This window comes from Mustela nivalis (genome assembly GCF_964662115.1).
Source record: "Mustela nivalis genome assembly, chromosome: 11".
Lineage (NCBI taxonomy): Eukaryota > Metazoa > Chordata > Mammalia > Carnivora > Mustelidae > Mustela > Mustela nivalis.
Window position 1 is genome coordinate 88845412 of NC_139030.1, and position 72089 is coordinate 88917500.

Sequence of the window (72089 nt, forward strand, 5' to 3'; positions counted from 1 at the left end):
ATCCAAACTCTAACCCCAGAGGTTTTCCAAAGTACTTTATAGTTTTTACTGACTCATGATACTTCTTCCCCTGAAAATTTTGCAACAGTCCAGATTGAAAAGGCGTAATTAAAAGACCAATCTCGATTCAGGCAAGAAATTGCCAATTCAAGAAAAAATCAGGTAAAACAAATATATCAGATTTTAAAAAGAAAAATTGCAGATTTGAAGCTTTACTTTGCCTTGCTGAATTTGATTTGTAACAAAATTTATTGTGTATTTATATTGTTTTCAGCTCTAATGACCTAAGTGAGTGATGCAAATTGGTGTGTATAATAATATCACTATAATTCTGTGAGGCACACTTTCTCTAAGGCGGTGAATAAAGAAATGATCAGGTAGAAATTGTAAGTATAGGAAATGACTTTTCTATTTAATTATATTTCCATTGAAAATTCTATTCCATTTCTAGTTGCATGAAACTCATTAAAGTGATTAAGAAACATCCCATCAGCACATTTAAATGCTGAAATTGCTTCCTATTCAGTAAATTCCCATTACTGTGGTAGGGAAAGTGGCAGGCTACAATTAAAAAATCCCATTTTCAGGAGATACATTTCAACCCTTACAAAAAGGCAGGGGGTGGGGGGGAAGACCACTCTTGGGACCTCTCATGTTGGGAACATTTAAAGATAACCATAAAGGCTGATAAAGCAGAAGCAGCCCAAAGTTGACCATTCACTGCCCTGGGTTTTTCAGACTTTCTTTCTAAAGAGTATATGGTGCTCATATTTGAAATGAGAGTTATTGTCATTGCCACATTGTCTCGCTCTGTATCTTCATTAAAATAGAAGAGAAATTTGAATTGCAAACAAAAATCTATAAAAATTACAAAGGAAGGAAAGAAAATGCTGCAATAAAAGAGCAGAGAAATGGTGCTTCAGCAGAAAGCCGAAAACAGAAATTCCCTTTTTAACGTTCCTCGGTAGAGTCAGGTATGAGATATTAAAGCATGTTTTACATTTCCTTGAATTCCTTTTTACTTACTCTTTAGAGACATGTGGGTTTCAACAATCTTAGCAGCCAAATTTCTCCTAAAATAGCTCTGGTGTGGAGCCCCCGAGACTCACAATTTGCACTGCTTGGAGGCGGTGGGAGGCAGTCGGCGTGGGCGATCCGTGGCATCCTGGGCTCACTGGGATTCATGCTGGAATCCCGCGTCCTGCATGTTGCCCACCAAAGTAGGCTCCTCTCACATCAAGCACAGCGAAGGCCAAGGATTCTCCCTTGGCCTTCTCTTTTCTCTCTTTGCATTACGGTACTTTGGAAATTGCCATTTTCTTCCAGAAGGAAATATGGCCTCTGCCAGCAAACACACTGGACAGGACTTTACAATGAAATCTACTGATCTGTATAATTCAGCATTAGTTGTAAGATGCTGAGCCAAGCGCAGGAAAGCTGTATTTGACTCAAAAACATGCCGCTTTTGTGGAGAAATTGAAACCCTCATACATGGAAAAGTCAAATGGTCCAGCTGCTATGGAAAACAGTTTGGTGGTTTTCCAAAAAGTTAACCCCAGAATTACCATAGGACCCAGCAATTCCACTCCTGGAGAACTGAAAACATATGTTCACATAGAAAGTTGTACACAGGGGCACCTGGGTGGCTCAGTGGGTTAAGGCCCTGCCTTTGGCTTGGGTCATGGTCTCAGGGTCCTGGGATGGAGCCCCATGTCAGGCTCTCTGCTCGGTGGGGAGCCTGCCTCCCCGTCTCTCTCTGCCTGCTGCTCCCTACTTGTGATCTCTGTCAAATAAATAAAATAAAATCTTAAAAACAAAAAACAAACAAACAAAAAAACTTGTACAAACACGTTCATTACACTATTACCCATAATAGCTAAAAAGTGGAAGCAACCCAAATGTTCACTAACCGATGACTAGGTAAATAAAATGTGATCTAGCCATACAATGGAATACTATTTGTTAAAAGGAAATGAAGTTCTGAAACACGCTACAACATGAACCTTGAAAACACTATGTTAAGTGAAAGCAGTCAGGCACAAAAGGCCACATATCATACGAATCCATTTATATGAAGTGTCCAGAATAGGCAAACCAATAAAGAAAGTAGATTAATGGTTCCTAGGGGCGGGGGAGAGGATAAGGAATGACTGCTACTGGGGATGGGCTCTGTTTTGGATTGAGGAAAATGTTCCAGAATTAGACAGTGGTGATGATGATATAAATCTGTGAATATACAGCACTTAAAATCACTGACCTATACACTTGGAAATTGTTAAAATGGTCAATTTTATGTTACGTGAACCTTATTTCAATAAAAAAGAAAATGTCGCTTTACTTACAGAAAGTCTCTGTAATATCCTTTGGTTTAATGGTAAGAAGTGAGGTGTAGGGAAACAAAGTAGATTGAAAGGTTGAAAGCTCAGAAATCTTTTGGCTACCTATTTAGAAACTGAAAAAGATCTTCCATAAATATACACTATTTTTAAAGCAATTTCCATGCATTAATATCATCCCCCAATACCTTCCATGCTTCCATATACACAGGCATTATGAATAATAACTAGTATTTCTTTTTTAAAAGATGTATTTTTTATTTGAAAGAGCACAAGCAGAATGGGCAGGGACAGGAAGAGAGTATCTCAAGCGGACTCTTGGCAGAACATGAAGCCTGACATGGGGCTCGATCTCACACCCTTAAGATCGCAACCTGAGCCAAAACCAAGACTCAGATGCCTCCCCTATGTCAGCCAGGTGACCCTAGCATTTTTTACACATGGTATTTCTTGTGTCCCAGATGGTGCTGTAAGTGTTCTTACACACTCTTACACACACACTTAAGTGTGTTCTTACACACTCTACTCTTCATAGCCACCGTACAGTGGATGCGGTCACTTTCAGCTTACAAACAGAAAGTGAGGGGCAGGCTGTGAGCAGCCTAACATCACACAGCTCCTAAGTAGAAGAGTTGGGACTCAAACCTGACAAACTAGTTTCATGTGGTTTTAACCAAAAGTGCTTTTAACTGAGAGCTACTCGACCTCTCCAGAAGCAAATCCATCCCTATGTTATAGGTGAGAAAACAAACTCCAAGAGGCCCAACAACATGCCCCAGATCACCCCACTGGTGCGAGGCAAAACAAGTCCGTGGTGACCACCGAAGCAAAGGTAGTGTTCTGAAGGGGAAAATGGGAAAATAATCCAGAAGAGGCATCTCAGTGGGTATGGGAGCTGCTGGCAAAATTATTAGCTGCTGGCTAGTGGCAACATAGTTGTTTGTTTACAAATGATTCTTTTTTTAAAAAATAATTTTTAATTTAGTTGACAGAGAGAGATCACAAGTAGGCAGAGAGGCAGGCAGAGAGAGAGAGAGAGAGGAGGAAGCAGGCTCTCTGACTAGCAGAGAGCCTGATGCCAGACTCGATCCCTGAGATCATGACCTGAGCTGAGCACAGAGGCTTAACCCAGAGCCACCCAGGCACCCTACAAATTTTTCTTTAAACTGTAGGTGTTTTATGCACTTTCCACAGGCATAATTATAATTTTTAAAAAATTGTTTATTTATTTGACAGACAGAGATCACAAGTAGGCAGAGGCAGGCAGAGAGAGAGAGGAGGAAACAGGCTCCCTGCTGAGCAGAGAGCCCAATGCGGGACTCGATCCCAGGACCCTGTGATCATGACCTGAGCTGAAGGCAGAGGCTTTAACCCACTGAACCACCCAGGTGCCCCTATAATTTATTTTTTAAAAATGAATTTGTGCCTAGCAGAACACAGTGCATATAGTTTCTACCTGAGGAGAGAGAAACTCAGGAGAAATGGCAAGAGGTATGTGAAGTAAAGGTTAACAGAAACCTTGGAAAACTTGTCTTAAAAAACAATAACTAAACATGAGAGAAAATGTCTCTCTCTAACCTAGAACTGAAAAGTCTAGGATTGACATTATAGGAGTTTGGGGGTAGGAATGGGGAAACGTTCATTAAGCAGGCAGAAGTTCTTATTATGGAAAGAAATACAGCTATCAATTTAAAGCAACAGTACAAAAGGAATCAAAAGTGGTTCCAACTTTATAGGATGGTAGAAATAGAGTCCAAATACATCAACAACTGAATGAATGGAAATGAGTTGAATGCAAAGGTCAAGGTTGGCAAATTGCATTAAAAACAAAAACAGATTCCAGATGTATCTACACCTAAAGCATAAGAGCACCAAAGAATGAAGAGGTATTAGACATATATAAACCAAAAAAGAGCTGGTCTAGCTCTATTCATATTCAATAAAACAACTTATTTTGATTAATTATCTAAGACAAAAAGTGTTAATAGGATTGGAGTACATAAAATCACTATGAAAAATAGTAACTTAATGCATGAAAGACTTTTTTAGCTTCAAATATACATGAAGCACATTTATAAATCTGCAGGGAGAAACTGTAAACTCATCTTCACAGAGGGAGGTTTCAATCCATCTTTCTCTACTGTTGATAGATCAAACTTAAAAAAAAATCACTAAACTACAACTATCAGTTTGAAAGAAATAAAGGAACAGAAGCACAAATGAAATAAAAGGACATTACAGGAATCCAATTAACAAAGTTCAGAATACTGGAAACTCTATGGAACCTAAAACCTGGTATCTTTAGTAACTACCTGCAAGAAAATAAAAATAAAAAAAGAGGAAACAGTGAACAACTGACTTCAGATGCACCAATCAAGTGCAATCAATGTGTTTCATAGACTTGGATCTTTTTTTTTTTTTTTAATTTTATTTATTTATTTGACAGAGAGAGAGAGAGACAGTGAGAGAGTGAACACAAGCAGGGGGAGTGGGCGAAGGAAAAGACGGCTTAAAAACAAAACCAGATTCCAGAGGCAGGCAGAAAGAGAGAGAGGAGGAAGCAGGCTCTCTGACTAGCAGAGAGCCTGATGCCAGACTCGATCCCTGAGATCATGACCTGAGCTGAGCACAGAGGCTTAACCCAGAGCCACCCAGGTGCCCTACAAATTTTTCTTTAAACTGTAGGTGTTTTATGCACTTTCCACAGGCATAATTATAATTTTTAAAAAATTGTTTATTTATTTGACAGAGATCACAAGTAGGCAGAGAGGCAGGGCAGAGAGAGAGGAGGAAGCAGGCTTCCCGCTGAGCAGAGAGCCCGATGTGGGGCTCGATCCCAGGACCCTGGGATCATGACCTGAGCTGAAGGCAGAGGCTTTAACCCACTGAACCACCCAGGTGCCCCTATAATTTATTTTTAAAAAATGAATTTGTGCCTAGCAGAACAGTTTGTTTTTTTTTTTAATTTTTATTTATTTATTTGACAGAGAGAGACAGTGAGAGAGCGAACAGAAGCAGGGGGAGTGAGCAAGGGAAAAGCCGGCTTCCTGTCGACTGGGGAACCCGATTCGGGGCTTAATCCCAGGATTCGGGTCATGATTGGGGCCAAAGGCAGACGCTTAACTGACTGAGCCACCCAGGTGCCCCTCAGGCTTGGATATTTACACCAACAAGCTCAGGTGGAAAAAAGTAAGTTAATGTGTAAGATCTGGACAGGGACTGGGTATTTGATATTCTATTATGCCTTTCAGTGTGCTATTTGAAGTATGGTTATATATTTTTTTAAATAAACTTTTTATTTTCTAATACTTGGATTTACAGAAAAAATTAAGTTGGTATCGAGTTGCCAGATGCCCTACACCTAGTTTCTCCTTTTATTATTTGTTACAATTAATGAATCAGTATTGATCCGTAACTAAAGTGCACACTTCACTGGGACTTTTTACCTGGCATCCTTCTTCTGTTCAAATGTAGACCATTATAATTGGTTAACTTGTCTCCTTGGTGTCTCTAGACTGAGGTTCTCAGACTTCCCTCGTTTTTCAGGATCTTGACAATTCTCAGTACGGTCCTTCAACTGGGAGTTGCCTGATGCTTCTCCTAGGACTACACTGGGGTAGTGAAGTTTTGGAAAGAAGACCAAACAGGTAAAATGCCACTCCCACTTGGAGGTGCATACTATCAACGTGACATGCTTGTTTAACCCTCAGCACCTGGCTGAGGTGCGGTCAGTCAGGTCTCTCCACTGTAGTTACTCATTTACCCCCCTTTCCAAGCCACACATCTTGAAAAAAATTCACTAGGCACAGCCCACACTTAAGGGGTGGGGAGTTATGCTCATCTTCTTGGAAGTGGATTATCTATATAAATTACTTAAAATTATGCAGATTTATTCTCCATTTATTTATTCAATCATTCACTAGGTCAGCCATGAACTCAGATATTTCATAGGTTGGGTTATAATCCAATACTACATTAATTACTTTGCTGCTCAAATGATTCCAGCTTTGGCTATTGAGAATCCTGAGTTGGCTCCTGTATCCTTTGACATACTCCTATGATCATGTGTTTGTTTTTACAGTATGTCCTGACTTCCTGGCACTGTAAGGTGCTCCAGGCATCTCATCTTGTATTATTTTCTGCCCCAGTCCTAGAGTCAGCTATTCCTCCAAGGAGTGCTGGAATCCTTCTACTGGAGTGGCATCAGAAACCAGCAACTTGCATTAGGTATGCTCATTGCTACTGGGGCATCGTTATTTCTTGCCTCTCACAGGAGAAAGGCATGATTATATATTTTAAAGAGTATATATACTATTTTTAAAATTTCTTTGAGTCACTTTAACAGAAATATTTACAGAGGAAATACCTATGTCATGCTTCACAATAATCAGTGTTGAGGAATGGTAAGTGGGGAAACTGTAGATGAAACTAGTGATCATGAGTTGTACTTGGATGACAGGTACAGTTTTAACTAATTTGTGTCCATCCCAAAACTTCCATTAAAAAAAAAGGTCCTTTAAAAATTCAGAAAAATACTACTATGTGCCAACAATCTTGAAAACTTAGACAAAATGGTGAAATTCCAAGGAGAGAAAATATATATACTTTGCTAGAATTGACTAAGGAAAAAAAAAATGGAAACAGTGACTAGAAATTTTCCTATGATATTTGTATGTGTTTCTGATTCTCTTAAGGACAGAGTAGAGTGTACTGACTAACCCTCCTACAGATAGTTATGAACATGGAACAAAAATGTTACAAAATCTATTTGAAACCACTGGAGAGCAAAAGGTTGGTGGAAACCAGACAGAATCAACCTTCAAGGGGAAAGGAGATATGTCTAATTAATCTCATTAAACTATGGATTCAATGCAATTTCAATCAACATCCCAACAAATATTTTTATAGAAATAGACTATATTTAGTTTCAAAGTTTATATGGAAATGCCAAAGCCCCAGATAGCCAAAACAAGTTTTAAAAAGGACAAAGATGAAGGCCTCCCATTATCTGATTTCAAAATTTACCACAAAGCTACAATTTTCAGGACAGTGTGGTATTGGTGTTGGGACAAACGTAACTATAGAACGGAAAAGAGTCCAGAAGAGACCCATGGCAAATAATGGTTAACTGAGGGAACTGGCAATCCAATAGTTTTTTCAAATGATGCTGAAACACCTGGATAAATGTTTGGAAAGAAAGAGAAACTCGACCCACACATCACACTAAAATTCAAGTATCTCAAAACTGTGCTTAGAAAGGAGACAACCAAGCTTTTTAGAACTCTGACTAAAAGAAAAGCTGCATGAGCAGAATCCCCTAAAAGAAAACCAGCGAGACTGTAGGATGCTTATGCTGTCTAACTCCAGGGTCTACTCAGTTTCTCTGGCTTACTTGATGATTTAAGATGTTTCACACAGGCAATGTTTTGGGATGAGCTGAGCTCCAGGAGGCAGGGATGTTCCTGTATTTCTTACACACAAATATTTATGGGTAATATTTGTCATGGTAGAAAGCCTGTAACTTTAAGAAGTTAAATACAACCAAAAGCTATGGATCCAAGACGACTAAGACTTAATGTTTTATTTTTTAAAAAAGATACTATCATAATGTTACATGTGGTTTTTCACCTACACATAAGCAAACCATAAAATATGGGGCAATGAAATCAGTGATGAAAGAGCCGAAGATTCGTATGAGCAAGGATTATTCCCAATTCATCGCAAGCCTCAATCACAACTTTGTCAGCAGCAGAACCAGAAGGAGCAGCAATGTAGGCCACACCGCTCTGAGGGAAGAAGAGACATTGACTTTCAAAACACAATTTTAGGATAAGACACGCAAAAATCAAAATCCCCCTCTAGAAAGCATAAGCTAATAATGATTCACAATGCAGAATGATTCACCCAGTCAAAACAGGAAAATGATAGGATGTGGGTTATTCATACATCAAATGGAAAAGTAAAATAATTAAGTATTATTGCCATACTTGGACATACAATTCACAGAACTTAACAGATGCAGGATTTCTGAAATAGTTTTTTTTTTTTTTTTTTTTTTGTCCGGGTTGGGGGAGAACATACAAGTAGGGAAGGGGGCAGAGGGAGAGGGAGGAAAACACCCCCTGCCCCCCTCACGGTGAGGATCCCTGGGATCATGACCTGAGCCAAAGGCAGAAGTTTAACTAACTGGGCCACCCGGGCATCCCTGAAATAGTTTTTACATAATAACCAATTCTATGCAAATATACATCAATTCCATACTTACCCTTTTAGCTCTGTCTACATTATCCCTGAAAGGAAAGAAGGCATCAGAGCTGAGAGAAACTTCACTAAGTTTGTCAACCCATTCCTTCTTCTCTGCTTCAGTTAATAATTCAGGCACTTCTTCAAACAATGCCTTCCACTTTATCAAATCCTCATCCTAAAAGTAGAGGGTGGAGACAGGAAAGAAAGATTTTGGATTAGATCTTTAGTACTTTCTGATGCAAATCAGAACGCCAGAAAGCACTTGGGCATTTCTCCCAGGATTTAATTACAACAGCTCATTACAGTTTACACATCTAGAATCTTTTTTTTTAAAGAATCTTTTTTTTTTAATGCTTTTAGCATTTCATTAAGAAAAGTAATTCTAAGTGTACCAAATAAAAACTATACTATTTACTTTGTAAATCAGTTTAAATATATTTTGCTTTTTAATCTCTGCCTAAGTAAGATCTACTACTTTATATCTCTGTGTCAAAGCAAGCAAGCAGATGATGATGGATGTTGCAGAACTGCGTTTGCACAGTCTCAAGTCTACAGCAGGCCTAACAGAATCACGGTATGATTCATGGTATCGTATTTTTAAAAAGATGCTTCCATCCTGGATGACTTTTTGGCTTAAACAGTGTACTTTTAACTCTTGCTCACAGAACTATGAACAGGATTTTGCTACATAATTATAAACAGGGAAATACAAATATTAGAGTAAAAGAAGAAAGGCTTACATGTTAAATACTTTATGGTTATAAGGCACACTCTTCAATGACACTTACTATGTCATGGATTCCTGTCCCTCAATTTGTCAACAAGGTAGTATGGTCAACTCACCCTCTCAGAAGACCATCGAGAGTCTGATTACCAGACTTCTTTGTTTTCCATATAGGATTAAGCAAAAACGGGGCCAAATTCTGTATTTTTGGCAGGCTACTTGACATTGTAATATTATTATTCTCATAGGCCTTCTTTAAAACTGAAGACATTAAAGAACACATAATTTAACAAAAATAGAGTTGTTAAAGGCACTAGTAGAAAATGTGGGGGGAAAAGACCCCGATTATGTGCCATCAGATTAATTTGGATTTCGTGTTGAATACACACCTATCATGTAGCAAGTATCATGCTTGGCATGGGACAGAAACCTCAGGATAGGTGAAGAAACAGTCCCTGCCATCAAAAGCTTAAAATCAGTACGAACATATAAAACTGAAGTACAAGCATATAAAACTAAACCAAATGATTATAATTTAATACAGGGAAGGTCTATGGTGTCAGGAAGGGATGAAGAACTGTGAACAAAGTCAAAGGCAAGACAATGAAGAATTGTTGAGAATTTTAGAATCACAATTTTAGACAATGTAAAATTCAAGAAGAACAGCATTTTTCTCTCAGTAGTGATGAAGATGTCTGTTACAGAAAAAGTGAGCGTACCAGTATACTCTATCCACAAACCCAATGACAAGACTTTTACCTCGCCAATGGTTCCAGTAACATACTGATCAATGGCATTCGAGATTTCTGCTCTCTTCACTCCAGTTTTAAACTTCATTGAAAGGACTTGTGGATGATGTCTAAGCCACCAATAATTTGCTTTATCCCCTGCAAGGCGTGTGCAGTGTATTCGAGACTGCTGTCCTGCTCCAATGCCAATAACCTGAAGAACATGAACATTAAGATGACCATCTCTTACAACAACGTATTTTTCTTAATAGATCTTTTGTGCAATTCTCTAAAATCTATCAATTTAGTAGAAAATTGTCAGTCCAAAATACAAGTAATTTTTAAGGCATTAAAAGGTAAGGGAAGAAGTTTATAACTATTATTTACACATTTTACCTCTTCAGTGACATTTGAAGTATGGTTACTAATACTGTGGAAGTTTCTAAAACTCTTGGACATCAGCAGTGAAGCACAATTTTACCAGAACTTCTTAGAACCTGAGTCAAAGGAGGCCAGTAGCCACAATCTCTCAAGTTTTCATTATTAGAGACAAACAATCTTTTTACAATTGACAATCAACTAAAATTCTGAATTTTAAAAGTCTTCCAGATCACATGCCAATTAATACCCACACTTTCCCTCCCCTACTTATGGGTCAAATAATTTAACAAATGCTAAGAGAAGAGCTCAAGACACAGTGAAAAGGGGTCCCAATGCTGCTGAAGTTATGGCAAAACCAGAACCAGATTAGTCCACAGTTAGAAGAGGCCCCAGTGATGAGCTAGGTCGGTCCTGCATTCTATGGTTCAGTGCACTAGGAAACAAGTTCAATATCTTGCTTAATTAACATCAGTAATCAATATCTTGATTGTGGTTGTGGTCATGTAACTAGGTAATTGGGGAAAACTGTTCAAAACTCGACACTTTAAAAAGTGAATTTTATTGTACATAAATTATGTCTCAGTAAACTGGATCTTCAAAGATCACATTAACTTGCAGTCTACAGATTCTTGGTAAAGTAACCTTAGAAATACATGTGAAAATACCCAACAAGCTGCAAAAACATGGAATAATGGGTGGCAGTACCATTCATTAGTCTCTCTTCACTGGAAATACCACACCAATCAGGAGGAGGGGAGCAAATGAACTAGTTTTAGAGCAGCTATTACAGTCCCACGAATCCAAATGTGTCAACTCAGTCTGAGGAAGAAGCAATATGACCAATTTTAACACATCGTTCCAAAGACAGTCTGTGAGCATCACTAGCTTTAACAGTCCTCTATGTTACTGAATCAATACTGACAAACCCCGAAGAGAAAGACAGGACAGATTTTCCTTTCCAAGCAGTCTAGGACTTGAGGGATGGGTATCATTTTGTAAAAAATGGGTATCATTTGTAAAAGTGGGTCTGAGAGCTTGGTTACCTGACCATTCTTGGCATAGCACACAGAGTTAGACTGCGTGTACTTCACAGCAATGGTGGCTACAATGAGGTCTCTGAGCGCAGACTCTGACAACTGAAAAAAACACAGGATGGTCAATTGCATCAGATTTTTGTAATTCCCTTTAACTTGAAGCATCTTACATGTTACTTATTTTAACAGACCTAAAATGTAGTATCTCTCGAAGGACATAATGAAATGAACTGTTCATAGGAAACTCTACTGTGTTTTACTAAAAAACCAAAATCAACACTCAACATACTTATGGAACTCAGCAGTGCCTAATGCATCACAGACTCAGATTAAAGTCTTTTGCAGCGACTCAGGCTTAATTCTGTTTAAGAATTAAACATCATGCTAGTTACAAAATGCCATATCCACCCAAACTGACAAAAAATACTTTCATCACGCTAGTTACAAAATGCCATATCCACCCAAACTGACAAAAAATACTTTCTCAGCCACAGAACCAAGAAACCTATATGGAAAAATGATAAAAATTTATGTTCAGAAAAAACACTGAGAATCATTTTCACAGACATTATAAGCAACTGTGATGCCCATACACAGCTAAGGCTGTTCAGGGAAAAAAAAAAAGATCATTTTCTGCTTTGTCCAGAAATTCCAAGTAGAAACTGTTCAAAAATACTTGTGAACTACCCCAGTCCAAACAGAATAAAACAATTATTAAAGCCAAAAATGTCACTATATTTAATAAAAAGAATAATTACAAGCTGAAAAGATAATCTATATAGCTATGCTGAGTGGACAAAGACTGTAAGTAGCAGCTAACATCAATTAGCTAAGTGAAAACCTAAAATCAGACTTCATCAAAATTAAAACTTCTGATCTGCAAAAACCCTGTATTAGGAGGATAAAAGGACAAGCTATAGACTGGGAGGAAATATTTGCTAACCACATATCCAAAAAAGAACTAGTACCTAAAATACATAAAGACCTCTTAAAACTCAAGTGACAAAAGCAATCTAATGAGAAAATAGGCAAAACACACAAAGAGATGTATCAGTAAAAAGGATATGTAGATGGCAAATAAATAAGAAACAATATCATTAGCCATTAGAAAATGCTAACGAAAATCATGAGATACTGCCACATACCTAACTAAAGTGACAAGAGTAAAAGCGAGTTAAGGATGCACACACCTGGATCACTCATATGTTGCTGCTACAAAATGTAAAATGGCACAGGCTCTCTGGAAAACAATTTGGCAGTTTAAAAAACTAAATATGCCAACTATGATACTATCCAGCAGCCACCATTACACTCCTGGGCCTTTATAACGGAGAAATGAAAACTTATGCTCACATAAAAACCTACTCGTGAAATGTACAGAGTGAAAATTATAAAAGGGGGAACAGATAAGATGTTACTCAAGGTTGGGGGTGGAAGGAGAAGGAAATGAGTATGATTTTAAGAGGGCAACCCGAGGGACCCTCTTGGCCATGGAAATGGTCTTTCGGTGCCTTGACTGTATCAGTATCATTATCATGGCTGTGATACTGTAAGATATTAACACCAGGGGAAATGGGGCAAAAGATACATGGGAATTCTTAACAGTGCATGTGAACTTGTAATTTTCATTTTAATCTTAAAATTAAAACCTCAATTAAAAAACACTGTTAGGGGGCGCCTGGGTGGCTCAGTGGGTTAAAGCCTCAGCTTTCTGCTTGGGTCCTGATCTCAGGGTCCTGGGATCGAGCCCTGCATTGGGCTCTCTGCTCAGCAGGGAGACTGCTTCCCTCTCTCTTTCTGCCTCCTCATGATCTCTGTCAAATAAATAAAAAAATCTTTAAAAAACAGACGCAAAACCCCCACAATGTTAGAATTTAAGAATTTGTCATTCTAAGATAGTACTAATGTAGTATATCCTTTCTTATCTATTATTTGCTGTTTGAGACACCAACTATGTATTTTAATCTTTTAGTTCTAAGAAATTTTAATTACACAAACCAGCTTTCCTACAGGTCTGCCTTGAAATGCAACTCCGGTATTCTGAGTTAGGATCAAGGAATATAAGCCATTTCAAGAGGGGGGATGGCCGGAGTTGGGAGTGAAGGACACAAACAGTTAAAACAAATTAAAGCTTTATTTAAGAAAAATGGAGGAGGTAGTAACTCAGTCACATGTTCATTAATGCTTACTACATACTTCTACTTCTCCCACTGTTCTAAGACCTAAAAAGATTTTGAGGCTGACATGTTAACAAAACACTGCTTTAAAAGAAGAGAGGACTACAAAGAAAGATAAAACTATCACTCTTAATGCTTGAGCTTTCAAATTTCTAATTAAAAATACATATGAAACAAGTAGAGAAGAATTTAGATAAAAGATGAATTAAAGCCATATCTCACTCCTTGTAAAAATAAATAAATAAAAAATCCAAATTAGCACAGCCAGGGGTATAAACCCTATCAAATACTGCTGAATTATTAATCAGTCCAATACCTATAAACCTAAAAGGAAAACTTACAAAGTAAGAGCCTCAATAGTTAGGCAGAGCTGCCAACATAGGTACCATGTAATCTAGGTCAATACTGTTTCAGTATTTTATTTTATTTTTTTAAAAGATTTTATTTATTTATTTAATAGCGAGCGACCGCAAGAGAGGGAACACAAGCAGGATGAGTGAGAGAGGGAGAAGAGGGCATCCTGCCAAGCTGGGAGCCCGATGTGGGGCTTGATCCCAGGACCCTGAGATCGTGAGCTGAGCTGAAGGCAGACACTTAATGACTGAGCCACCCAGGTGCTCCCTGTTTCAGTATTTTAAAAGATACACTAACCAGCCAGATTAATAAAGTGTTAAAGAAAAAGGGAGGGGGCACATATTACTGTAAGCTGCTCATGTACAGTAAGTAATATTGGTACAAAACACTGCTTCCAACTGGAAATCCCAGTACTTTACAGCCTTGACCACAGGAGGAGATGGCAATGAACTTATTACAGGTATTTCTACACATGATGCCTATACCATGTTCCTTTACTTCAGGGCACCATTAATTTTCAAAAATAAAAGCGAAAAAACATCTATTAAATCAACGAAGATCACGTCTTCATCACTATACACTTATTAACAGGCTGAACTACCCAATAAAGGTTTTAAAGCTTATTTTCAGCAATTCTACTTAAAGATGATGAGAATGAAGTCACACCTGGGGCTCAGACCTGGAACAACTGCACCTCTTCATTTTCTTTTTCTGTTACAAGGAATGACTTATTAACAGACTAAACCTTTTCTAGGAACAAACAAGAAAGCTCAACACCAAGGCAGTAAAATACAAACTACTGAGAGGCAAAGATCCCAGAGATAAGCAAGAAGAAATGAGTGTGACCATCTCTGCTTTTCACCTCAAGGCACTGTCCAAGATGCAAAGCAATAAGCTAAATGGTAAAGGAACTGAGTAGCACTCCTGCCGGTGTTATAGCACTAAGTGGCAACAATGGAGTTCAGAGAACACCAAGGAAAAGTGACACTAGCAGACACTGGTGCTCTCAGAACAGGGGTGAACCCTAAAAGGACCAGTCCTCACAAAGACTTAAGCCCAAATTCAAATCAGCTTAACTCCTGCCAGGATAAAGATGATTTGACTTCCACCTCCTCTGCCTACCAAAAGTGGAAGTCAGTTCTGGAGTGAAAAAAAGACTCCATCCAAACACTCAAAATACCTCTATAGTTTTTTCACATTCAATGCCCAGCATCCAACTAAAAATACCAGACGTACTAGCAGACAAAGCCACAAAACAATGCAGCTACACATCTTAAGCGTGGGGTGTGTGTATGACGAGTGGCGGGGGGGGGGTGAGGGGGACGTGAGGGGTGTGAGGGTTGGGGGTGAGGGGAGAAGAGCCAATGTTAGCACTGCAAAAAAATCTTTCAAAACTGAAGATCCAAAAAACAAAACAAAACAAACTGAAGGGCCAATTAAGAGATTTCAGAGAAGAAATACAAGCTTATCTATCTTCCTATTATGTACCTAGGACAAATTTCTTAGCCATAACTTAGATCACAATTTTGTGATCTTTACGAGAGAGATGACAGTAGTCACCCACCGCCAGTCCCCATTAAGAGTGCTATGCATTGTAAATGACAGAATACACGTATGTATGTGGAAAAAAAAAAAACAAAACACACTATCATCCTAGGAGTATATCCTTCCTAAAAGATGACAACAGTCTAAATGCAAAAACTTGACCACATAAAAACAATGACCACAGTACTGAAAATGGAAACAAAATATCAGAGTACATCTACACATGGCTTGCCACGTGGCCTTTCTATTTGTAGGGACGTCTGGGTGGCACAATCAGTTAAGTGTCTGCCTTGGGGCTCAGGTCATGATCCTTGGTTTCTGGGATGGAGTCCCGGGTCAGGATCCTTGCTCAGTGGGGAGCCTGCTTCTCTCTGCTTCTACCTGCCACTCTGCCTGCTTGTGCTCTCTCACTCTCTCTGATAAATAAATAAATAAATAAAATCTTAAAAAAAAAAAAAAAAATGTATTTGTAGCTTAGTGCATGGAAAAAATTCAAGTCACTGAACAGAATTATGAGAAACATGATCTCACTTAGGCGTAACTGAAGATAAATACCTCTAAGTACATATAAATGCACAGAAGCTCCTAATATGGTCATTTATTCTTTTTTTTTTAAAGCTCTTAAACTTATCTGATAACTCAAAGATAAGCCAGACATTTGCAGATCAACCAGTTTTAAATATGGGTCTTAATAAATGCAGAAGCTTATAAATATTAAAAACAGACTTACTGAATTACTAGCATTCAGTTCAGACGATTATTTTATTTTTTTTTTAAAGATTTTATTTTTTTGTCAGAGAGAGAGAGAGCGGCAGGCAGAGGGAGAAGCAGACTCCCAGCTGAGCAAGGAGCCCAATGGGGGACTGGATCCCAGGACCCTGGATCGTGACCTGAACCAAAGGCAGATGTTTAACTGACTGAGCCACACAGGCGTCCCCAATTCAGATGTTTTTTTCAACTTACATCTTTATTCTTGGTCACAACGTTGCTAAATAATGACCTGTCAATGACACCATTATTTCTCTTCTGACTTAAACGAAGACCAAAGAGAGTTCGAACTTCGTTTTCATCTGGATTGTAGGACTGATCCATCTAAAATAAAAATTTAGAGTCAGAATCAATAGGTCTACAACTTTCAACGTTTTTCACTTAATTTATGTACAAAAAAATCATCACAGTAAGGTTATATGCATTTTTTTCTAACTTAAGCCTGTGTAAGATCACTTTAGTAGAGGTACAATAGAATGGTCAGTTACTAGTATTTTGTTCTAAAAAATTTGAGAGGTTTACAATCCTGTGGTGTTTTCTAACAACAAACATATTAAAACAGTAATTCCAATGACAGCATTTCTGGTTATACCAACTGAAAGCACTGTATCTTACTTTTGGAAGATCAGCGGATAAAAACAAATTTGCCAAAAAAACAAACAAAAAAACAGGTAGTAGCATAAAAAATAAATTCTAATTTTCCCTTTTTTCTAATAATCTATTATAAAATACAGAGTAAACACCTGAATTAAATAGTTAAAAGGGGGAAAGCAACATTTGCAATCAAGGTCTTTGTTACTTGAAAGGGAATATATGTTGTTGTTGTTTTTTAAGTAATCTCCACCCAAACGTAGAATTCACAATCCTGAGATTAAGAGACAGCTGTTCTACTAACTGAGCCAGCCCTGGCATCCCAGGAATATATGTCATTTGTTGCTATCTTCCTCTCACAAATTTTGAACTGAAAAGGTATCAAGACATGAGAATAATCTACGTAAGACCATTCTCTCCCTAGATATTATTCTAAACTTCACAATATCTCTTAATTTATTCTTTAAAGGATCTCTGACTTAGAAAGCTCTGATTCTGTAACTTATAAGCAAGCCCTCATAATTAATTCTTCCTAATTTGTACTTTCTTGAATTCCAAAATGTTCCGTTTTCTTCCGTATTATCAAATTTCTAAAACTGGGATGTGCTCTCCTTATTAACTGATGTCAAAAAAAACTTATAGCCAGAGAGAGGAATAAAGCTATTCCACAGCTATAATTGTGTGTCCATGTGCATTTGGCTAAACTCTCAAATAATGTATTGGGGAAGGCCCGGTATAGTCTTTTGACATCTTCAAATGTAATGCTGTCAGGTGCTGAAGAGGTCACGATGAGTTCAAAGTTTGGAAAACTATCTCCATGATGACATATGTAAGTATTAAAAAGAGCTTTAAGTACTTAATACCCTTAAAAAAGACCACTGGATTAAGAAACTGAAGAATACAGCCTCTGCTGACTGAAGGGCTGAACTTAAATGAAGGGCCTTAACAGAAAAGTATGTATACTTAATGTAGTATTTTTCTTCTCCCTTGAAAAGCTGACACTGAATTTGTGGTGTATCATACAACTAGTGGTATCTTACAATAAAGGCTATCTTAGAACTTCGATTATACGGAGTTATGATTCCACAAATCTTTTGACATGAGCACTTTCTGTAAAGCAGTGTTATGAATTTTTATTTTAATTCAAATAACTCTGCTTTATCCATTTATAATCTTAGACAATGGGCTAGTTTCCCTAATAGAAAAAAGCTGGTCAAAATCAGGAAAAATCTCAACAATTAATCAGAAAAATAGGCAAAGAATATGGTCAGATACTTCATAAAAAGGAATTAAAAATACTCCTAAATATGAAAAGATGTTCACCGCACACATAATGGGAAATTAAGCTGCAATAAGATGTCATTTTATCTATCATATTAAGATGAGAAAGTTAAAGGACACGATGATGGTAAAGTTATTAGGAAATCAGCATCCTTAACATTCCCATTAAGACGTAAAATTTGTTGCAACACCCTCAAAGAGGAATAGGACCTATCAAAACTACCAATACCCACTGATTGCCACCCGGTTCTAATTCACTGCAGGGTGTGTGCAGTAGCTAAGGACTGGTGACTGCCTACACAAGCTACACAGACATGGGGCAAACTTCCAAGACGGTCAAACTATATGCATTTGTATTAGTGGGAAAAAAACAACATAAAAGGAAAAAGAAATACAAATACTTGCTGTAAAGTATCAAATATTTCAGGAAGGATGAGCAAGAAATTAAAAATATTAGTTACTTTTAAAGACATTAATGGTAGCAGAAGGGAAGGATGGGGAAACTTTTCATCAAATAACATTAATACCTTTTGAACAGGAAACCATGTATAGGTATTAACTATTTTCTTAAAAATTTAAAATTTGAAACCAAAAGTAAGGAAGCTCTCCTCACCTACAACCTGAAAATTAACAGTAAGGAAAAAGAAAACTGTAGGATTTAGAATTAAAGAAACCACAGTAAAAAAGGATAAATTAAAAGGTTGTCATCATAAAAGGTTAAAAACGGGGAAAAAGCAACACAAAACAGAAGAGCAAATTACTGTTTTTTTTTTTTAAAGATTTTTATTTATTTATTTATTTGACAGAGAGAGAGAGATCACAAGTAGGCATAGAGGCAGGCAGAGAGAGAGAGAGAGGAGGAAGCAGGCTCCCTGCTGAGCAGAGTGCCTGATGCGGGACTCGATCCCAGGACCCTGAGATCGTGACCTGAGCCGAAGGCAGCGGCTTAACCCACTGAACCACCCAGGTGCCCGAGCAAATTACTGTTTTAAACATGAATTAAACTAACCTGAAGAACACAGTAGTTTCCATTTTTTTTTTTAGAAAGTATTTTCAAAGCTTCATCTTCATATCCTGGGGCAACAATACCATCAGATACCTATAAATATATTCAACATTAATTTCTACTTTCAAAAATTAGGGAACACTTCTTAACCAACCTAAGCACAATTGTCTGTCTTAATGCAGCAGTATTTTCCTGTTTCTACCTCCAACAGATATATTAAAAACTACACTCGGAAAAGATAAGCCTATGTTAGAATACAGCTTTGTACAGTTAACCTTATCTCATTTGCTATCCTTTCATGGTTTCTGGCTGTTTCAGTTTTAACTAAGAATATATAAACAATTCACTCTAATACATGTACCTTAGGAAGAAAAATGATTTCTCACTATTCTGCTCATGGAGTGGTGTTTTGCACCAGAAAAAGCATGTTCTAGTCGTCCCCACTCTGCCAGTACCAGGCAAAATTAACTTAGGCAAAGCTAAGTCCACAAGAGCAAGACATGGGGATCAGATTACATCTCCACTAATAACCTTAGGCAAGGCAAGTACCTCAGCAGCAAGTCAAAGGGATCAGATTTAACATCTCTGAAAGACAGACAAGTCAAAGTTCCTACTACAGAGCCTTGTGCTACATCATAAAACGCAGCAGGTCAGCTTCACTGTGGGTGGAGATGGTAGAGGTCATGGGAAGAATCTCTAAAACAACTAAATTATCAAGGCCTTGTAGCCTTCAGTTTTACCTATTTGTTTTCCCTCCAAGCTAATCTAAACTACCTTCTTTTGGCTTTCTGCCTCCTCGCCCCAAAATCCCACCCTTCTGGAATGCTTGTTTGGTACTCAACTGCTGGGGTTAGTTTTTCAGAGTAGTTTATTATCTTCACCTACACAAGTCTTCTATAACAAACCTACAAAGGTTTACGGTTAAGGTTATTACATATCTAAGATAGCATCTCAGAATAATAATTTTGGAATTATTAAGAAATAAATAATTTAGAAATAATAATTTTGGCATTAAGATAATGACTACTAGAAAATTTTAAAAACCCTATTTTAATTAAAACATAATCGCAAAATATCCATTTGAAACATTCACTAAACCTCAGAATTACAATTCAGTCAAGGATTCATGTTCTACATAAATTATAAACATGTTAAACAATAAATTTAATTTAGAAATGGTATAAATAAATATTGTAAGTTATGCTTTCAATGAATCAATACTAGGAATAAATAGAGCTTTACTCAGTTATGGATGGATCAATACTCAAGAATGTTCACTAACCTCTCTGGAGATAATTTTGGCAGTAGGAACATCACAAACATCAGATAATGCAACAAAGTCACCAAATGAAGACATCCTATCAGCCCCTATAAATAAAAATCAAAATGAGGTATACATTACAAATAGCTCTGCAAAGCAAAAGATGTTTAAACAAACCCCAATGTGATCATATAAAATCCATTTCTCTAAACAGAACTTTACTGTATTATGTAAGATCTAAATAACAGATTAGTAAGTCATTTAACTGAAATAATCACAACAAAGTATTCTTTAATTTTACCCTCTAGGCAAACTTCTGGAAGAGCATGATAACTATATTTTAAGTTTTGCAGGCACCTGGTCTGTTACACCTATTCAGCTCTGCAGTTGTAGAAATTAGCCACATCAACAAAGGGACAAGGCTCTATTCCAATCAAACTGTATTTACAAAAACAGGTGGCAGGTTGGATTTATTTAGCACATGTGCCACAGTATGCTAACCCCTACTGTGGAAGGTCAGTGGTGCTATCAAGTTTCTTGATGATCTTCTGAAAATGTTACAATAATATTCACAGGTTATTAACCTCATGAATTAGATATTCCTGACATATATAAAATACAACTCTAACCATATTCACTACAGTTAAAAATAACCTCATAGGGGCACCTAGGTGGCTCAGAGGGTTAAGCCTCTGCCTTTGGCTCAGGTCATAGTCTCAGGGTCCTGGTATCAAGCCCCGCATTGGGCTCTCTGCTCAGCGAGGAACCTGCTTCCCCCACCCACCTGCCTCTCCGCCTACTTGTAATCTAATAAATAAAATCTTAAAAAAAAAAAACCCAAACACATAATTTTAGTCATATACTAAACAATACAAATGCTTTTAATAACCCAATGTGAAATCAGATGCACCAAATTCTAATTGTATTTCCATTTATTACATGAAAATAAAAATTTCTAAACAAATTTATTCCAAGGCACTCATATAGTCATTTCCTAAGTATTACAAAAAACAAATTAAAAATAATGTGAAATCTGAAACAAAGGATATACCACTTTATTCTACTTAGGATAAAATATTCTTTTCTCTCTTTTAAGAACAAACAAGAACCCTATTACTCTTCTGACCTCTTGCTCTTGCATATGCAGTTGATATGGGTGTAAGCGTTTTATACAGATCATAGACCATGCAGACTTTGGCCTCGTCTTCACTGAGTGGAATTCCAACAGCAGCACCTGGTACAGAAAACCATAAATAAACCTCCAAGTCTCAAGTTACTACTTATCCTCTCCTAAATCAAGACAACACTTTTCTTAACATCTAGTCTATGCAGCATAATTTCTTGTGCCTGTGCCAAATTAAACAAACATCTGGCCAGATAATTAAACATCAAAAATAACAGTTTCAGGGGAGGGGAGAATGTTTTCTCTCTGGCTTCCAGAAACAACTACTGTCTGAGTCCACCAGAACCATGCATGTATTCAAAGCTAGTTTACTTCACTAAGGACTCTCTCTCTACCCTGCTTGATATCACATACCATTTATTTCTTCCCTGTTTACATCAATTCAATATCAAATAAACATCAAAGAACTATGTAACAGAGTTGACTTAGACATAGAAGCAAAACATATCTCATACAATGGCTATAAGAAGTTACAGATAGGGTGTCACAACAACATCCTTAGGTCTACTCAGTTTCATTTTCAACCATGTGGAAAAATACTTAGTCATACTGAATTAAGCCATTTTACTTTATTTTTTATACCTTTCCACTGCAAAAAAGTGATTTCCTGATCCTATCTCACAATAATATTATAGTTACATATATGTAAATAACACGTTACTATCAGATTTTATCATATTACTACATTAAAACTGTCCACAAAAATGATTTGAGACTTTAGAGAATGTCTATATTCACAGTAGAACATGTCAATTCTTTCTAAAATCAAAAAGAAGGCATTTTGAACAGATCCAGAGCATTCCAGAGAGTAGTGCTTTACCTGCTGGGCTGACATGTTTGAAAGAGGCAGCAGCTGGAATGCCTAAAGCTTCTTTGAGTTCCTTCACCAGCTGCCAGGCATTCAAAGCATCACACAAGTTTATAAATCCAGGGGCTCCATTTAGAACTACATATAGAAACATTATATAACACATCATCAAGAAGGATCAATAAAATCAGATATATGTACATTTTTTAAAAAAACATGCCAAGATTGCACAAGTATGTTTTCAGAAAAGTGTAATTAAGAGATAAATACATTTACACAAACACAAATAACTTGATGAAAAAAGAATAAAACACCAGAGCCTAAGCCCGGCCTCACCAAAAAAGAAAAGAAAAAAAATACACACCCCCCCTCTCTCTCTCACACACACACATACACATACATATATGCTACTGGAGAAACCAACTCCAGCCAATCTAGAAATAAACCAATAGATAACTCAGGAACGGGAGAAAGAATGACAAGACCAGTGATCATCAGGGATCCACTTCACCACAGAACTAAGAACACAATCGTGGCAATTATAGACAATATAAAATCTAAGTTATAAAACTTGTCAATAGAAGGATATTATTACAAACTAATGCAAGAACTGTGGGTGGGGGGCGCCTGGGTGGCTCAGTGGGTTAAAGCCTCTGCCTTCGGCTCAGGTCATGATACCAGGGTTCTGGGATCGAGCCCCGCATCGGGCTCTCTGCTCGGCGGGGAGCCTGCTTCCTCCTCTCTCTCTGCCTGCCTCTCTGCCTACTTGTGATCTCTGCCTATCAAATAAATAAATAAAATCTTTAAAAAAAAAAAAAAAGAACTGTAGGTGGAAGAAAATAAGGGGAAGAAATGAGGTGGATTTTTCCTCCTTTATACCAGACTCAGTAGGCTCTGTCTAAAGTCGAAACGCACATAAAAAGATTACAACCTCCAACTTTCTCATTGCCTATTTTCTTAAGAATGGCAGGATTTTTTTAGAAGCTATTATCTCTTGTGAATAAATTATAAACTCTGCACATACAAAAAATTTGTAACTGCATTTCCTTTGTGTTATCTTGGATAGCGCATACTTTTAAAAATAAACTTCGCCAAATACCTACTGAGTGCCTACCACCAAGTTGGGCACTGTTTTAGGAGATATTACCAACAAATAAACTAGCCCCTCCCACACAGGAGAGACATAGAAGAAACAAAATAGGCAATTAACAGTAATTAATAGTAACAACAGTAATTAATAGTAAACAATAAGAAAATATTAAGTACTTAAATAAAAGAGTTAAAAACATAGCCACAGAAAAACCTGTATTGAATGTTTTCAGCAGCTTTATTCATAATTGTCAAAAACTGTATTTCTATTTCTGATGTCTTTCAAGAAATGAATGGATAGGGGTGCCTGGGTGGCTCAGTGGGTTAAAGCTTCTGCTTCCGGCTCAGGTCATGATCTCAGGGTCCTGGGACTGAGCCCCGCCACTGGGCTCTGTGCTCAGCAGGGAGCCTGCTCCCACCACCCCCTGCCTGCCTCTCTGCTACTTGTGATCTCTGTCAAATAAAGAAAGAAAGAAAGAATGAAAGAAGTGAATGGATCAACTAGGGTATACCCATGTATAACGGAATATTATTAAACAGGAAAAAGAAAAGAGCTTTCAAGCCACGAAAACCATGGAGGAATCTTAAATGCATATTGCTAAATGAAACAAGCCAGGTGAAAATGCTATATACTATATGATTCCAACATTATGACACTATGAAAACAGTAAAAATATAAGTTGCTACAGTTGTCAAGGAGACAGAATACAGCGAATTTTTAGGGAGTGAAGCTATTCTGCACGATACCATCAAGGTAGATAGAAGACATTACATATGTCAAACCCCAAAGAATATACAACACAAAGAGTGAGTCTTAATGTAAACAACGGACTTTAGTTAATAATGAATCACTACTGGTTCATCAATTTTAATAAATGTACCATATTAATGCAAGATATTAAAAAGGGAAACTGGGGGGCACCTGGGTGGCTCAGTGGGTTAAAGCCTCTGCCTTTGGCTCGGCTCATGGTCTCAGGGTCCAGGGATCGAGTCTCACATCTGGCTCTGTGCTCAGCAGGGAGCCTGCTTCTCCACTCCCCCTCTCTGCCTACTTTTGATCTCTGTCCAATAAAATCTTAAAAAATAAAAAGGCGGGCGGGGGGGGGGGACTGGGGAGAGGAGATCCAGACGGAGGGAATGTCTGGGAACTCTGTACTTTCTGAGATATTTTTCTGTAAATCTAAAACTACTTCATAAAGTCTATTATAAAAAACAAGGGGAGGGGCGCCTGGGTGGCTCAGTGGGTTAAGCCTCTGCCTTCAGCTCAGATCATGATCCCAGGGTCCTGGGATCGAGCCCCACATCAGGCTCTCTGCTCAGCAGGGACCTACTTCCTCCTCTTTCTCTGCCTGCTTCTCTGCCTACTAATGATCTCTGTCTGTCAAATAAATAAATAAAATATTAAAAAAAAAAAACAAAAACAAAAACAAGGGGATGCCTGGATGGTTAAGCATCCAACTCTTTTAAAAAATTTTTTACTTATATTCAATTTAATTAACATATACTATATTATTTTATATACATATAATACATTATCATGTACTGTATTATATTAGTTTCAGAGACAGAATTTAGTGATTCACTAACCACACAGAATACTCAGTACTCATTACTTCAAGTGCCCCCCTTAATGTTCATCACCCAGTTACCCCAGCCCCCTACCCACCTCCCTTCCAGCAATCCTCAGTTTCCTACAGTTAAGTGTCTTTCATGGTTTGCCTCTCTGTTTTTGTCTTATTTTATTTTTCCTTCCCTTTCCTTATGTTCATGTTTTGTTTCTTAAATTCCATGAGTAAAATCATATGATATTTGTCTTTCTTGGACTCATTTCATTTAGCATAATACCCTCTAGTTCCAACCATGTCATTGTAAATGGCCAAGATTTTGTTCTTTTTTATGACTGAGTAATATTCCACTGGATGTGTATATGCCTAACTCGTGATTTCAGCTCAGGTCATGATCTCAGGGTCATGGGATTGAGCCCTGCATCGGGCTCTGCATTCAGTGGGGAGTCTGCTTCTTTCTCTCTCTCTCTGCCCCTCTCCCCAGCTCGTGCGGGGAGTCTTTGTAATTAAGTCTTAAAAAAAGACTTGTAAATCCACTGTTGATGGGAATGCAAGTTGGTGCAGCCACTTTGGAGAACAGTGTGGAGATTCCTCAAGAAATTAAAAATAGAGCTTCCCTATGACCCTGCCATTGCACTACTGGGTATTTACCCCAAAGATACAGATGTAGTGAAAAGAAGGGCCATCTGTAACCCAATGTTTATAGGAGCAATGGCCACGGTCGCCAAACCGTGGAAAGAACCAAGATGCCCTTCAAAGGACGAATGGATAAGGAAGATGTGGTCCATATACACTATGCCTCCATCAGAAAGGAGGAATACCCAACTTTTGTAGCAACATGGACGGGACTGAAGGAGAGATGCTGAGTGAAATAAGTCAAGCAGAGAGTGTCAATTATCATATGGTTTCACTCATTTGTGGAGCATAACAAATAACATGGAGGACATGGGGAGATTGAGAGAAGGGAGTTGAGGGAAATTGGAAGGGGAGGTGAACCATGAGAGACTATGGACTCTGAAAAACAATCGGAGGGTCCTGAAGGGGTGGGGGGTGGGAGGATGGGGGAACCAGGTGGTGGGTATTAGGGAGGGCATGGATTGCATGGAGCACTGGGTGTGGTGCATAAATAATGAATACTGTTACGCTGAAAAGAAAAAAAAAGACTTTTAAGTCAATCTTAAAAAAAATAAAAGTACCTAAAAAAACAGTTCCTTTGACTAACACCAATGAAAGAGCTTTGAAAATGAAAAACAAGGGAAATGAAAGTACATGGAAGTATTTCTTGCCTCAGAATCTAAATGAGAAATAGTATAAGCAGGAAATAACAGCAGATAAAATAGCAGAATTTCCTGTTTTAATAAATTCTAAAAGTAAAAATTCATGCAAAACGTCTGACTACTCCTTCAATAAATACTTAGGGAACACGCCAAATAATATTCTAAGTACTGAGAATGCAGCAATGAACAAACAAGAAGCAATGAACAAAGACTGACAAGGCTTCTGCTCTCAGGGAAAGATAATCAAATGGGAGAGGACTAAGACATAAATAAATGCAGCAAAGTAGTGTTGTGATAAAAGTGTGATGGGCAGCTACTTCAATCTAGGTGATCACAGAAAGCTTCTCGGGGAAGGGACTTAAAGCTGAGATCTGAATGACAAGGGAGTGAGACCTTGAAGACCACAGGAAAGGCCACAGACACTGGGCCTGCTGACCAAAAGGAAAACAGGCCCCGGGGGTACAGTGGAGAGGAGATGGTTATCAAGGAAGAACAGTCAGATAACAGTGTCTGCAGGGCATGCAGAGGCATTTAAGTGGGAGGGAAAGCCAAAGGATGGTTTCAGGGCTACCATCATTTGATTTACATGTTTATGATTCCTCTGCTGTGAATAGAAAAGACAGTAAAGCAGAGAGCAGTTAGACTACTGCAGTCTGGGAGACGTTGGGGGTCACTGTGCAGACTTCCATGGTGTTAGAAAAGATTCAAAATGTATCTGAAATAGAGAAAAAATAGAACTTGATCCAGCAAATGAGAAGGGGAAGGAGTATTTCAGATTCTCCTCAAATCTGACATTGCTCCCTGCTCCTCCTCTCCCTCAGTTGCTAACAAGGAGAAGAGACCCGAGTACCTACATCTTCCCACCACCAAATGTACCGACCAGTGCGCTCTGTTTTTGCCTTCACAATACATGAAGAAAGCTGTCCCTGCTGTCACCCAAGGCCAGCCCTCCTACCAATGCTTGGGCCTTCAAAATCTTCATACCCAAAATCCTCTCCCTGCCCTGTGCACCCATTACATCCCCCCCCAAGAGTAAAAGAGAACAAAAGAGTGAAAAGTCTCTTAATTTTTCTATAGACCCTTGGAAGTCCTAATTAACTTTTCTGTCCAAAGAATTACCTTTATTATTGTTATTTCCTAACCTCACATTCCTAATTTGGCCCACTTCAGTGGGACTTCCAGGTCCATCATTCCAAGGTAACTGTTCTTGCAATTTTTCCCAGATTAAACAGTCACTTTTCTGTTCTCAGTAGCATTCCAAACCAGTTGAAACGCTGCAGGTTTTCCGGCCTTGTTTTCCTCTACTGGTTCCTTCACTGCTTAACCTCAGTCTATGAAATCTATCCTTCCTGTTCCACATCTCTAAAATCATTCACATGCCAAAGACATTCCAAACTCTATCTCCACCCTGACCTCTCTCCAGAACCCCTAATTATCTCAACAGTTTTCATTCACAAGTCTACCTGGCACCTCATACTGCAGATGGCTATAAAAGGCATTATGTATTTTATCTTCACATTATGTAATTTATTTTATCTTCTCAACGTGAAACACATCAGATACAATAAAGAGAAAGAAACGCATAGCGCCCCCCCCCCACCCTGACATAGCAAACTATGCCACGTAACACAAAGCCTTTACCTGTGATGGGAAGCTTGGGCTTCAGCGTGTATAACTGGGCAGGAGTCTGATGAGGGTTCATTCCATACCTCAAAGGCATCTGAGATATTCCTTTACTATACTGTCTCCTGAAGTAATCTGAAATTGCTTCATCATATTGTGCCGTATGAGTGAAGGCCTACAAAAAGTGTAAGTTTTGTGGAACACCAGCAGCACTTACCAAAGTGGGAACAAGAGGGTTTTAGGTAGCACACAACAAACTACACTCCTTGCCCACACATGACTGTGCAGGAAAAGACACTCAGTAACACTAAAAACAATGAATCATTCTCTCTGAGGCTCTTCCAATCTTTTTCTCCAAGGCTCTTTCAATCTTTTTGACGTTACCTCTGTAATATCTGGGTCTCTTCATTTATAGAAAAAGGGTAACAGCTCCAAGGAGATCTACTGAAAACTGAATACCATTTGGTTTGACACACACAGCACTGGATAAAAGTGCATCCCTACCTTCAAGGCTAACTGACGTCTGGTCTCCAAGGAGGTGTCTTTGCTGTCGGAGCTCTGCATCTCTGTGGACACAGCTGCATAGTCCTCGGGTTCACATACTACTGTCACCCGAGCATGGTTTTTGGCTGCTGCTCTCAGTAGGGTTACTCCGCCTTGTGAGAACAAAAGACAATTTGTATTTCCATATGAGCTTAACCTCGTTCAAATAAAGTCAATGTAAACATACTTCTAATTTTTGACTCAAAAAATGTAGAGAACATACCCCAGATGAATCTCTACACAAAGAAATAGCTTAGAAAATATAGACGAATTACAATTACCCCAGAACACAATCTGGGAGCAGTAATGATTTCCTGCTCCCTCAATGTTCTGATTCTTGGCGAACATCAAAACAAAATCTATTTTAAAATATAAAGAGTGTTTGGGGTGTGTGAGTGGCTCAGTTCGTGAATATCAGGGCTGTGAGATCAAGCCCCATATCAGGCTCTAGGCTCGGGGTGGGATCTGCTTGTTCCTCACCCCCTGCTCCCCCTGCTGCTTGTGCTTGCACGCGCACGCACGCTCTCTCTCTCTCAAATACATAAAATCTTTAATAAAAAATTTAAATATTTGAAAAATAAATAAATTAAATAAAATGTAAGTAATCCTCCCATATCAGTCTTCAAATATGGTTTTGCTGACTTACCAATATCAATCTGCTCAACAGCCTGTTCAACAGTTACATCTGGAGAAGCCACTGTCTTCACAAAGGGATACAGATTGCAGACGACAACTCTAAACCAAAAAGGAATTCAGCTGTTGTTAGAAATGCAAATTTAATGGGGTTTACATATAAGTTAGTCACTAGCTTTAATGTGATTGAAGAGTCTAAAAACCTAAAACATAAACTATAATCCTAGCATTTTAGAATTCTAAAAAATATACTGAAATGTCAGGAACTCCCACTGTTGCATAACATAGTCAATAAAAGTGGCTTTGGTCGGGCGCCTGGGTGGCTCAGTGGGTTAAGCCGCTGCCTTCGGCTCAGGTCATGATCTCAGGGTCCTGGGATCGAGTCCCGCATCGGGCTCTCTGCTCAGCAGGGAACCTGCTTCCTCCCCTCTCTCTCTGCCTGCCTCTCTGCCTACTTGTGATCTCTGTCAAATAAATAAATAAAATCTTTAAAAAAAAAAAAAAGTGGCTTTGGTCAACAAGAGCTCTCAAAACATTACTTCCTTCAAAACATACTGCAACATTACTGCCTGGGTAAACTTAGCTACCCATTATATAATTCAGCCATCAAAAAGCATATTTAACAATTTTAAAAGAAGTGCAAAATATAAGACTACAGATAACATCCTCATTTTAGAATATAATCACGTTTATGTACAACATTCAATTTTAGATTCTATTTCTGATGGGTCATGTACAATGATGAAAAATGACAGACCATTCTAAGGGTGAAATATTTGTTTCTTTGCTTGTTTTGTCTTCAGAGAGATCATACACAATGATGTTAACAGGACGTCCAAAAGAGTAATTTGTAAAATACAGAATATAAAATTAACAACTAGGAGAGTTCCATGCTTAGGCCTGCAATGTGAGGAGCTCTGTGGGCAAGTTCACTCCCAGGGAAATAAGCACAACTAGTAAAAACTAATTAAAACAAAACAAAACAAAACAAAACAAAACAAAAAAACAGAAGAGGAACACTTGCAATGTCTACAATCCTGGTATCAAAACCAGACAAAATGTCGCAATAAAAATATAAACCAGTATCTTATGAATACTGACACAAAAATCCTCAACGAAATACTAGCAAACTGAAACCAACAAAATATTAAAAAGCACATATACTACAACCAAATATGGCTTACCCGAGGAATGTAGGCTTAGCTTAGCATCTAAAAACCAGTTAATGTAAGAGGCCATTTCAATAAAACAAAGGACAAAAACCACCTGAGCACCTCAACAGATGCATAAAAAGCATCTGACAAAACTGAACACCCACTCATGATAAAAAGACTCAAAAAATTAATAGAAGAGAACTTGCTCAACATAATAAAAGGTATTTAAGAAAAATCCCCAAACTTACAGCTAACATTCTATTTAAAGGTGAAAGACTGAATGCTTTCCCCTAAGCTCAGGAGCAAGACAAGGATGTCTACCCTTACCACTGTACTAGAGGTTTTAGCAGGTCAATTAACAAAGCAAATTTAAAAAAAGGCATCAAGATTGGAAAAGAAAAAGTAAAGCTATCTCTATTAACCTGTGGCATGATCTTGTATATAGAAAATCCTAAGGGATTTAACAAAAAAAACAATTAGTACTGAGTTCAGCCAAGGTTACAGAACATATGATTAAGTGAATTTATGTACATTAGCAACGAATAACCCAAAGAGAAATTAAAAAAACAATTTTACTAAGAGTAGCATCAAAAACCACAAAAAAAAAGTTAAAGAATTTAACAAAAGCATATGACTTGTATGCTAAAAAGTAGAAAACGTTGTTGAAAGAAATTAAAGAAATCTAAGCAGATAGAAAGGCATCCTTGTTTATGACCAGAACACGTAATATTAGGACAGCAACCTCCTCTGAAATTGATACACAGACTGAACACAATCTCTAGGAAACTCTTATTTGACAGAGATCATAAGTAGGTAGAGAGGCAGGAAGAGGGAAAAGGGGAAGCAGGCAAGCTGCTGAACAGAAGGCCCAATGTGGGGCTCGATCCCAGGACCCTGAGATCATGACCTGAGCCAAAGGCTCTGTTTTTTTGCAGAAATGGGCAACCTGATCCTAAAATTCACACTGAAATGCAAAGGACCCTCAATACAAAACAATCTCAAAAAAGAAGTTAGAGGACTCACACTTCTCAGTTTCAGTATCGCCACAAAGATACAATGATATGATGCCAGCATGACAGATACAGTTCAACTGTGTCAAGACCATTCAATGGGGGAAAGAAGTTTTTCAACAAATGATGCTGGGGCAAATGGACAGTCACATTCAGAAGAATGAAGCTGGACCCCCAACTCATATATAAAAAGTAACTTAAAAAAAAAAATCAGGGGTGCCTGGGTGGCTCAGAGGGTTAAGCCTCTGCCTTCAGCTCAGGTCATGATCTCGGGGTCCTGGAATCGAGCCCCGCATCTGATTCTCTGTTCAGTGGGGAGCCTCCTCTACCCCCGGCTCTCTGCCTACTTGTGATTTCTCTGCCAAATAAATAAAAATCTTAAAAAAAAAAGTAAGAAAATAACAAAAATAAAGAAAAAAATCAAAGACCTAAACATAAAAACTACAACTAAAAAACTCTTACAACTTCACTATCCTGGATTATGCCATTGCTTCTTAGATACAACAAAAACATAAGCAACAAAAGAAAAATAGATAAAATGGACATTGCCAAAATTTAAAGGTTTTATGATGGTCAAAGGGCACCATAAACAAAAGATAACCCATAGAATGGGAAAAAATGACCCCTTAGAATTCAATAATAAAATGAGAAATAATAAAAAAATGGGCAAAGGATTAAAATGCACATTTCTCAACAGGTACAAAAATGGCCAATGAACATATGACAAGATGCTCAGTCACTAGGAAAGCCAGTAATAATCACAACGACATGCCAGCCATCATGGGCAAAAGATGTTGGTGGGGATGCGGAAAAACTTCCTATACGACTGTAGGCAATGTAAAATGATGCAGCACACTGGAAAATAATCTGGCAGCTGCTGGAAAGGTTAAACATACTTATCAGATGACCAGGGAATTCCACTCCTAGGTATATAACCAAGAAGAATGAAAATATATTGTCCGCACAAAAGCTTGTTACATGAATGATCATGGTTGCACTGTTTCTAATATCCAAAATGTGGAAACAATGCAAATGCCCATCAGCTGATGAACTAATAAAATGGGGTACATCCATACAATGGGTTTTCAGTAATAATAATAATAAAAAAGTGCTGAAACATTAGAACATGAATGAATCTTGAAAACAAGTAAAGGAGTCAGTCACAAAGACCACACATTATATGATTCCACTGGTATGAAATGCTGTGTATAGATAATCCAGAGAGACAGAAAAGACTATGATCGCATAGGGTTGGAGGTTTTAGGGGAAATGAAGAATGAACGCTAATGGGTATGGGGATTTTTTGGGGAGGGGGGTGATGAATATGTTCTAATATTAACTGTGGTGATGGCTGCACAATTCTAAATATACTAATACTACTGAATTATAGATTTTAATTTGGGAAATTATATATGTCATATCAATGAAGTTATATACACTAAAAAGAAACTGTATTTTTATGCAAATAACTACATTGTTAATATGTACCAACATTTATGTCATAGCTTCCTTAAAAAAAGGTTCTTTTCTGGGGCACCTGGGTGGCTCAGTGGGTTAAGCATGTGCCCTTGGCTCAGGTCATGATCTCAGGGTCCTGGGATTGAGCCCCTCGTTGGGCTGTCTGTTTAGCAGGTAACCTGCTGCCTTCTCTCTCTCTGCCTGCCTCTCTATGTGGTCTCTGCCAAATAAAATCTTTGAAAAAAAATTCTTTTTTTTTTAGTTTAATTATGAATTTTACTAATATATAATTGGCAAAATTAAAAATGCTTAAGTATGTACGAGGCACCTGGGTGGCTCAGTGGGTTAAGCCTCTGCCTTCAGCCCAGGTCATGATCTCAGAGTCCTGGGATCAAGCCCCACATCAGGCTCTCTGCTCAGTGGGGATCCTGCTTTCCCCTCCTTCTCTGCCTGCTGCTCTGCCTACTTGTGATCTCTCACCCTCTGTCAAATAAACAAATAAAATCTTTAAAAAAAAATGCTTATGTATGTACAATGTCATACAGAGAGTATTCAATAAATGTTTATAGTGAGTGAATGGGAAACTAAAACTGATGTTAATCTTGGTCTTAAAAGGGAGGGCACCAGGTCTAGCATACTTATTGTCTGATCCTTAACGTATTAAAATTTTAACTTCCATGGGGCACCTGGGTGGTTCAGTGGGTTGAGGCCTCTGCCTTTGGCTCGGGTCATGATCCCGGGGTCCTGGGATCGAGCCCCGCATCGGGCTCTCTGCTCATCAGGAAGACTGCTTCCCCTTCCTCTCTCTCTGCCTGCCTCTCTGCCTATTTGTGATCTCTGTCTGCCAAATAAATAAATAAAATCTTTAAAAAAAAAAAATTTTTTTTAACTTCCAATTTTTACCTTATAAGACTGAAATCAAGTCTGGCCATGTCAGCATTATCTTCTGGGATATTACGAGCCAAGATTCCTAATTTAATAAAGTTAAAGTATTAGATTCAAAAAACACATCAGAATAAGATACTTCTTTCCAACACGGTCTCACCAATCAAGTTAAAGCCTCCAGTACTGCCTAATCAAGAAGACTGAAAAATAGTTAAAATTTTACAGTACGTTTTAAAAGCTCTTGTATCAGTTATTACCCCCCTTTTTTTTTTAGATTTTTCATTTTCAAGTAATCTCTATACCCTATGTGGGGCTTGAACTCACAGCCCCAAGATCAAGAGCCATATACTCCAATGAGTCAGCCAGGTGCTCCCCCCTTACTCACCTTTTTTAAAGCAACAAAACGTGAAAGAATTTTCACTTAACTGTTACCAGTTCCATGCATCTATGTATTCTCACAAGTATAAGTAAATGGCTTATCTGATGATCCTCCTCAGCGTAACAGCCTTTTATTCTGCCAAATTTTACTTTAACTAGAAAATTAGCAATATATCTGTTTCTCACCATTTTTGGCTGATGTGTAATTTGTTCTCTCAGATGAGCACTATGAAAAAGAATTCCTTTAAAGTCCGTTACAAGGGGACCTGGGAAACTCAGTCAGTTGAACGTCTGACTTGTGATTTCAGCTCAGGTCATGATTTCAGGGCCCTGGGACTGAGCCCCTTGTTTGGCTCATGCTCCTTGGGCAGTCTGCTTGAAATTCTCTCCCCCCTCCTGCCCCTCTCCCCACACAAGCACACCTGTGCATGCTCTCTTTAAAACAGATAAATCTTAAAGAAGTCAGTTACACTGTAATACTTTATTCTAAGTTTGCACTATAATAAAAGTCTTTTCACACACGCAACTGAAATATTTTCACTAACTCCAGCAGAAAATATCACTCTAAATTAGTTATCAGGTCAGGACTAATAAAGAGGCGAGGAAAACAATGTGATTCCTTCGCATAATAAGGCAAACTAGATTTTAAACATGTTCTAATGAATTATAAATTTTAGCAGCAAATGTGATGAAACCAATATAGACTCACAGAAAATTTTCTAAGCTTATGACCTGCCTTTTTCCTCATTTATTCTACAAAATGATCAACCAAAATATTCCTGAAGACCACTGATTGTTTGAAATTGAAAAGTACCAAACACTTACCAGCATGGACAGCAGGATGCAAGGTTTTCACACGCCCCCCTAACATTTCAGGAAATCCCGTCAGCTCAGAGACATCTCTGAAAATAGATGAACAGAATACTGCTGTTTCTGCTGAACTGTCATTATACACAATTCTAAATCAAATTTTCTATTACATTTACTGTCCTCATTTGGGAGAATTTTCCAGAGCCTGAATCTTCAGAGTTCAGAAACTGAATCATATGCCATACATTCAGTTGAGAAGTAATTTATAGTAATCTATACAAAAACCACTAAAAACATCTTTGTTTCAGAAACAGACTAAAGTAAAAACAAGCATTTATCTTCACGATTAAACAAATGTAAAGATTGCAAATCAAATGAATGGGGAAATAAGAGACTGTGTTTTAGTAAGGTGGTGTTAGTACTAAAATACTGGTTTAGCTCATATAAAAATAAATTCCCAATGAATCAAAGGTTTGAGCATTTAAAAAAAAAAATCACAGAACTACCAAAATTCAATACATGAGGAATGTGCTCAAAACATTAAACAAAAGATTAGTAGATCTGTCTATGTAAAATGTTAAGTTTTACACCGAAAAAAAATTAAGCAGGAAAAAATAATTGCAAAATATGACAAAGGGTCAAACGCAAGGCAATACTTAAATATCAATTCAGATCACCACACTGGCATGAATTCCCATGCGCCCAGGTGATTTACAAGCAAATTTTAATGTCATGAAAAAATGCCAACAATGTTAGGTGAACAAAGTCAAGAAGCAAAATTATCTTCTGTATAAGCTAAAAAATAAATATGTTTATAAGCAATTGGAAGAAAGCACATCAACATGTTCAACAAAATTTTAAGCTATTTATTATCTTCTTTACAATTTTCACAATTTCTACAACCAACATACATGGCCTTTGTAGTAAAAAAAAAAAAAAACAAAAAACAAAAACCAACAAATATTTTAAAGCAGCAAATTCCAATAGGGTATAGAATTTCCTGGGTAGTATCCTATTAAGACCCATTGGCAGATGACTGTATCTGACCAAGGGCTCACAAATTTCCAATAAACAAAAAAACTGGTGACAGCCGGGTGTCCAATTCAAAATTCCCTTTCCCGGCATTCATGAAATAAACTCCAGTTCCTCCAAAAGAAGATAATTGCTAAATCAAAGAAGGGAGATGTACTCTTAGAATGAAAAATCAGGTGGGGTAATTAAAAAGCTTGCTGCATCTTTAGATTTCAGAACCTGCATGCAACAGGTGCAGTCTTCAGAGAATTCTGTGTGCTCACTGCTGTACAGTCACCAACTAAAATCTCATCAGTTTACCTCAGACCTCCAGGTTAACTTCCTAGCATAGAATCTTGGCTATGCATTTTATTAGCTGTGTTAGTTGTATGAACTTGGACAAGTTATCTAACTGTTTTGTGCCTCAAGTTTCCTTTTTTATAAAGGGAGATAATAATACCTACACCAAAAAGTTGTCTTAAGGATTACGTGAGTATGTGTGTGTGTACGTGTGAACAGTTTTATACTTTAACAGGAGAGAAATACATTTACATTCCTAATTTTTAAGAAATACATAGCTACAATTGGCAAGCAAGGAGTTAGCAGAGGTACAGATCAAACAAGACTTAACAGTTTATAAATTTTTAAACTGAGGAATGGATATGCAACAGAAAGGCTCATTGTATTATTTTAAGTTTTATTATACCCATAATATTTCCATAATACAGTTTGGTGGAGGAAAACAGGCTACAGAAGGAGTTTGCTTAAACCGAAGGATCCAACTACTATAGCATCCAACGTGCTCCAGTCTAGATTTTGGATTCTCACTCTGCTGCTCTTCAGAAAAGACTGACCTGCCTCTCATGATTCTTACAGGGCTCTTAGGAGAACATCAAAATGATGATGCAAGAAAACTTTGGAAAATATAAAGCCTTTATTTAGTAAGTAAGGGAAGGCATTCTTGCCATTTCAACTTGTCAAATTTAGGAAAGCTGTGTACTGCCCACAGAAGGCAGAATTATACCATTAAAAAAATCTGTCCCAGGGGGCAAGCAGCAACATTTTTCACTGGCAACAAAAGCAGACAGATCTTTCACTTTTTTGTTGAAACAGATTTCAGGAGTGGGTGTGTCCACTGAAGTGCCACTGCCATTCATCAGAGCTGTCCTATAGCCTTTTTCATTTTCTACCCCTCAGTCGTGACCCCCTCTCCAACCAGAATGCCAGCTCTGTGAGGTCAGGAATGGCAGTCTGACACTCCTTTTGCTCATTCCCTCTTTCCATCACTTACCCAGGTAACCAACAGCTTGTGGGTTCAGACTTGTGCCTTCAAATAACTTACAGGGATAGTAAGGGAACACAGGGAGACTTGAATCCTAACGCTGTCAACAGCTTCACTGAGAGCCAGTCACAAGAGATCATGTGACTCATTTAACTGGAGTTTTTCTTTAATCACCAAGGGCCCTCCTCAATTAATGTGCCCTAGGAAGTGGCTGAGACGGAGGGCTCTGAAATGGGGAGTCCGGGGGTTCCAACCCCGAACTGAAGTCCTCACTGAACTGTTACCTTGAGCACAAGTTACTACAGCTCTCTGAGCCCCACCTGCCTCTTCTGTAAGGGGTGAAGCGGGGCGGGATGGGGGAAATGACGTCTCTTGCTCACTGTGCCCAGGAGACTGACTCTCCGGTGGGCTGCATCACACTGCGCTCCGACTGCAGGGAGCCAAGAACTCCGCTGTGCCTTACCTGACTGCCAGGCCCGCCTCCCTCAGAGCTTTTGCAGTCCCTCCAGAGGCGATCAGATGCAAACCAACAGAAGTTAGGTTTCTGGCAAATTCCACGAGGCCCGTTTTGTCAGAGACACTAAATAAGGCTGCAACAAGACATTTTTTCTCATCACTCGCAGTACAGGACATGAAGACCTACAAGGCCTTGGGTGGTGGGGGCGGAAGGGAGGACAGTCGCGAATCTCGAGGCCATCACGGCGACCCACAGTGGCCAGGCCCAGGTTGGGGCCTCCTCCCGGGTCACACACCCGCAAGCCCAGCAAAAGCCAACGGGCCGCGGGACTCCTAGTCACGCTGCACCGCTCGGCGCCGCCATTGCGGACTCGGGACGCCCGGGGGCTGACGGGAGGGGGGGGCCGGGGCGCCGCGGGCCGGGCTCCGGGAGGGCGCGTGGGGGAAGCTCACCGAGCTGGCTGGGTGCCATGGCTGCGGGCGGCGGGGTCAGGGCCAAGCGGGGGCGGCAGCGGCAACGCCACGTGCGGAGGGGCGCCGAGTGGCTAAGACGCGCGCGCGCGCGGGCAGGCAGCGGGACGCGGCGGGCGGTCACCTGACCTGCCACGTGACCCGGCCGCCCCGCCGGAGCCCCGCCCTGTTCTAGCTTGGGCGTGGAACTTGAGCCTCGGGGCTGAAGGGAAGGCGGGAGGGAGGTTGCAGCTGGCTTTCTTAGGTCGGAACCTGAAGGGATCTCCGCCCCAGGCTCCTATTCTGAGCGCGACTAGTCTTTTCTCGCGGAGGTGAGGTGGCTGCGGGATCTCAGGGGCAAATTCCTGCTCCCCGGGGCGGGCCTGTCCCCCGAAGCTGGAAGGCAGCTGAGAAGTGTGAAAACACTAGTGCAGAAAACAAGAGCAACACCAGAAATAATTCCTACAGCCGAAAAGGTAGAAAGCATCTAGGCAATCATCCACTCCCATTTTAACAGACTAAAAAAGAAATAAACCGAAGACCCAATGATGAAAGGTTAAGCCCACAGCTCACGTAATAGAGTAAAAACAAAGTGAAATTGATATTCCTCTAAGTTTTTGATTCCACGTTATGGGATAGACCGAAATCTGCTTAAAGATGGTGTCTTGGATCAGTAAATAATATTTGACTCAAGCCTGGGTGAAAGGAAAAAGAATGGTTTAAGGGGGTAGAGGGAACACCTTTCTAAATTCATTAAAAACAGGAAAAGGAAAACTGCACACTTGTTTCTTTAAAAAAAAAAAAAAAAAAAGACACTTCGCCACAAAATAAATACGTATTGCTGTTGACGGAGATTTTTAAAAAAAACGTTCCTTAATAGAATTATATTACAAAATAGTACTGTATTTTATTCTTAGTCTGGGGCTTGCAGCTGCAGAAAGGAGTCTTTTTTCTTATTACCTGTATGTTACTAATGTGTGTTTTTCTTGTTACCCTCTGTAATTCTTCCAGTCTCTTAACTTCCCCAAATGAATACTTACTGGCTAGAATCAAGAGCTCTGTTTTATAACTTTTGAATTTGTGAACTTCTTGCTCTGAATATTTCTCATTTCTAAAAGAAAAATTATCAGTGTCTTCAGTTTGTGTTTGCCAACTTTGAATTTCCCTGCCCAGTCACCATTAGGTTTTTGTAGAAAGTAGAAAGCAGAGAAAAGCTGAGAAAAGTGATAAGAGGAAAATAAATAGTATTTAGGCATTGGATACTTTTCCTGCATGTGAATTTCAAATATTTAATTTAATGAATATTTATTGAGACCTTTCTGCCTAAATGGCAGAAATACAGTGTCAGAAAGAAATAGATGAATATTACCTATTCACTGTCCTTAAGGGGCTCACGACAGAAAGAAAGTATAGAGACATAGGTACAATGAGAAGATATCAATATAAAGAAAAAAATGGGATTAAACCTATTTTTTAAAAATACTTTTTATTTATTTATTTGGCAGAGAGAGAGCGAGAGCGAGTGAGTGCAGGTAGACAGAGAGGCAGGCAGAGGGACAGGGGGAGGCAGGTTCCCTGCTGAGCAGAGAACCCGATGTGAGGCTGGATCCTAGGATCCTGAGACTCACTAAGCCACCCAGGCACCCCCAGGATTAAACCAATTTTTGCAGAGTCTTTCAGAAAGGTGTCATATATACTAGGAAAGAATGAACTGTGGGTTCCAGACCAAGGCACAACTTTTTCATGAAAAGATGTTCACTGAAATGAATTCTGACAAATCCCTCCATAGTTTTAAAGTTCAGACCTGATAATTACCTTGTTAATGCAAGATGAGGAAATGAATTTTTGGCTAACTTTGTGGCCACATCATTCCAACTTTAGGGACTGTAGTTACCTTGTCTGTAATATGGACATAATGTTTGTTCTGCAGGCTTCTTCAGATTGTAAGAAGTAAATTAATCTATTGAAAGTATAAACTGTGAAGTGACTGGTAAGAGTAATAAAGAATTTGTAATCTCCTTCATGGTTCATTCCCCTGATGTAGTTGAATAAATGTTTATCTCTCTGTTTATCTCAGAGTACATCCTCCTTAAAAATGCTGGTCATAAGCAAGCTAGTATATGAGAAATGGAAGAAGCTCCCACAAAGACTTGAATTTATCCCTCAAAGTGTTATCACTAGCATTACTGTTTCAGATAGAAAAGAACATGTATGCACCATAGCGATTACATTTTAATTTCTTCACTTCTTACTTCACATCCCTCCAAAAGAAAGTTGAAGACCCAGAGATCATCTTTTTATACAGTAGTTCCACCTTATTTGTGGTTTCGCTTTCCACAGTTTCAGTTATCCTTGGTCAACTGCTGTAGGGAAGCCGATGATCCTTCTCATGACGAATCAGCGGAAGGCCAACAGTAGCCTAACTCTACATCAGGATTGCTACATCTTTGTCCTCATGTTGTCCCAAGGCATTTTATCATCTCACATCATCACAAGGGTGAGTATAGTAAGACACTTTGAAAGAACTAGATTTGTATAACTATTCTTACTGTACAATTGTTCTATTTTATTATTAGTTATTGTTGTTAATCTCTGACTGTGACTAATTTATAAATTTAACGTTATCATTCTTATGTAGAGGAAAAAACATATTATATACAGGGTTCAGTAAGTACTATTTGTGGTTTGAGGTATCCACCAGAGGTCTTGGAATGTTTTCTCTGTGGATAAGAGGGGACTACTGTATCTAAACATTTAACATATTTAAAAGTGATTTCAGTTCCTCAACTGTGCTATTATCTGTTTGGCCTATATGTTACTTGTTCCATGTGTAAACTTATCCCTTTATCCAATCCATCTCATTACTAAATCTGGGATTTCCTACCAACTTCTAAGAATTAGTAAAGTAAAACTTCACTAGCAGTAAAACTGATCCTTTTGGGCTAACTTATTTCTGGGGTTTATCTACTCATGTGGGTGTGGTTTGCCATCTGAAATGATTCCCAGGAGTTTGGATAATAGGATTAAGTGTTGTCTACCAACACCCTCTTTATCTAAAGGTTAGAGTATATTATGGCGTCTTAAGAAATTTGAACATTTTCCTTGAAGGGAATGGAGCTTTTTGAAATTGTAAATTTGGGAATGATACAAAAAATGAATTGAATATCTGGAAGCAGGGAAACCAATTAGGAAGGTTTTGCATTAACAAACTCCTAACCAAAGACTTGAAAGCATGGAAAAGGAGAGATTTGTGTGATACAAAATCAGGTAAAACCAGCATCCTGGAGATCAATTGCAGAGAGGAAATATGAAATGGAAAGAAATAAGGGAAACTGCATTGTTTCTAGCTTGGTCATTTGAGTAGCCTGTGAAGCAAATAATTAACATTAAAAAATGAGAAAACATGTTCGGCTTGTGTCTATTTTTATTTGAAGTCAGTATGAGAGTTTGGGTAGACAAATTTTGAGTTTCTGAATGTTGAGTTTGAAATATAAATAATGATTGACATCAGAATGAAAATACACAGAAAGTTTTTGGAAATACAGAGTAAGACTAGAGGTGAGGCTAAAGATAAACTTGGAAGGTTAATGACACTAAAGTAGTAGTTAAAGCCTGAAAGAAGACAATCTTTCTTAATTAGGCCAGCAGATAGACTAAGTCAGAAGGCCAAAAAAAGGAAGTTTGCTCAAAGCATTTAATGTACTAGGAGTATATATGGATTTTAACTGCTTAGCCTTCATGTAATTAATACAGTAGCTGATAGTGTAATAAAAAATTGCTATTATGGTAAATGTTCATCTGATGAATATTTACCAAGGATGCTATTCACTTACTCATAGATTCACTCAAAAAATGTTGACTGAGGCCCTTGTATGCACAGGCTAGAGGGCAATGAGATTGCAAAGGTAAGCCAAACAGACCAAGAAAAAAAAAATCCCTGCCCTCATGGAGTTTAGGTTCTCAGAGGAGAAGACAGTCATTAACAAACAGATATATAAAATTTGTAGTGTCCTACATACAAAGATATGTCACGGAAAAAAATGCAGAACGAGAAGAGCATTTTGGACTAAGTCTTAAGTGAGAAGTCGGTCTAGATGTCATGAAAGCCAAGGATGGAGAGTCAAAAAAAGCTGTCAGCTATTTTAAATATTATCAGAAGGCAATAAGAAGACCAAAAGGTCATCATTCTGATTTGCAGTGTTGTCATTATCAAGGTTAATGGTGATGTTGGCAATACCAGCTTCTGTAGAGTGGTGGTAGCAGAAGCCAGGGTGAAGGAAGATTGCCAGGCCATGCTGAAACCAATTTATGGTGATGATGAATTCATAGAGACTTGAAGTTGATGATTTTCCACCAGCAGCTCAATAGATAGTGTTCATGCAGACACAAAGAAGGTAGATTAGTCAGTTCAACCAGGATTGGGGTTTTGCTGGGAGGGTAAAAAAAGAACTCCAGTCAAGGGACTTTGGTATTTTGGTAAATGTGATTTACTTGATAGGCTGTGAAATCTGAGCTGGGAGTGGGGAAGAGAAGTAAAGACTAGAGGAAGGCTTTAGTAGGTCAAATGCACAGATAAGAATAGTTTTTAGTTAGTTAGAATAGTTTTAAGGGTGGAGCAGTTTGGGTTGTGGACCATATTCATGTGGTCCTGTGAGTGGGAAGTTAAGGTAGAGTGTAGAGAGAAGCTAATTTGAGTGCCCAGGACTTTGCCAGTTTATGTCTCTTGTTCTTTGGTACTCCTACCTTCAAAAGTATCTTGATTTGGAAAATAAATGTTATGGTCCAAATGGAATTTTTATCATTTTGACATTAATTGAATAAAATATAACTCAGCATAAAGTATCAGTTTTAGAGGCGTCTGGGTGGTACAGTCCATTAAGCGTCCATCTCTTTGTTTTAGCTCAGGTCATGAGATCCAGCCCTGAAACGGGCTTTGACGGGAGAGTTTGTTTGAGACTCTCTGCCCCTCTCCCTCAGCCTCTCCCCACCAGGCTCACATTCATGGTCTTGGGCTCGGTTGCTCTCAAGTCTTACAAAAGAAAATATCAATTTTAATAAGACATTAAATATGAACTTATTAAAGGCAACTATAATGGATTATACTCACACATTCCTGTCACATTTAACATTTTCAGGTATCTTTTTCATTTTGGCAATAACTTTAGCTCCCCTGGGTATTTAAGGTACTTGAAATTAAACCCAAATAATCACAGTTTTGCAATTCTGATAGTAGGAATTAATTTAGACTAGAATCATCAGTGGATGCTAAAACTGAAAATGGGGCTCTAGCTACTGTGAAGACAGTGAACATTCTGGGCAAAGATTTACCAAAAAAGGCCTTGAGCTTTGGGATTGGGGCTCTTCCTCGTCAGTGCTCCATCCTATTCTTCCTAGGCATAACTGCCTGGATTTTCAGATATTTGCTAATAATCTTGGTCTTTCTGGCCAGCCCTGCCCAACTGTTGAATTCCTCTGCCACTTACATTTAGATCACTTGTGTCCCTGTTTGTCAGAACTAGGGCTGGAGATTCCTACTTAGCCCCAGACGCCTTTATATTTCACCCTTGACTAAATAACGGCGTCAGTATTCTGTAGTTTCTAGAGCTTTCTCAGCAACTGGACCTCTGCTACCCTGCTTCAAATAATAAAATGTCATAATAAATTAATCCTAAGATAGAAAAAGATAGCTCTTCCCTACTAAAGCCTTTCTTTATCACTGTGTCCCCAGATCAGTGATCCTTTCCCTTCCTTTAATCCCAGAGCTTACCTTAATGATAACATCTTTACATTGTATTGCATTCATCTTTATAAAGCTGTCTATCTCATTGTATTTTATAGGCAGGGACTATGATTTATTTTTCTGTAGTTACCTGAATGCCTAAAATAATAACTAGTAGATAACAGGCATTAACTGTAGAGGCTTAAAGGATCTGGCTCTGCTGCGCTCTACTCTTAGTCTTCCTCACCTCAAATTCATAAACACCGTCCTTACTTGCAGGGATTTTGGTACCAGGCTCACAGTCTATTCTTCTACCTCAACCTCTAGGATTATTTTGGTTATCTCTGTACCCATCAATGACCCATTCAATATTGTGGTCTTTCGGTTCCTCAACTCCATGTGTTAAAAAAAAAAAAAAAAAGTTTTCAAAAACTTGAAATTGATACCACTCTGTGGCAGATTTCTTTAGAATTGTCCTTGAGAAACTCCTACGAATATATTATTAGAACTATTATTCCAATGTGAACTTACTTAATAATGAATAATAACATTATATTTAGATGGATCAAAATTTATTATCCAAAGTCAAACCTGACTCAATCTCAATCTCTGCCTTTTGAGTTATTTTTTTATCCCATATACATTTAACATTATTACTAATACATTTGAATTTATGTCTACAGCTTTACTATTTTCTAGTCTTGTGTACCTTTTTGTTTTGTTCTTTCTAATTTTTAAAATTAAAAAAAAAATAAAATTTAAATTCAGCTAACATATAATGTATTATTAATTCCAGAGGTAGAGTTCAGTGATTTGTCAATCTTATATAATATCTAGTGCTCATTACATCACATGCCCTCCTTAATGTCCATCACCCAGTTACCCCAACCCCTTACCCCACCTCCCCTCCAGAAACCCTCAGCGTGTTTCTTATGATTAAGAGTCTCTTATGGTTTGTCTTCCTCTCTGATTACAACCTGTTTTACTTTTCTCTTCTCTTTCCCTATGCCCCTCTTTGTTTCTTAAATTCTGCATGTGAGTAAAATCTTATGATAATTGTCTTTCTCTATTGACTTATTTTGCTTAGCATAATACCCTCTAGTTCCATTCACATCATTGCAAATGGCAAGATTTTTTTGATGGCTGAGTAGCATTCTGGTGTGTGTGTGTGTGTGTGTGTGTGTGTGTGGTGTGTGTGTGTGTGGTGTGTATCTCACATTATCCATTCATCTGTCAATGGACATCTGGGCTCGCTCTTTCCATAGTTTGGCTATTGTGGACATTGCTGCTATAAACATTGGGGTGCAGGTGACCTTTCAGATCACTGTATTTGTATCTTTGGGGTAAATCCCTAGTAGTGCAATTGCTTGGTCATAAGGTAACCTTATTTTCAAAGTTCAATTAGCCAAATTATACTACCTCATTAGTTTTTGATGTAATGTTTAATGATTTATTTGTTGTGTATAATAGCCAGTACTCTATTTTCAACTTTTTGAGGAACCCCCATACTGTTTTCTAGAGTGGCTGCACTAGCTTGCATTCCCACTAACAGTGTAAGAGGTCTTCTTTTTCTCTGCATCTTTGCTAATAATTGTTGTTTCCTGATTTCTTAATTTTAGCCATATTGACTGGTGTGAGGCGGTATCTCCTTGTGGTTTTCCCCTGGTGCTGAGTGATGTTGAGCATTTTTTCATGTGTCTGTTGGGCATCTGTATGTCTTTGGAAAAATGTCTGTTCATGTGTCTTCTACCCATTTCTTGACTAGATATTTTGTTTTTTGGGTATTGATTTTGATAAGTTCTTTATAAGTTTTGGATACTAGCCCTTTATCTGATTAGACATTTGCAAATATCTTTTCCCATTCTGTTGGTTTTCTTTTGGTTTTGTGGACTGTTCCTTTGCTGTGAAAAAGCTTCTTATCTTGATGAAGTCCCAATAGTTCATTTTTGTCTTTGTTTCCCTTGCCTTTGGAGATGTATTTAGCAAGAAGTTGCTGCAGACAAGGTCACAGAGGTTGCTGCCTGTGTTCTCTTCTTGGATTCTGATGGATTCCTATCTCACATTTAGGTCTTTCATCCATTTTGAGTTTATTTTTTATATATTCTGTGTATGATAAAGAAAATGGTCCAGTTTCATTCTTCTGCATCTGACTGTCCAGTTTTCCCAACATCATCTGTTGAAGAGCCTATCTTTTTTCCATTGCATATTCTTTCCTGCTTTGTCGAAGATTAATTGAGCATAAAGTTGAGGGTCCATTTCTGGATCCTCCGTTCTGTTCCATTGATCTGTGTGTCTGTTTTTGTGCCAGTACCTACTGTCTTGATGATTACAGCTTTGTAATAGAGCTTGAAGTCCAGAATTGTGATGCCAACAATTAAGAAGCTGGTTTTCTTTTCAACATTCCTCTGGCTATTTGGGATATTTTCTGGTTCCATACAAATTTTAGGATTATTTACTCCAGCTCTGTGAAAACAGCTGATGGTATTTTGATAAGGATTATATTGAATGTATAGATTACTCTAGGTAGCACAGATATTTTAACAATATTTATTCTTCCAATCCATGAGCATGGAATGTTTTTCCATTTCTTTGTGTCTTCCTCAATTTCTTTCATGAGTTCTGTAGTTTTCTGAGTACTGATCCTTTGCCTTTTTGATTAAGTTTATTCCTAGGTATCTTATGGTTTTTGGTGCAATTGTAAATGGGATCAACTCCTTAATTTCTCTTTCTTCTGTCTCATTCTTCTGCATAGGAATGCACATGATTTCTGTGCATTGATTTTATATCCTTCCACTTTGGTGAATTCCTCTATGAGTTCTAGCAATTTTGGAGTAGAGTCTTTCAGGTTTTCCACACAGTTGATGTCATCTGCAAAGAGTGAGAGTTCGACTTTTTCTTTGCCAATTCTAATGCTTTTTATTTCTTTTTGTTGTCTGATTGCTGAGGCTAGGACTTCTAGTACTATACTATATAACAAGGTCTTGTGACCTTGCTGAATTCTTGTATCAGTTCTAGCGATTTTTTATGGAATATTTTGGGTTTTCTATATAGAGTATCAAATTTGACTCACCCCCCTCCCCCCGCTGGTTTGGATGCTTTTTTTTTTTTTTAAATAAATAATCTTTATTTATTTATTTATTAAAGTTTTTGTTTATTTATTTGACAGAGAGAGACTCCAGGAGAGAGGGAACACAAGCAAGGGGGAGTGGGAGAGGGAGAAGCAGACTTTCTGCTGAGCAGAGAGCCTTATTCAGGGCTCCATCCCAGGACCCCAGGATCATGACCTCAGGATCATGACCTGAGCCAAAGGCAGTTGCTTAATGACTGAGCTACCCAGGTGCCCCATGATGCCTTTTATTTTTTGTTGTTGTTGTGTGATTGCTGAGGCTAGGACTTGCAGTACTATGTTAAACAGTGGTGATAGTGGACATCCCTGCCCTCTTCCTGACCTTAGGGGAGAAGCTCTCAGTTTTGCCCCACTGAGAATGATATTCACTGTGGGCTTTTCATATGTGCTTTTATCATATTGAGGTATGTTCCCTCTATCCCTGCACTGTGAAGAGTATTAATCAAGAAAGGATGCTGTACTTTGTCAAATGCTTTTTCTGCATTTATTGAGAGGATCATATGGTTCTTGTTCTTTTATTTATGTAATGTATCACACTGATTGATTTAGGGATGTTGAACTACCCTTGCAGCCCAGGAATAAATCCCACTTGGTTGTCATGATCAATAGTCCTTTTAATGTACTGTTGGATCCAATTGACTAATATCTTGGTGGTTTTGTTCTTTTTTAAATGTCTTCTGGATTAACTAGGTAATTTCTAATGTACTATTTAAATTCCTTTATTGATTTTTAACTATATTTTTGAGTTATTTTTCTTAGTAGTTGCTCTAAGAATTGCAATACATATCTTAATTTATCAGAATATATTTGAGATTTATACTAAGTTAATTTCAGTGAGATACAGAGAAATTGCTCCACTGTAGTTTGATTCCGTGTTACAAATCCAACAGTGCAGTGTTACAATAATTGTTTTATACAATCATATGTCTTTTGAAAAAATTAAGAAAAAATGTATTTATCAAGTTTTTATGTTAACATTCTTAACCAGTTCCCATACTCTTCATGTCTTCTTGTGGATTTGAGTCACTGTATGGTGTCACTTCATGCTCTACTATAATTTCCTCCTTTCCCCACTTTGTGCTGCTATAATAACTATATATCTCTATGCTATAAGCCCTGAAATTCATATTTATATAAACTTATGTAAGCCATAAATCCCCATATTCAATTTTATAGGCATTATTTTGTGCTACATTTTTAAAAAATCAATTTTAAGAGGAAAAAAGAGAAGACTGAAATTATGCTATTGTATGTGTATATATATATGTAGGTATGTATGCTATGTAATTGTCTTTACTGGCACTCTGTTTTTTCATGTGAATTCAAATTATAGTCTAATGTCCTTTCTGTTTGAAGAACTTCAGCTAGTATTTCTTGCAAGGTGGGTCTGCTAGCAGCAAATTTTTTCAGTCTCTGTTTATCTGGAAATATCTTGCTTTCTAAGTTTTGAACGGGGTTTGCTACATGTAGAATTCTTGCTTGGCAGCTTTCTTTCTTTCTTTTTTCTTTTTCCTTTAAGTAGTTTGAATATGTCATCACACTACCTTCTGGTTTCCATTGGTCTTTATTAGAAGTCACTTCTGACTATTACTGAATTCCCTTCTACATGATGAATCATTTTCTTTTGCTGGTTTCAAAATTTTCACTTTGTTTTGGATTTTAACATTTTGATTACAATATGCTTTGTTGTGGATGTCTTTGATTTTATCCTACTTAGAGTTTATTGAACTTCTTAGATTTATAAATTAATGTTTTTTAAATCAAATTTGGGAAGTTTCCAAACATTATTTCTTCAAATATTTGTTTCTGTCCTCCTTTCTCTTTCTTCCCCTTCTAGTAGTCCCATTATGTTTATGTTGGTGTACTTACTGGTATCACATATTTTTCTGAGACCCTTCATTCTTCTTCATTCTCTTCTTTCCTATTCTTGAAATTGTTTAATCTGTAGAAGTCTATCTTCAAGTACACACAGTCTTTCTCTGTCAGGTCAAATATTTTATTTCCATTATTACATTTTTCCAATTCTAAAGTTTCATTTGATTCTTTTTTTATAATATATATCTTTTTTATTGATATTCTTAATGAATTGTTGTCATTGTACTTTCCTTTAATTCTTTAAATATGATTTCCTTTAGTTCTTTGAACATATTTATTATAAGTACTTTAAAATTTTGTCCACTTAATTTAAAACTTGAGCTTCCTTAAAGGCAATTTTTATTGCCTTTTTTTTTTAATAAGACATTTGAGAGTGAACATCACTGTGATTTAATAATTACAGTCAGACAGAATGTGTGAAATTTTATGGTTCTGGTAAAACGGTTGAATGGTTATACTTAACAGAATGTAATGTAAAACCTTAAAAACTTAACAGATTGAGATTCATTCCATGTTTCTTCCTGAATTTCTATATCCAGAAATGCTGCATTTTTGAGACACATAAATTCTTTGCTCAGAAAGGAATACATAAGTTTAAGAACTTGACTTGATAATAAGGACCTTGCTATTTTCTATTGGAGAAAAACTTAAAAGCCCCATTAGGAAGTTTGTTTAAAGACAGTGTGTGGCAGACACTTAATTACCTATGCAAAATGTTATTCCCCCACCTTATTACTGGCAGATCTCCAACTGTATTCCAATTTATCCCTTTCAGAGGACCAAAAATACTTAAAAAAGAAGCTGTTTGTTGTAGTCTTATTTCCCCTGGCAGTGATAGGTATATGAGTGCACACATGACCAGTTTTTCCAGTAATGTAATGAGACATAGTAGAAGATCTTGTAGGGCCTTTGGAAAACTCTTCTTATCTCTTAAAAAGGAACACCATTTCTGTTGGATACGATTCTTAGAACTGTGGCAACCATCTTTTAACTATCTCTTCTAACTACAAGATTTACTTTGAGGCTAAAAAAAGAAGAGAAGAATCTGTGTTTTTGATACCATTATGAAGCCTCTGGATTAGCCAAATCTTGAGCAACCCCACTTTCAGATTGTTGGTATTTGAGTAACTAATTTCTTTTTGTTGTTGTTTAAGCCAGTTGCTTTTGTCTTCTACACAAGTAGATTAAAAATCCTAAAAATTAAAAAAAAATTGTTTCAGAAAAAGTCTAACAAGGGATAGGACTCATCCCCACTTAACAGAATGTATTGTTGACTAACTGTGTTATCCTGTGCTGTCCAATATGGTGGCCACTAGTCACATGTGACTGTTAAGCACTTGAAATGTACCCAGTCTATACTGAGAGTTCAATAAGTATAAAATAAATGTAATGTTTTTAAAGACTAAGAAAAAAAATGATAAAACATATTATTTTTAATAACTTAATTGATTACATGTTGAAATGACTCTGACATACTAGGTTAAATATATTCTTAAAATTTACTTTTTTCTTTTTACTGTTTTTAAAATGACTGCTAGGAAATTAAAGATATGTAGTTCCCACTATAATTTTATTGGACAGCACTAATCTAGGCAGAATCCAAGAATTGTCATATCATTTGCCAATTGAGATAAGGCACAGAATTCCTTGAAATGCTTTATATTTGACACTTTACAATACTATTTATATAGCAAGATACAAATATAAGTTGCAAATTTAGAAATTACCTAAAATGAGGAAAGCGGTCCATTAGGTTTTACCTGAGTTCTTAAGAGATCCAGACACTTAGGATTTATTTATATTCTGGATTTGGTTACCAGATCCTGCAGAAGTATTTTTTTTTTTTTTTTTTGTATCTTCCTCCTTTCTCTGAGATACTAAATAATATGCAGGGACAAATAAATGCATATTGTACTATTTTAGTTCTTTAGATCAGAAATGTAAGTTCTTCTAACCCTAAAACCCTGGATTTTGGGTTCTGTCATAGGGTATGTTTCTATCAACAGGAAAAGCTAATTTAAAAAATATTAAAAAAAAATAGAAATAGAACACAGCCTGATATAGAATCTCCTTATGTTCCTATATAAGATTCCAAGGAAGTGGGTGAACCTTGCCCTTTCCCTCATGCTGAAAAGTAATCACCATGTAAAAGTTTTGTTTTATTTCAGGGTTGCTTGCCAATATATCAGTTTTTAAATTTAGAAATAAAATAGTTGAATACATACATAGATTTTAAAGTGTACAATTTGGCTGAACACATAGGAAAGTAAATTTCTGTATTTTAAGCATTTTTGTAACTCTTGTTTGCGTTGATTTGTAAAGGAAATAGTCTGGTTTTATATTAATTATATTATTTATATTTTATATCATCTTTCAGCAAAATACGTTATACTAATTTCTAGCAGTATATTTGTCATTATAATATGTCACATATTACAAAATAGGTGTCATTATAAATATATACTAATAATTTTATATTACTATGCTGCATACTTCTCTATACTTCACATAGATCAATTCATTTAATCAGCTGTATTTTCTCAGAATTTATTCATAAAAATCAAATCTTTAATATTACATCATATTTTTAGCACTTAAAACTAATATCCTTAGTGTTTGAAGAGAAAAGGACAGTTTGCAAGGTTAAAGTAAAATCTTCAATCTAACACCTGGAAAGGTTCCATATAAAAATCAATACCAAATGAAAAATATTTTGGATCACTAGAAATAATAAGAGCATAATAAGATACTTGGATGCTTTTCTTGCAGAAAAAAAAAAAAACCCTAAAAAACAACAAAAAAAGTAACCTTCAAGAGTAGAAAAAAGACTCCCTATGTGCAATTATAGACATCTGTCATATGTTGTCATCTGTCATATGTCTCCTTTCCCCATAAAAAATCTAGTTTAGGATTAAGATTAAATATCAAATCAAACCCAAGAACCCATGCAGCATCAATTTATCATTGAACAAAGAACTTCCAGGTAGAAGTATTGTTTCAGAATAGCATCAGTGTAATTTATTACTACTTAATCTGGTCATTAAATGCAAAGGGATGATTTTTACATCTCAGTTTTGTAAAACCCAAATGTAATGTGTTTGGGTTCTTTGATACCAAGTTTTCAATAAGCATTTAAGAATGTGTCTCCTTTATTTGTTTTTTGAGAGAGTAGTGATTCAGCAAGCGTCTAATAGCAGCAGAGTACAGGGCAATGACTAGTTCCTTTCAATAACATAATAAAGAATAGACACGATTTTTGCTCTTAGGAAGAACTTTTAACTTGTTCTGGTTAAGAGTGAAAGGAGGCTAGAAAAGCTATATTTAAATGAAATTATTAATTTTAGTTTTTAACGATAATGTGAACTAGAAAGGGACTACACCACATAAATGTGTAATCACCAAAAATTCATGCTTGCTAAGGAGTTAAGGGCAAGGAGATTGGAATGGACAAAAGGAGGTCATTTAGGTCATTTAAGTTTAAAGGAGGTCAGGCAAAAGGGAATGTTCAAGAAAGTTCGGTCACAGAAGAACACATAAACCATTTCCTGCTTAGATTATTCTCTACATATTCATGCAATGAGTTCATGCAGTTCTACAGACAGTTTTCAGCATATCAAAGAAAAGCATTTCTCAAAGAGTAATGAAAGCAAAGATGATTTACTTCTAGACTAGTCCCCAGGAGAACATACCACCACTAGGGAGCAGCAGAGGGTTGTTACCTGGGTCAGCAGCAACTCAGAATCTCTGTCAAAAATAGCCAGCTACATTTGCATAATGCTTTTAAGCCAATGAAGTGTTCTTATCACTCATTTCCATTTTAACACAATCTAGGATATCCTATTCTTACCCATTTTTCAGATGCAGAAAAGAAGGGCCCAGTAGAAGCTCAAGGTCACAGTGTAGTAAAGTTGGAACTACCTTTCCCACTCCAAAGTCTGTGCTGGTGCCGAGAGGGAATCCTGAGCCTGTGTTAAAAGGCATCCCCCTGGGAACATAAATTTCAGCCTAGAAAGGGGCAACCTAACCAGTGAATGTTTCAATTCTAAGGTACACGTTACGGTTTTATATCAGGTTTTTTATTGCAAGGTAGGAAGAGAAGTATAACACTCCACATTAAGTTGCATTTTAATTTCATAAGATTAAAATATAAAAGAAAGTATGTTGTAAACTTAAGAAATAGTATATGTAAATAACTCAAGTTTATATATGTCTTCGTATTCATTTGTGTGTGTGTGTGTGTATGTGTTGATAATCTTTTAAAGAAAGTGATAGTGGAACTGTACTCTTTCATTCTTGGGCTTGTCTATCTAATTCTCCCTCTTTCTGTTTCATACTGAAGTGTATTTATTTTGTATATCACCTTAGGGCCAGTTCTCACTTGAAATTTCAGTGTGATGTTTACCGATGATTCCTGATTTACTAATAAAGTTAGGGAAGGATCCTAAGGTACGTTTCCCTTCTCAAAAAGCATTTATTCCTTTAAAATAGCAATGTTCAATTTGAGGTCAGGTAATCGTGGTGGTTGGTGGCAAAATAGAAGATATTTTGCTGGAGGTGGACTTGGCAGCATTGTTCAATTACACTATGGGGTGGATACGTTCTTCACCCTTATTTTGTATCTTTATGAAAGACCACCTCTTTTTTGCTTTACTTGTATGTCTATCTGTCAGTGATGACCAGACAATGTTTCGCACACAGGAAATACGATTGCTCTAACACGCAGGGTTTTTAAAGGGCTGAGAAACTACAGGCTAAGGAATTGAAGGAATTAGATCGTTTGAAAGATTTATATATTCAATAAACATTACCTGCTGTGTGCCTTATACTAGGTTGGCACTGGGAACATTAAGATTAAGAAATAATTTTCAAGCAAAAAAAAGAAAAACCAACACACTTCTCAATGTTACATGGAAAAATCAAAACAGTGCCAATGTTAAATGCAAAGTGGGTGCTGGTAGCTCAGTAGCAGATCCTTCTTCCCCAGCTTTCTTCAGTAAGGGAATAATAGTGAAATGCTATTTAACAAATACTGATTTTCAGTGCCTTTCTTCATTCTTCCCAAGGATGTCTTCCATAGTCTTTACATCTTAGTTAGTGGTATCTATATCCAGCCACTTGCTTAGGTCAAACATTTTGAAGTCACCCTGAGTTTCTTACTCTCCTACCCCACAGCCAATCTCTCAATAAATCGCATCAACTACATCTTGAAAATGTTTACAGAATCTGACCAGTCTCTACTACCAAAGTAATTGTCATCTCCCTCCTAGATTATTGCAACCATCTTCTAAGTGTTTTTCTCATTTCTGCCCCCTGCAGTCATTCTCAACAGAGTAGCCAGACAGAGAAATTCTTTAAAAAGCATATACAATCCTGCATTGCCTGGGTGGCTCATTTGGTTAAGCAGCTGATTCTTGATTTCAGCTCAGGTCTTGATCTCAGGGTCCTGGGATCAAGTTCTGTATCAGCTCTGCGCTCAGGGGGGAGTCTGCTTAAGGATTCTCTCTGCCCCTCCCCCTCGGCATGCTCTCCTTCTCTCAAATAAATAAAAATAAGTAAATCTTTTAAAAAAAGTATGTATAATCCCGATTTAACTTGGCTCTAACTGCCGGTGGCTTCCCTTCTCACTCCAAGTAAAAGGCAAAGCACATATAATGACGCCCAGACTCTGGGCATCTGGTCCCTTACTTCCCTCTCATCCTACACCATTTCCTGTCGTGTTCCACTGCAACCACAGTGGAGTCTCTGCTCCTTCTTCAACTCTCCAGGCATAAGTCCACCTTCAGGGGTCATCCTCTCACCAACTTCACATCTCTTTTCACTGTCAGCTTTCCAGAGAAGCTGTTCCTGACTACACTTTCCATTGATTCTATCTACAGAGAGAGAGTGCACTAGAGCAGGCTGGTGGGCGCTTACTCTGTGTTATGTAATTCTCTAGAACCTTGGGATACAAGAGTGAATTAAATGGATTAACTGTTGCCTCATAGAGTAAGGGAAGGCAGCTGATAAGCAATGTCCATAATAAAGACAAAAATTTGACCCTGAGTCTTATGGACAAAAAGCAGAACACATGATAGAAGATCAAAGGGATAAAACTGCAATGACCAGGACAGGTTTCACCAAGAGGAAAGACTGGAGGGAGAAGAAAGAGCTACCCAGATGTTTGTGAATTCCCTTCACATCCTCCTATGCTTTCTCTCCATTTCTGCACAATTTTCTCTATATAGAGCCTTATCACCGTGTCATATAGTGTAAATTTCATATAAAAATGAGAAGATGATTTTATTAATTTATTTTATGTTACGTAATGAGATAATAGAATAAAAACAGCGTCTGAGAAACCCCTGGAAGGAGCCCTTCTCATTTGAATGCATGAAAAAAATGTGATCTCTTTAACACAGAATAGTTAGTTTAGCCTTGCAAAAACTAAGTACCAAACTAATTTTTAGGGTACCTACTGTTTTTGATATGAAATCCTGTTGGACTTTGCGTAGGAAATCAGTAAAAAATACCTAATATGTGGTAAGAATATGTCATGATATTCAGTAAAGGATTCCCTCTCTTCCTCTTGCTTTTGACATATGGAACAGAAAAACAAAATTCTTCCTTTTGTAAGGAGACCAGCAAAGACTGAGTCCTTAGATACTGAGGAGGAATACATTTTCTTTTCTTTTCTTAATTAATTCATTAATTTTAAAGATTTTATTTATTTATCTGACAGCTAAAGATCACAAGTAGGTAGAGAGGCAGGCGGAAGCAGGCTCCCCGTCGAGCAGAGAGCCTGATGCAGGGCTGGATCCCAGGACCCTGAGATCAGGGACCCCAGCCGAAGGCAGAGGCTTAACCCACTGAGCCACCCAGGGGACCCAGGTGTACATTTTCTTAAAGTCACCAAAAGCCTATGGCAAAGGAAGAAGAGCTGCAGGGGGTTTAACACTCTTAGAACTGGTTTGATGACAGAAACCACAATCCCTGGATAAACCAGATAAGTCAGAGGGAGTTAAATAGAAGCCAAGGGTAGGTCAGCAGGAGATGGAGCTCCAGTTTGTAACGATGATTAGAGCAAAATCAATTTCTCAATCTAAGAGAAACCCTAGCTATTAATATTGGTGAATGGATTATTAAAACTAAAGCATTCTGTGAAATCTTATGGTCAACGTTCTTATTTTTCGTTAGTTAGGGAGAAAAAGTCATTGGCCATAGTCAGCTCCAGGTTTGACATGTTTCTGTAGTCTGCACAATGTAATAAAGAATGCTGTCAACCTGTGAAATTTGGGGTGTACAGTTGAGGTTATTTTGGGGTTGATGGATTTGTGCTGCTTCATCCACATTCTTACTGAATGTTAGATTCCCTCTTGTGATTAATGATACAGCGTGGGTTTGTGAGACTAGTTTGATTGTTTGGGGATCAAGTCTGAGCCCTTGGCCTCATTAACACAGTAACTAACAAGCTGAGCTAATTGGTCACACACCATCGTAACTTACAAAATGATTATTTATGGAATGCCAAAAATAAAGTCTTAAGTATATTTGTGGCAAGCACAGCATTTTGGTTTATTTATATAATTTAAAAATAAGGGGATTAATAAACAGAGTAGTGCATCATATTTGCAAGCATGAGGTTTACAATACTGAACAGTTTCTTAAAGGAACATTTTGGAATTCTTTTTACAATAATCCCCTTTTCTAATAAACCTAAAACTATCATGCTCCATCTGAAAATTATTGTCGTCTACGTGTTCCCACCAGCCAAAATCAATTTTGAAGCTTTGTTTACTATTGTCAAATATAAAATATCATATTTTTTGCTTTTACAAACTATAAATGTACTTCCTGAAATGTCCAATATGTTCTTTTTTGCTCTTCCCCCTTCTGTCCATTCTGGCTCTAAACAACCAGGCTCAACATTGAAAATATATGTTTTTTTTTTTTTTTTAAGGTTTTATTTATTTATTTGACAGAGAGAGAGAGAGACCATAAACATAGGGAGAAGCAGGAAAGGGAGAGGGAGCCCAATGCAGGACTCCATCCCAGGACCCAGGGATCATGACCTGAACCCAAGGCTTAAACAACTGAGCTGCCCAAGCGCCACCCCCCCTCCTTTTTTTTTTTAAAGCAAAGGAGGGCAGAGAGAGAGAGGGAGGATCCCAAGCAGGTTTCATGCCCAGCATGGAACATAACGTGGGGCCCTATCCCATGACCCTGAGATCATGACCTGAGCCAAAATCAAGAGTCGGAGGCCCAACTGACTGAGCCAGCCAGGCACCACCCCCCAAATATTTGTCTTTTGATAGGATATGCTACAGATGTATGCAGGTGTTATTGTAATTTCAAAATACAAATGTAATTTATATAAAAGGAGATAGCACAGAATAAAACTGTTATTTAATATAAGAGTTGGTTAACAAAACTAGTGCAAACAAGAATATGAGACTGTTATATATAAGTAAAAAATATAAATAAAAGGAGTTCTGAATTTCAGTTGCTAAATTACATACAGATCTAGTTAATGTTCTACATGACAGTAAACCATAACTTTCAGGGATAGCTTCTCTTTAGGACAGACATGATTTGCAATTGATCAGTTTCTCCAAGTTAAACACCTAACTTCACAGACGTCAGACCCTAATGAGTAATGAACAGTAAATAAATCAAAGAAAGTTACGTTCTCTGGTAGATGGCCCTTACGTGGTCTTATTTATGTGATATTAAAAGATAACAGCATCTGGTGTCTGGGTGGCTCAGTCGGTTAAGTGGCCTTTGGCTCGGGTCATGATCCCAGGGTCCTGGGATCGAGCCCCATGTCAGGCTTCTTGCTCAGTGAGGAGCCTGCTCCTCCCTCTACCCCTGCCTGCTGCTCTGCCTTCTTGTACTCACTCTCTCACTTACTCTCTCTTTCAAATAAATAAATAAATCTTAATTTATAAATAAATGAAATAAAATCTTAAAAAAGATAACAGCATCATCTTTTCTGCAAATTTCTGGCAACTTTTCTTAATACAAGTCATAAAATATGAACGCACAATACAAGAGTAATGAAAGAGCGGTGGGATTTTGTTGGAGAGCTTTGCAGTGATCGTGTAATATTACACCTTCACTTTATTCATAGATCTCCCAGAATTGATTTTAAAGGAAATTTTGTTTATCTTACATCAGCTCCTGAATAGTCTGCTAGACTGTTGCCTTTCTTGGCTTTCTGGTCTTTCCTGTCTAATGCTGTTCAGCTTTGGGACTGATCACGACTCTTTTTTGATGCTAACAATGCTTACATTTTCTGGAAAATAGGCCTCCCTTGATTAGGATGCAGAGGGATAGATGAACAGCTGGGTACACTTGCCTTTATTACTTAATCCCATACCTTACTCACTAGGCTGTACAGATATATCTGACTCACTGTGTTGGGAATAAAGAGAATTATGACTCAGAGAAAAACTTGAAACCACATGCTGCATGTTTTATTCTCATTGCCCAAGGGAAAAGCTCCCAGAGGCTAGACCCTTTGTGGAGTATTTCCTTTGTGGACACAACACAGGTTCCTTCCGTGATCTCCTGCCCTCAGCCCCATTTCTCAGCAATTGCTTTCTCATTCATATCTATGCAGTATGAACCTCTAGTCCCCTTTTGGGAAACCCACTTCTCTGTTTGCAGGGATGTGTGTCTGATCTTCCTCTACCATGTAATCTCGAGAATGATAATGCAGGGCATGACATTTCTGAATATCTGAGTTCTTTAAGCTAGAATATCATCCCTGGCGGCTTCACCATGCTGGGTGAAGGTGGGTGCTAGATTTAAGTCAAACCTCTTTCTCCATTCTCTCTTTTCCATTCCTCCTCCAGTGTTAAATAGATGTATATTCTTTCAGTGAAAGTCTCTAGCTACCAAGTTTAATACACAGATAGACACACATATTTCCCAGGAATAAAGGTACTTCTCAGAGAGGAAGAGAAACTTTTACCTAAATGTAACAATTTGCCAGAGTCACTGCTCATGTATGTGTAACACTTTATTTATGTTTATTATCCTGAGGTACCCATCAATGACATTTCCTCAAAACTGCCGTTTTTAAAGTACTCTAGAGCTATTTGCCTTTGTTGTATAACTTTTAATACGGAAGGAACTGCATAAACTTTGAAATGACTGCATTTCTGGAAGCAGAACGGAGCATCTCCATTTCACTTTTTTAAAGCAGAAAAGCCATAAGAGGATTTCTTTTCCTCTTGCCCAAGTATCATTTTCTCTCTTCCGTGGAATCAGCAGGGAAGTTCTTTCAGTTAAACTTATTCTGTTTGGCAAGAATATGACAGAAAGTTCTTAAGCATTTTTTATGGGCTGAATTATGTCTTCTCAAAATATAGGTTGAGGTCCTAACCCTCAGTACCTGTGAATGTGACTGTATGTTGAAGTAGGGTCTTTGCAGATGTAATCAAGTTAAGATAAGGTCAAACCGAATTGAGGGGCCTGAATCCAATATGAATAGTGTCCTTATAATAGATGAGAAGAAGGAAGAATCTTCCCCTGGCGGTTTTGGAGGGATCAAGGGCCTGCTAACCTTGATTTTGGACTTCTAGCCTCTGGAACTATGGGGGAATCAATTTCTATTTTTTTTTTTTAAGATTTTATTTATTTGACAGAGATCACAAGTAGGCAGAGAGGCAAGCAGAGAGAGAGAGAGGAGGAAGCAGGCTCCCCGTCGAGCAGAGAGTCCGATGCGGGACTCGATCCCAGAACCCTGAGATCATGACCTGAGCTGAGGGCAGAGGCTTAACCCACTGAGCCAACCAGACATCCCACAATTTCTGTTGTTTTATACCTCTCAATTTGTGGAACTTTGTTATCTCAGACCTAGCAAACTAACAATGCAGGCATCATCATCACCACGGATAACTGTTAATGACATCTACTTTGTGGTGTTCACTGTGTCATTAGCTTGACTGATTTATATGCTGGTTGACAGTGCAGATTCTTGGTTCAGAGTTCCAGAGTTCAGATTCTGGCTCACACTTACTAGGTGTATGACATAGGGTAAGTTACATATCTGTTACCAATTATCTTATTTCCTCCCATCATTATAATGAAGGATAGATGTTAATATCCCAATTTCTATGATTTCTAAGGCATAGAGAATTTTACCTATAAATTTGACCATAAACTCATGGAAATGCAGTCAGTAAGTAGAACTGTTGGATGTATTTTAAATATGCTTTTAAACTTTTCATTTTGAAATAATTTCAAATTCATAGAAAAATTATAAGAATAACACAAATAACTCTCACATACTTTGGCATAGACACCCCCGCCCCCATTGTTAACTTTTTTTTTTACACATTTTTCTCATCACTGGGTTTCTCTTTTTTATAATAGGTATATAATTTATATATTTTATTTATATATATAAAGAGGGAGAAACCCAGTGATGAGAAAAACGTGTAAAAAATATATATATATATATAAATAAGTAATATATTTTGGTTTTTTCCTGAGCCACCTGAGAATTTCAGACATATACCCTCTTCTCCCTTAATATTTAAGTATGTGGTTCCTAAATACAAGAATTCTCTCCTATCTAATGGAAGTTCAACCATGAAAATAAAGAAATTAAGGTTGATACCTAGCATGTAGTATATTTTTTAAGTGAAATTTTTATCAAAGAATAGCCTGCATATAAAAAGTACAGAAATCAAAGATACACAGCTTAATGAATTTCTGCCAAGTGATCATGCCAAAGTAACCACCAGGAGGATCAGGAAATGGATCATTATCAGCTCCCAAATCTCCCCACCCAGTCCCTTTCCAGTCACTTCTTCCCTGTCTATCTCCTCCTCCCCAAAGATAACCATATCTTGGCTTCTATCAGCATAGATTAGTTATGACTGGTTTTGAACTCTTTGTAAACAGAATTACACAACTGTATTCTTTTCCTTTCCTTTCCTCCCTCCTTCCTTCCCTCCCGTCTTTCCTTTGTTTCTTTTTTCTTGCCTTAGACTAGCTTCTTGCACTCTATACGTGAGGTTCACTCTTATTGTTGAGTATGTCTGTAATATGTTTCTTATTGCTGTGTCGTGTGTCATTGCATTAATACATCTCAGTTTTTCCATTCTACTGCTATGGGACATGTGGAGTATTCCCACTGTTTGGCTATAAACATTTTTGTACATGTTGTTTGGTGCCCAGATGTGTACATTTCTGTTGGGTTTATTACTGGGAGTGCAATGGTTGGATAAGTTTAGTTTTAGTACATACTGTACTGCCAAATAGTTGACCAAAGAGATTGTACACTTGCACACTTGGTATGACCATTCTTTTTAATTCTAGTCCTTGTAGTGGGTTTATAGTTGTATCTTTTGTGGTTTTAATTTGAATTGCCCTGATGACTAATGAGGTTGAGTATTTTTTTCAAATACTTAGAGAAAACTTGAATGTCCTGCCTACCTGGCCCCAAAGTTAATTTTTTTTTTAGTTGTTATTCTATATTCCTTTTACACATCATGAAGGAAAGTTTTACTTGGCTAATGTGAGTTAAACGAGTTCTCTAATAATAGTAATGCTGTAAGAACACCAACTTCACTTGTACTATCTATATATCATTGCATACATACCAAAGTACTTCAAAATTTACTGCCTTAAAATGATAATAAACATTTATCATATCACAAATTTCCTGTAGGTCAAGAATGTGGGGGTACCCAGACGAGGTTAGTTAAGTGATTCTGGCTCAGGGTCTAAGGGATTACAGGGTTACAGTCAAGATGTCATGGGGCGCCTGGGTGGCTCAGTGGGTTGAGGCCTCTGCCTTCAGCTCAGGTCATTGTCCCAGGGTCCTGGGATCAAGCCCCGCATCGGGCTCTCTGCTTGGCGGGGAGCCTGCTTCCTCCTCTCTCTCTCTGCCTGCTTCTCCACCTACTTGTGATTTCCGTCTGTCAAATGAATAAATAAAATCTTAAAAAATAAAAAAAAAATTAAAAAAAAAAAAGATGTCAGCTAGAACATCTGAACAGGGCTGGAGGCCTTGCTTCACAGTGGCTCTCTCATAAGGCCGGTGAGTTGATGATGGCTAGCGGCCGGAGGCCTTAATTCCTCACAGCCTGGCCTTCTCCATAGGGCTGTTTAAGTGTCCTCACACCGTGGTGGTTAGCTTCCACCAGAGTGGTCCAGGAGAAAGCAAGGTGGAAGCTACAATGTATTTGATGACCTGGCCTCTGAAATCACACTCAGTCATTTTCCAAGGTACCCTGCTGGCTTCATAGGTGAATTGTATTCACTGTGACTATACCAGGGCCATCCTAGAGGTTAGCTGCCACAGTTGTTTTGTAAACTCAGTTGCCCAAGTTTTGTGGGGTTTCTTTTTGGTTGGTTTTCATTTTTTTAAATGTAGATTAAAAAAATTACCTGCTTAATACATGAATATTCATATGACAAATGCAATAAATTGATTTTTAGAGTAACTAACTTCTATTTTTAAGAGTATTTCAGATTTGTGAGAGTAAATGAGTTTGGATTTTTTTTTTTTTAAGATTTTTAAAAATTATTTATTTATTTGACAGAGATCACAAGTAGGCAGAGAGCCAGGCTGAGAGAGAGGGGGAAGCAGGTGAGTCCGATGCCGAGCCTGATGCGGAGCTGGTTTCCAGGGCCCGGAGAACATGACCCGAGCTGAAGGTAGAGGCTTAACCCACTGAGCCACCCAGGTGCCCCTGGATTTTTTTTTAAATTAATATATAATGTCTTATTTGTTTCAGGGGTATGAGTTTGGATATTTTAAAGTTCCTTTTACTACTCTTTTCTTTTCCTTTCTCTCATATTTGATGAGTTATGGATAAACAGATTTTGTGTGTATGAAAGTATTTTTCAGTGAAGTCAGCATCTGTACAGAAGATCAGCAATTAGCAACTACTTTTCTAGGTTAGCTGTGGAGTAAGAAATGAACAAAAGGAAAGAAGAGAATGTTTAGACAGATGGGAAGTCTGGGCAGGTCAGAATTACTGCATATTAAAGGTTTTATTTCTTCTAAGATATGTACAGAATATTATATGTCTCCTACCTATCATCTGTCATTTCTTTCTTTCTTTCTTCTTCTTTTTTTTTAAAGATTTAACTTTTTTATTTGACAGAGAGTGAGTACACAAGTAGGCAGAGTGGGAGGGAGAGAAAGAAGCAGGCTCCCCACTGAACAGGGAGCCCAGTGTAAGGCTGGATCCCAGAACCCTAGGATCATGCATGACCTGAGCAAGAGGCAGATGCTTAACCGACTGAGCCACCCAGGGACCCGTATCATCTGTTTCTAGTGTCTTTTACTGAGTGGGCCAGTCATCTTTCTGTTTTTAACACTCTGAGAAATGAATGAAAAATTCCAAGGAGAGTAGGCATTCTCAAAATGTTTTTATTCTTGCATCATTTAAATCCATTAGCTTTTCTATGTTGTCTTGCTGGTTTGCTTCACCTGAGTAATCTAACATATTAAGACAAAGTCTAGTCTCTGTTCAACAGTTTCTCTTGGTTGTGCTAAAAGCTGAAAAGTTCTTTTTTAAAATACACTCTCCCATTCTATTTCTAATTTTCTTGGCATATGTCTAAATTAAACAAAAACTAGACCAAAGCTGACCTAAGATGTTTATCATAGCATCAAAATAATTAACATTTAATGAGAAAAGGCAGACACTGTGCTTAGCTCTTTTATATGCATCATTTATTTACTGTCACAACCCTGTAAAGTAGCTGGTATTATTTTCTTAATTTTTGTAGATGAGAAAATCAGTTCAGAGAGATTAAGAACTTGACTAAGGTCGCATAGCTAATAAATGGCAGAGCCAGCCAAGAATTGAACCAAATCACTGATTCTGAAAACACCTTCTTAACCTCTTTAAAGAGTTAAGTGTTCAACAGTAGGAGGATGCTCATGTGCCTTGTAACTTCAATACAATATTATACAGTCACTAGAAGTTATGTACTCAAATAGTAGTTATTGGGTTTGAAAAATATTTAGAAATTAATAGTAAATGAATAAGATACAACTGATACGATATGATATTGACATTATAATCTCAGCAATATAAACTAAATATATATGAAATATTAAAACTAAATATATATGAATATCTATAGGAAAAAGAAAAGAGAAGTAGTACATACAAGAGTTAATAATGTTTATCTCTAAATGTGATAAGACTACGGATGATTTTTGTTTTCTTATTACGCATTTCTGTAATGAACATGTATTACTCTTACCATCAGGAAAAAGGTAATAAAAATTTTTAATACTTATGTGAGAAAAGAAATATAAAGACTTGGTTTCTATGACTAAAGGAATAAGTCTGTTTAATAGCTGCTGTATCCGTTAAAAGGTGTGAGCCATTCAATTAGATCTGTTTCTGATGTGCGGGGCTATCAGATGTTCAGACACAATGTAATATTCTCCTGCTTGCTGTATTCTCTTTTTCTTTCTGCCTTATGTTGGAGATAAAGCAGAAAGTATGTGTTTCTCATTGGGAAGTTGGCATTTGAATGAGACTGCTGCTTTTCTCAGCTTAAAGAAGATAAAAGGAGTTATCAAGTAATGTTTTCTTTCACCTAAGGATGTTGGTCCCACTCCAACAATTGGAATTGATTGAACTCCAGTGCTTGCAAATTTAAAAGCCTAACACAGGGATCTGCACACTCTGAATTTTACAAATCAATGGATAAACTCAAAACAAAAACCCGTTACAGAGCACCTTAATGTTTATCTCTTTGGTAAGATAAACATTTGTAAACGAGCATTTTTAGCTGTGGGCATGAGTGATAACCCTACGAGATCTGTATTGGATATTAAAAATTTGCATAGAGGGGCACCTGGGTGGCCCAGTGGGTTAAAGCCTCTGCCTTGGGCTCAGGTCATGATCCCAGGGTCCTGGGATCAAGCCCTGCATCGGGCTCTCTGCTCAGTGGGGAGCCTGCTTCCTCCTCTCTCTCTGCCTGCCTCTCTGTCTACTTGTGTTCTGTCTGTCAAATAAATAAATAAAAATCTTAAAAAAAAAAAATCTGCATAGAACTATAAAGCTAGGACAAACCCAATGGAGAAAATTGCTTTTTAAAAAATTAAGTCTTCTGATCCATATTCTCAATTAAATTGTGTTTCATTCATCTAGACTAGAGTCATATCTCTTGACTTTCCATAACATTTTTATTATCGCTCTGTAATGTAGCATCACATGAAACAAGTGTGCTATTGGTATTTGATTCAGAGTGTTGCTTCATGGAAGCCTAGAAAGCATTGAACCAGGCAAAAGAAATGATATTAAATAGACATATTTGATGAGCATAATGATTGCTAATTAGTTTTCCATTTAATTTTCATGTTGTCAAATCTAAATTTTGACATTAAATTTGGACTTCAGTGCTTTACTCACTGAGATTACCCAAACTGGAGGAGAAGTTTTAAAAAGACCGTATCTAGGGGCGCCTGGGTGGCTCAGTGGGTTAAGCCTCTGCCTTCGGCTCAGGTCATGATCCCAGGGTCCTGGGATCAAGCCCTGCATCGGGCTCTCTGCTCAGTGGGGAGCCTGCTTCCTCCTCTCTGCCTGCCTCTCTGCCTACTTGTGATCTCTGTCTGTCAAATAAATAAATAAAATCTTCAAAAAAATAAAAAGATCGTATCTATATCAGTACTTTTGCATATAAAGATGTTATTAAATTTCAGGCAATAGACTTAAGAGCCTTAGAAATCTGATCGTGGCTTCAGATCAGGGACTTCATGAGCCCAGAAAATCTGATGAGGCAGACTTTGTCATCCTCACTTATCCTGCCTCCCCTTGAGAAGGTCTGCAGACCATATTTACACCTGTATGGCACCAAAATCTATCACTTGCAGGGTCCTGATGTTATTCCTGTATTTATAAACACTGAGGCATGTGTTCCCAAGGTTCACCTGGCTGTGGTTTCACTAGGTTTCAAATTGAGGTTTGCCTGCATTCAGAGACCAAGCTCTTTTCGCTAATCTAGCCTTTCCATCTAAAATAAAATGTTAACTCTGGTAGGTTTGGTACTGGGCACTTTTGAATTTCTGTAAGGACAATTCTAGAAACCCAGTGCACGGTCCATGTTGCCATAGATCATTAACATAGTTAAGGTCCTGGTGCCACATTGATCCTCTACCTTTACTTGGCTACTAACAATCTGCTTGGTATGCGTAGCACTATGAGTAACTTTATAGTCACTCAGTGTATTTCAATTAGGAGTTATTTTCCCCCACATGTACTCCATTTATTTCTAACTAGGAATTAACTCTCAAATTAACTGCAGTGTGTTCATTTACGTCTGAAAATGAAATGCGTGAGTTGTTGAATGTCAAGTTCTGCCTCATGAGAAGGAAATTCTAGAGTGAATTCTCATTCAGCTTGGGTAAGATAAGGTTATTTGCCCCCTTTTTTGTTGGTGGTAAAAGATGATGATTGTGGTCTAATGCTATTTACCTATTACATTGATACTCACCTTCAGTTTACCTGTAGGAGTAGTTTATAGACAGATTGTTTTTTAAAAAAACTTTTTTCAAGTTTTATTTTTCCAAGTAATCTCCACACACAAAGTGGGGCTTGAACTCATTACCTGGAGATCAAGAGTTGCTTGCTCTTCAGACAGCCATCCAGGCACCCCAAGACAGATTGGTTTTAAAGGAAATCATTTAGGACGGACAGAACTTGCTTTAGGAGGTAACAAATATAAACAAGGATTAAAAAAATAGCTCAGAATATTCAAATATTCAGAGATATAGTTTAGGTGCTTCAGAAATATGTATTTGGGGACCCACATTGATGGGTCCATGTCTTAAGATGGTGGTTGCATAGAGGGTGTCTTCATTTTGCCTTAATCTTTCTTCCCCATTCCACTCCCAACTGTTTTAAGAGCATATGTTGGTCATTTCTGAGTTGATATTTGGCCAGGATTCAGTCAAGAGCACCAGATTCAAGATAGCCACTTGTGCACAGCTACTATTACTGGATTTGCCAGGGGAAATACGTGCACTGAGAATGAGGCCAGGCCAAGTATACTGTTTATTAATTTGTGCGCTTGGTGCCAATACCGTGTGTGGAATTCCTAGACCTGACAGATTGTGCTGGGCTTACATAGGGCTGAAACCATTAACTCTGTGTCTTTTGTCAAAGACCTAACTGAAAGGAATTCCTCCAGGTCCTCTTATTCTAGTGGCAAAACAAAAACAAAAACAAACACAAACACAAACAAAACCCACAAAAAAACAAAAACGAAAAAAATAGGATGATTCTCTCCCAAAGACCTAGAATGAAGTGGTCTAATGCTCTACCCCAGTCAAGCCTTCATTTTGCAAGATAGGAAGTGTGGTTTGGGTGGGTGGTGGGAGGAGGCAGTAGGAAGGAGTTAATTGATCGATGGAAATCAGAGTCTGGTCTCTTGCTAGAGCTGCCGTTGGTGGGGAAGTCATCTTAATGAGACAAATCAGAAAAGACAGAACCTCTAAGAAACCAAACCTAGCTGGAGAACACTGACAGAGAAGTGGAAGGTTTTGTGCCACCCTTACTGTAGTAACAACAGTGAAAGTACTGCCCTCTGCCCCAACACCAGGGCCCAGCAAAAGTCCTCAGAAATTAACATTGCTTCTCCTTAAGGGTAGAGGGCAGGTAGGAATGCAGCCTTGATCCTGACCCGTAGAAGCCAACCATGTTGTCCAACAGATGGTGAATGCTGTGGTCATGATTTTACCTCCCTAGGCATGTCTGAGGTCTGCCAGCTCTATCAATGGAGAGGTGAACCAGAAGCTAATGCCTCTTCCCTACAGGTCTTCCACATTGTCTGTGCTGCCTCATTCCTCCCACATTCTATTTAAATCAAGGGAGGCACAAGACCCTGCTGCTTTGCATTGTGATGAGCTGTATCTGATCATGGCCTTTGAATGCTCTGGGATGCTATGCGGCAGAGCAGCCACAAGCATGAATCAATTAAGCGGCTATTAGGTTCAGCCTCTCAGGCCATGGCGTAGTCAAGCTTCACGCTGACTTTGTTATATATGAAATCCCCAAGGAGAATAATACCTTATCTAAACTCTCATTATATTTTATAGTAGAATGAATATGGATCGATAATAAATTTTGCTCTAATCTAACATTAGTTTCAGAAGAATTTCACCCTTTTCTTCTTTCTCTATCAAGAAATCAAATTATAACCATAAAAATAAAAGCTTTTCTACTTAAGAACTCTGAAGAGAACAGTAGTTCTCTTTATAATATTAAAATTTTAGTTTATATTTGAAAATAAGCTTGGGTGATTTATATAACGTAGAATTAAATTTGCTTTTCAGAACATGAGCTTACTTTTGGACTTACTTTTGGTTTTTGAACACTAACCTTTTTTACATAAAAACTGTAGGGGAGGAAAACTTCTCTTCTTCCTGTTCAGGTTCTTTGGCCTAATAGATTGACATAGACAAGTTAACAGGAGGAAAACAATTTAATCTTGTTTGTATGGGAGCTCATAGGAATACGAAATTCAAAAGAGTGACCAAAGCAGGCAGCTTTTATACCTTTTAAATAAATAAACAATTATTTGTGAATTATTTTGACAAAGGGGCTTGGGCAAATTCATAAGCAATTATCAAGGTTTGTTTGTAAAGCTTTCTTGGCCCTGAATTCCGTATCTCTGGCAATAAGTTTGCCTTCTACCTACCAAGTGCAGGGTGGATACTCTTCACAGAGGAATTTATTTCCTGCTTTCAGAGGGACAGAAGACAGAGTGTGTTTCTTGGATGAGCTGTTTCTTAAGTGATTTTAATTCACAATAATCAGTATGTTAAAGTTGCATATTTTGGAGTGGCCTGCCCTGAACCCCATCAGCATGAAATTAGCTCATATATTATTTAAATATAATAATTATATATTTTTTTAAATGTAACTTTTTAAAGTTGGGAAATCCATCAAATATATGGACAAGAATGGGAAACAAAGTTATGGAAATTCATTGTTTATGTATCTACTACTAAGCTTTAGTAAAATAGTATTATACCCTTTATAGCTGAATAGTTTCTGAAGAAGTGGTATACTGCAGATGTAACTGTGGCCATCCTTAATTTTCCCCATTCCATTCCCCTCCCTCGCTCTGAGAGATAAACACTATTATAAAATCAGTATGTGTCATTTGCATGGTTTGTGTATTTTTACTCTGTATACATAGAAACTATATAGTCTCATTTTGCATACCATCATAGGGTACATATTTTTCTCCAAGTTGATTTCCAAATTCAACATTTGAGAGAATTTTTGACCGGGGGAACCTGGGACATGTACACAGCTATCTAAACCCCAAGCCTTTGAATTGGTGCTACCTGAACTCTTGAAAGTACAGGTGCATGCATAATTTTCTGAGAAGTAAGTCCATAGCTTTCTCAAATTCTCAACTTTATCTTTGACCTCAGAAGTCACCTTTCTTCAGAATTTCGAGATTCCATTAATGTATAGAGCTTTTTTCTAGTCATGATGTAGAATTCATTTTCTTCATTTTTTTCTGTATGTTTTTCTATTCTGGGTGAAGCATTTTTTTTTTTTTTTTTTAAGATGATCTGAGGCACCTGGGTGGCTCACTTGGTTTAGTGGCCAACTGTTGGTTTTGGCTCAGGTCACGATCTCAGGATCCTTGCATCCACCTGCATGGGGCTAAGTATAAGGAGTCAACTTGAGGATTCTCTCTCTCCCTCTCTTTCTGCCCCTCCCCCTTATTGGGTACACGTGCATTCTCTCTCTCTCAAATAAATAAATAAATCTTAATGAAATAAAGATGATTCCATGGATGGACTTACTTTCTTTTTCTTTTTCTTTATCTTCTTTTGGGAGGTAAGTGGCCCCCAGTTATGTAGGCTGGGAAGGACTTAGTAAAACCTGCAGGTGCCACTCCGACCGCTAGAGGGCACTAGCACAATTAAAAAGGGAGAAGGCGTCTCTCGGAGTACGGAAATATAAATGCCAGAGGAGTCCCTTGCAAGTTCTTCACATATTTATTTATCTCTGTTTACAGATCCCTACATCGAGCTTCTAATATGTTCTAAAACTTTCATGTTCAAGCTATTTTAATGTTATCAGTCTCATAAAACAAATTTAAAGCAGGCCTGAAGGAGAGGCCTTAAATTAATGGGGAACTTTACAGCTTGATTCTGGCTAATTATCTAGTCATTGCTGAATTTCTAAGATACCAATTACTGGTCAATTAATTGATATCTTTATCGATAAAAATTAAATAACATAACTTACGAGTTTATGTAGAAAAAGCAGCCTCCTCAGTGAAGACTTTCCTAAAAAATGCTTTGTCATTTGGGCGTCCCTTGTTACACACCCACGCTTTGGGATCACTCCATATCTTCCTGTTGCCAGCCAAGAAGGCGGCTGTAGGCATTTTGCATCCCAGGCCCTACTCTGCGACCCTGGCAGCAAGCAGTTATTTCGCCAGAGATCCTGCCCATCACCCATTTGCTTTTCTGTGTGTGTACTGAGAGAGCTGAGGTGGACAGGGATCAATTTCCTCTCTCCTAAATGAGAACCACTTGGGGGCTTTCTGTGCACTAACTGCCAATTGTCAATTAAAAGCCGAGAAAAGGCAACCCAAGCAAGTATTTAACACAAGAACATTAAAATAACTTGACGATTCACAAGAAGTGTTTGCCTGACAATAATTCCTTCAGATGAGAAATTACTGTATGACTATTCCCCTTTATGGATCATGAAGTAGTCCATGCTGTGGACTGTTCATGACCTTGGTTGCCCCTTCTTTTTAATAAATGGCAGAGTAAAGACCTCTCTGGAGGTTTTCTCATTTCTAGTCAGGTAAAAGTCTTACCTACTTATTGATCATTCCTTTCCTTATTTTGAATACATTTCCTTTTAACATTAATTAATTTATAGCATGGAGCTTTATTTCCCCCCAACAGTATCCAGCCATATGCCTATAGCGCAGATCTCTTACACCTCGTCCAGGTCTGACTTCTCTCCTGAAGTCCAGATTCCCATACCTGCCATCTGATCAACCCTCCAGCTTTAATTACATCTAAAAGCTAGTAAATCCAATCTGAATTCCTGATCTGTTCCCTGAGCCCCCCAGCACACACCACTTACCGATTTTTATTCACCCTCTTGGTTGATAGCATCTCCATATGTCCAATTACTTGGGTGCAAAACTTGGGAGACATTCCTAACTCTTTTTAAAAAATTAGTGTTATTTAAGCCATTTTTGTCATTTTGTTCTACCTTTCTCCTAAGTCTTTGTGTTTTAACTGTTAATTTTGATAGAGTCTCAGGATTATCTAGTAAGTAGGTAGCTATTCTTTCATTTATTCTGTTGAACAAAACAAAGATCCCATCCAAACGGAGCTTACATTCTAGAGCGAGGAGGACCTATCATAAATAATAAACATAATAAATGAGTAAGTTACATAATATGTTAAAAGGTACTACGTGCTATAGAAAAATAATAAACAGTAGAATAAGGACCATGGAGAATCAGGGTTCAGCTTGAAGTTTTAAGTGGGGCCTTCCCACGAAGGAGTTGAGGGAGCTCGTTCTCTGACTAGCTGGATGGAGGGTAGACAGAACTGGTTAAGAAGCCTTCTGGCCAGAGAAGAACTGGTTTGTTGGGGTTACAGAGGAGGGGACTGGCTTGGTTGGAGTGGAGTGAATGGAGGGGAACACACAAGGAGAGGCAGTTGAAGAAGTGTGCTGTGGAGTAGCCCATGGGAAGACTTTGCAGGTTGTGGAAGTACTTGGATCTTGATTCTGAGTGAATAAGTGGCCATGGAGTGGAACGCTAGAATCAGAGCAAATAATTTAAACAGGATCATTCTGGCAGGAGAATAGACTATGTCTGTGTTTGTGAGGGGAGAGCTACGTGTCAAAGCAAAATAAACAGGTGATAATTATATCAGTCCAGAGCAAATGGAATGGGGCGGTGGGGCTGGAGGGGTGAGAGGTGGTCTGCCAACTCAGTTTCCTGATGACTAAAGATAGGATGCGATAGAAAGAGAAGAGTTAGGAATGTCTCCCAAGTTTTGCACCCAATTAATTGGACATATGGAGATGCCATCAACCAAGAGGGTGAATAAAAATCGGTAAGTGGTGTGTGCTGGGGGGCTCAGGGAACAGATCAGGAATTCAGATTGGATTTACTAGCTTTTAGATGTAATTAAAGCTGGAGGGTTGATCAGGTGGCAGGTATGGGAATCTGGACTCCAAGAGAGAAGTCAGACCTGGACGAGGTGTAAGAGATCTGTGCTATAGGCATATGGCTGGATACTGTTGAGGGGGAATAAAGCTCTAAGGACTTCTCCCTGGGAACCCAATGTT

The 72089-nt window shown here is 37.9% G+C and overlaps 1 protein-coding gene across 1 annotated transcript; it reads right to left on the reverse strand.

Moving 5' to 3' along the window:
* Window positions 1-7891: 7891 nt before the first annotated feature.
* On the reverse strand, window positions 7892-38206 carry ATIC (5-aminoimidazole-4-carboxamide ribonucleotide formyltransferase/IMP cyclohydrolase). Its single transcript, XM_082689096.1, has 16 exons — window positions 38051-38206; window positions 37605-37731; window positions 34864-34940; window positions 33679-33745; window positions 29167-29255; window positions 28482-28633; window positions 27996-28152; window positions 22436-22561; window positions 21559-21666; window positions 20454-20539; window positions 19175-19264; window positions 16489-16617; window positions 11459-11551; window positions 10066-10248; window positions 8602-8757; window positions 7892-8122 (listed from the first exon to the last, which is right to left on the reverse strand). The coding sequence occupies exons 1-16, from the start codon at window positions 38067-38069 to the stop codon at window positions 8003-8005; spliced, it is 1779 nt and encodes a 592-aa protein (XP_082545222.1). The 5' UTR covers window positions 38070-38206; the 3' UTR covers window positions 7892-8002.
* Between the last annotated feature and the right edge of the window lie 33883 nt (window positions 38207-72089).

Excerpts from the sequence above, each read along its gene's own strand:
- ATIC (XM_082689096.1), bottom strand. Across the intron at positions 28,153-28,481 it reads GACGTCAGTTAGCCTTGAAG|GCCTTCACTCATACGGCACA; the intron begins GTAGGGATGCAC and ends CACTTTTTGTAG. Across the intron at positions 22,562-27,995 it reads GCCCAAGCTTCCCATCACAG|TTCTAAATGGAGCCCCTGGA; the intron begins GTAAAGGCTTTG and ends TTCTATATGTAG.